At 42.9% G+C, this 72,089-nt stretch overlaps 5 non-coding genes across 5 annotated transcripts; all 5 read right to left on the reverse strand.

Annotated features, from left to right (window-relative positions):
* Positions 1–5,661: 5,661 nt before the first annotated feature.
* On the reverse strand, positions 5,662–5,733 carry trnah-gug (transfer RNA histidin (anticodon GUG)). The gene has a single exon. It is a non-coding gene; the product is annotated as a tRNA-His (tRNA).
* Positions 5,734–24,631: 18,898 nt separating this feature from the next.
* Positions 24,632–24,704, reverse strand: trnav-cac (transfer RNA valine (anticodon CAC)). Its single transcript has one exon. It is a non-coding gene; the product is annotated as a tRNA-Val (tRNA).
* A 1,502-nt stretch (positions 24,705–26,206) lies between these two features.
* Positions 26,207–26,288, reverse strand: trnal-cag (transfer RNA leucine (anticodon CAG)). Its single transcript has one exon. It is a non-coding gene; the product is annotated as a tRNA-Leu (tRNA).
* A 1,655-nt stretch (positions 26,289–27,943) lies between these two features.
* trnav-aac (transfer RNA valine (anticodon AAC)) lies at positions 27,944–28,016 on the reverse strand. Its single transcript has one exon. It is a non-coding gene; the product is annotated as a tRNA-Val (tRNA).
* A 2,706-nt stretch (positions 28,017–30,722) lies between these two features.
* On the reverse strand, positions 30,723–30,795 carry trnav-aac (transfer RNA valine (anticodon AAC)). Its single transcript has one exon. It is a non-coding gene; the product is annotated as a tRNA-Val (tRNA).
* Between the last annotated feature and the right edge of the window lie 41,294 nt (positions 30,796–72,089).

The raw sequence follows: 72,089 nt of genomic DNA on the forward strand, positions 1-72,089 counted from the left end.
GCAGCACCTCACATTTATCTGAATGAAACTCCATCTGCCACTTCTCAGCCCATTGGCCCATCTGGCCCAGATCCTATTGTAATCTGAGGTAACCCTCTTCACTGTCCACGACACCTCCAATTTTGGTTTCATCTGAAAACTTTCTATCTGTACCTCTGATGCTCGCATAAAAATCATTTATGTAAATGACAAAACATAGAGGATCCAGCACCCATGCTTGTGGCACTCCACTGGTCACAGGCCTCCAGTCTGAAAAACAACCCTCCACCACCACCCTCTGTCTTCAACCTTTGAGGCAGTTCTGTATCCAAGTGGCTAGTTCTCTCTGTATTCTGTGAGATCTAACCTTGCTAATCAGTCTCCATGCGGACTCTAGTCGAACGCCTTACTGAAGTCCATATAGATCACATCTACTGCTCAGCCCTCATCAATATTCTTTGTTAATTAGTCAAAAAACTGAATCAAGTTTGTGAAACATGATTTCCCACGCACAAAGCTATGTTGACTATCCCAAATCAGTCCTTACCTTTCCAAATACATGTATATCCTGTCCCTCAGGATTCCCTCCAACAACTTGCCCACCATCGAGGTTAGGCTAATAGCCAGTCTCAATCCCTTTTTCCTAAATACTAGCTCCGTGGACGATTACTCAGGGGAACTGGGTTACAGTAAAACCATTGAGTGCCAATGGGATACGATTAGGTTCTCATTTGTCAGAGTTATCATTACTCTATTTCATCCTTGTGTGGACAAATCTGATTCCAATCGCTGTCTGATTTCAATTTCCAACTCCCTCTGTGCTTGAAATTTCAACCGTTGCCTTACATAACTGTCTCCACCTGCCTTAATAATATATAAGGCCGCTGCAGGGGACAGCAGAGATTTACGAGGATGTTGTCAACACCGGAGAAAATGGAGCTCAGTGGAATTTTTTTTAGGCTGGGATTATTCTCCTTGAAGCAAAGGAGGCGGAGGGGAGCTCTATAAACACATAATTACGTTTATAAACATTCAATATTCGTGGGACCTTGACAGGGTAGATATGGGCAGGTGGTTTACCCTCAGGTATGAAGCGCACCAGAGGACATGAATTCAGAATTAGTTATTGCCTATTTAGTTCAGAAATGAGGATTAATGTCTTTGCTCAGGGGCCAGTGAATCGGTGGAACTCCTAACCAAAACTGTTGTTGAGGCTGAGTTTTCTGTATTTCCAAACTGTACCAGACTGATATTTAACCAGAAAGACGATGAAGCTCTGTCGAGGTAAGGCAGGAGAATGGAGTTGAGGATTATCAGATCAGCCATGAATTCATTGAATGGTGGAGCAGACTCGATGGGCTCAATGGCCGACTTGCAATTCTACATCATTTTGTCTAACACATTATTTAGTGATAAGTTTAGAATTCTGTGGTGATGGGATGTAGTGATAGAAAAGTTTTCTCAAACTGATCAGACAGATCAGCAACGAGGCTCATAAGCTGATGAACAAGAAATGTGCTGTCGCCTGGAAACAACAAATGGCATTGTGCACACCACAGATGGGTATGTGCAGAAGGTGTGATTGCTGATAAAATTGGGGGAATCTAATGTTGTTGGCAAGATGGTGATCATGCTGGATGATGGATCGCGGTATGAATCACACAGCAATAGTTTGTGAAAGAATGTAAAATTTGTTTCATTAAAGAAGTTTTCTGCAGTTCCAATTCCACTTGACTGTTTAAAATACTGATCAGACCTTTATGTGGAATGTTACATCAAAATATTCATTCACAACACCACTGGATAAACTATTGATCTAATCTCTCCTTATTTGTTTCATTTGATGTAAATTCAGAGAAAGTCAAGATGGAATGAAAGGATGAACGGAATGTTGCACTCAATTTTATTATCCCAATTTAACTTACAACAGAAATAAATTGCTTTATTTCGACTTTGATGTGGTATAGATTTATCACAAATCTCCGGTGCAATGAAGGGCAAGAGCAAATTTCTCCATCCAATGTCTACTAAAGATGCGAGGCACGGAGGGAAACCACAGCTGCGTTTGATAGAAGTAACAGCCAGAGTAGGATTCAAATCCACACATGCATAAAAAAATGCAACCATCGCTTTAACCTTTGGGCCACTTTAGCCCGTGGCAAAGGGCGAATCCACATCATTATGTTTCTGCTTTCAGCGGGACAATAGTACCAGCAAAATCCAATGAATTTACATCGTCCTTGGAAGGAATACCTGTCCTTGATTCATTCCGATTCGGAATTGTCTCAGAATGAACCAGCGAACAAGAAATTCCCGTCACATTCACACGCACATTTAGTCTTGACTCATAATTTCTTCACATAGTTTCTCTCTCACGTGAAGAAGTACATATGGAGAGAGAAGTGAAGGTGATGTATTAGCTCGATAGTCTTTCTCATATGACTGAACCCGGACTGGGTAAAATTCCCAGAAAAGCAGTTTTGTTCATTTCATTTTATTAATTTTGCTGCAACCTCACTCTGTTCATTGCAATGATCGGAAGTGAATTGGATTTCTATCATTGGAACGTTTAATGTTGTATTCAATTTTGCTCCGAAAATATTTCAGTTGAAATGAAATACTGATGAGAAAAACAGAAGGTTGAACTACAAAAAAAGATATCAGTTTTGATGCTTAATTACTTTGGCAGATTTCAGTGGGTATCAAATGAACCCAACATCACGGCGAATATCCTCCATTTAAGGCATATGATTAAAGCAGGAAATCGATAATCAAGAGACGAGTCACTTCCTGTTCATTATTGAAGATCTTCCCTTGACAATATACCAAATCGGCTCTGTTGCATTTATAATACTTCATGGGGAATATTAATTTAAATCTTTCAAAACTCTTAATTTTTTTGCTGAATCTTTTTTAGCTGCATACGTTTCCGATTTTTCTTTACATCTAAAGTTATCCAAAGTAGACTTTGTTTCCTCGCACCTTCCATCCTCCACACCCCTCTTTTACACTTTTACCTGGCCACAGGCTGTCTCTCTCTCCTGGTGAAACTCACTGCTTGTGTGTCTCGAAATATGCCTTTCCAAATATTTTGGAAACGGATTCTCAGAGTGACAGAAATTCTATTCCCATCATTTCTTTGTCCTACATCGATATTCTTGAAAGAGTGACGTTCAGATATTTACCGAATTGAAATAGAGAATTTACCACCTATTTCCTCTCTCCAAACCTCACATACTCTGGAAAACTTACATTCGGTTTTATTTTGTTCAGTTTCAAATTTTCAAACACACAAATAAATAAAATTCTATCCCCACTAAACGCTGTCAGCATAATATCTAATGTCTTTGTACCCCAGTAAGCGCTGGCATTGTCCTCTCTCTGATAGAATCACGGATTCCCTACAATGAAGAAAGTACAATTCAGCCAATCGAGTCTGTAAGGACACTCTGAAGAAAATCTCAACCAGACCTAGCTCCAGTCTCTATCCCCGCATACCTCTGGCTTGTTATTTCAAATAAACCTACTGAAATAAAAACCTGGCATCGTGTGACTTTATCACTGCGTTCCCTATGACTAATTCACTTAACTTATTGAATTCACTCCCTGGACACATCAGCGCAATTTAACATGGCCAATCCACCTAACCTACAGACTTAACAGCAGAGTGAAATACTGAGCAAAGGTACCATCACATTGAACACTATCTGTATCATGTTTAATGGCTTTACACACTGGTAACTCAGCCTAGTGAAAGCAAGCTGCGCCCATCGACCCGAATTCAATGCATCCAAACGCGGTTCTACGCTGTACAACCTCATTAGTGCTGCTGGAAATGATTCTGCACTCAGATCTGAATGGGTTTACTCTGTTTTCTTCCTCAGATTCCTGCTTTAAATAAACATATCAGTCAGGAACAACTCTATATAATGGTTTTCATTGCAGCACAAACACAATGTGCAGTTTGCAGAAGTTACGTGTTAGCACTTTCACTGACACACTCTCTCCCCAGGAGCTGCAGTCCTTCCCCAGCTGATTCTGACAGCACTGTCCTTCCTGTGACACGTCCCACCGAGAATGGAAGGCCAGGCATTAATAACCTTCACTGGATAACAGAGTGACAGATTTAAAACATTTTCGATGCCCCCAGCGGAGAATTGAGTCATGAGACAGGAGGGGACACTAACCACGATACTGTGGAGGACAACAACATCGAAGGAAGCCCTTCAGCCTGTTGTGCCCGCACTTGTCCAACACAACTGCTCAACGACCTCAATCAAGTTTTCCATCGTTTCGCCCATAGACTTACATTCCTTGTCATCACAAATTCACATCTGAATTTTTTTCAGGTTAAAAATGTTTCCGCCTCTCTGACCCTTTCCGCACATATAATCAAACCTTTCTGCCTTTTCCCGAAATCTCTTGGCCCCAGTGTTCGATCCCTCCATCAATAACAAACGCTTCTTTCAGTCTATCCTATCCATATCCGTCATTATTTTGTACATCTCAGTTATGTCTTCTCCAATCTCCTCTGCTCGGCGACAAACAACCCCAGTCTGTTCAATCTCTCCTCATAAGTGAAACTCTTCTGCCCAGACAATATCCCATTGAATCTTTCCTGCAACGTTCGCAGTGACATCACATCATTGCTATACTGTGAGTTGCAGAACTGCACACAGGAATCTAGCGAGAGCTAAATTAACTTTTTTCCTATTCTGTTACAGAATGAGGGCGTGACTGTCTCGGGAGTATTGATTGCGGTCCCTAATTGCACAGCGGGTAGTCGAGACTCAACGGTATAGCAGTGAGTCTGGAGTCACATCGAGGCCTGACCAGGTAAGAATAGCAGGTTCCTTCCTCAAAGGACGTCAGTGAACACGATGGTTTTGTTTTTTTCAACAATTGGCCATGTATTTATAGGTGTTATTAGATTCGTAATTCCAGATATGTATTGTATCCCAATTCTAACACCTGGCATGGTTGGAGTCAAACCCGGGTCTCTGGTCCATTTGCTCTGTATCTGAGTTAACAGTTCCGTGGTAACAGTGCTCGGCCATTGCGGAAAACCCGTGAAACTAATCTGTCTGAAAGAAGTCGCTTTTCCTCGATATTGTCCTGTGTCATTTTCCTGAGCTTGACCGCCCATAATCGCAAGTCCATATCAGTAAAAGCTGCTACCTGAGGATTGGCCTCACAACAGCCGTAACCAAATGGATCAGCTGATCTGCAGGTCCTGATGGTGGGGTTGGGGCATGTTCACCCAGCAACGCTGACCGCAGCAGCGCAGACTGAACACTATCAATGTGAGAGTCTGTGTTCGATTCTGCAGTGCCTTAATGAAATAGGAAATGATTCCGCAACCACATGATGAAAGAGCAGTGCTCCGAAAACTAGTGCTCAGTTAAACCTGTTAGACTCCAACCTGGCGTTGTATGGTTTTTAACTTTTTACACCATAGTCCAACACCGGCATCTCTAAATTAATGTAATGGGGCTGTGGGATGAAAAGTTCAGTTAGTGATCGTAGGAAGGAGTGAAATCTCTGAGAACGGGTGGATTTGAATTCTGACATATGAAATACAGAGATGTGAGCGAGCAGAATTTGAAGGGAAAAGATCATCACGTTACCCAAACAACTGATACCTTTGTGTTTCCCAAGAGCTGCAGCAGATAGAGGAATTACTGCCGTGACTCGGATTCGAACCGAGGTTGCTGCGGCCACAACGCAGAGTACTAACCACTATACGATCACGGCATCCCACAGATGAGAGCGCTGATAATATGTAATAAATACAGTCTCATAGGACATATTAGGCAGCGCAAATAATGCACAATATCAGTGCTAAGCGAACAGTGGCAGATATGTGGGAACTCAGAATGGGCTGACCGTTTAATATCGGTTCCCCCAGAGGCTGTGGTGATTCAATCATTAATATGCTGAAGGCTGAGATAAGTAGATTTCTCCAAAACATCAAAAACTCCGGGGACAGTACAGGTGTTGTTGAAATGTATGCTTCAATCGTAATGCAGTTTAACATTGGCTACTTCACCAGTTTCCCCACACAAGGCAGTAACCACTGCTGCCACATAGTCCCAATTCCCAGCCCCAGATTCAGAGGAACTGAGTAGCGCAGTCGCGAAGATGTACAAAAAAGCTTTATCAGCCAGTGGGTGGTTGGAATTTGGAATATACTATCTGCATTGTTCAGAGCGACAGAAACCCTTACAACCTGAATAAATATTCAGATGTGAGCTTGTGATGCCAAGACATATAAGTCTGTGGAGTAAGAATTGAGAAATGTGATTCAGTTCATTAGGCAGTTGTATTTGAGAAGTGTGGCCACATTTGGTTGAAGGGCCTCCTTTGACACTCTTGTTCTCGGTAGTATAGTAGTTAGTATCCCCGCCTGTCACAGGGCTCAATTCTCCGCTGGCGACAGTGTAAATATTTTAAAACTGTCGCTCCATTCCCAAGTGCGGGTATTGATACCTGTCCTTCTATTCTAGATGGGGCATGTCACAGGAAGGACAGTGCTGCCTGAATAAAGGTGGGGAAGGACAGCAGCTCTCAGGAAGGCTGTGTGTCAGTGAACGGCCAAACACGTGCCTTCTGCAAACTTCACCTTGTGACTGTGTTGGAATGAAAAGTATTTGACAGACTTGTTCCGGATTGATTTACTAGAAGCAGGAAGCTGAGGAAGAAACAACGTAAACACATTCAAATATGAGTGCAGAAGCATTTCCCGCAGCACGAATGAAACTGTAAAGGACAGAGTACCGTTTCGATACATTGAATTTGGGTTCATTTATTCTGATGAGGCTGTTACCAGGGTATAAAACTATTACAAAATGATACAGCATTTAATCAGTATGATGGAACATTGTCTCAGTAATTCGCACTGGTGTTCAGAGGGAGGGTTGGGTTGATTGGCAAAGTTAAGTTGCCCTCTCGTGTCCAGGGAGTGAATTAAGTAAGTTAAGTGAATTAGCCATGGGAAATGTGGGGATAAGGTCAGAAATCACAGGACGTCAGATTATACTCCAACAGGTTTATTTGAAATCATAAGGGGGAGGGATTCCCCTTCTTCAGGTGAAATATATGGAAATAGGGAGGGGAGGTGGGTCTAGGTGAGATGCTCTTCAGAGAGTCGATACCGGCCCGATTAACTGAAATGCTCTTTACGCACTGTAGGGTTCTGTGATTCCATGAATTGATAATGACGGGGTTTACTGGGGTGTAAAGCCATTAGAGAAGATGCTGATGGGGGTGTACTGAAGATGAGATTTTATTCACTTGTCTTCTTGGAAAACTGAGAACAGTTATCCTTTAACCAAGGAAGACTTAATGTTTTTTTTTGTAGGTTATGAAATGTTTGGTCAGAGTAAATAGGTGGAAAATTCCATCTTTCAAGTAAGTAAACATCTAGATATCAGGTGTTCAATACCTTTAATCAAACCTTTGAAGGAGAAAGAAATGATGAGAACAGAATCACTGCCACTCCGAGAATCTGGTTTTCAAAACATTTGGAAAGACACTTTTGTTGACATACAAGGAATAAATTTCACAAGGAGAGACACAGCGTGTGGGTAGGTAAAGGTGTAGGGATGGGGTGTAGTCGGTCGGAAGTTGTGGGGAAACAATGTCTAGGTTAGTTGACTTTAAATGTAAAGAAATTCCTTTAATGTGTGCAGCTGAATAAGATTCGGTTCCAAAACTCTGCATTTTGAAAGATTTGGCATAATATTCCACCTTAAGCATTGTAAATGGAACTGAGTGGATTTTTATTTATTGTGAAGGGAAGATATTACATAATGAATAGGAAGTGAGCAGTTGCTTGGAGAACGACTTCCTGCTTTCATCACATGCGGTCAGGATGTGAGAACAAACACCATGATGTTTGATCCATGTAGTACTCTGTGAAATTTGTCAAAGCAACGAGCAACAAACCTGGTGGGTTTTCTTTTGCACTTTAACCCTCTGTTTTTCTTAGCAGTATTTCCTTAAGCTGAAATAAAGTCAGAGCAAATTTGAATACAACATTAATCGTTCCAATGAGATATATCTAATTCACTTCTGATTATTAATGAACATTGTGAGGTTTCAACAAAATTAAAACGAAACGAACAAATCAGCGGTTCTTGCGATTTAATCCAATTCAGGTTCAGCCAAATGAGAAAGGCCATTGAGCGACAACATCGTCCTTATTTCCCTTTCCATGGCTGCTTCTTCACGTGAGAGAGATAGTGACGGAAGAAATTATGAGTCAAATGTACGTGTAAATATGAAAGAAAATTTTTTTCCTATTTCATTCTGACTCAGAATGTATCAATGACAGTTATTCATTCTGACCAGCATGGCTATTTATTGGAATTTGCTGTTATTATAATTCTGGTGAAGGCAGAAGCACAATGGTGTGGTCATATGTCACCCCTCTACAAAATGTGCAGAGGGGACCGAGGGATTATGGTGGTGGGTAATTATACCGCTGTGATCCACATTCACAGGTTCGAGTCACACCCTGGCTGCTAACTTTATGTACCGCTCTGGCAGTTTTTATTTGCAGCTCACACTCTGGTATACACTGGATCGAGAATCTTGTTCTTGCCCTTCACTGCACGGGAGATTCACAAATAATCGACACCACATTAAAGTCGAAATGAAGAGTGAGAGCAGCCATTCTATTCAATTGTAGATGAAATTGATGAAATGAGAAAGAACCCATTTTTCTTTCCGCCCTACATTCCATCTTGTCTTTCTATGAATTTACATCGAAAGAAAGAAAAAAAAACCTACAGATCGGAAGCACAGGCTTATCCAGTGGGGTTGTTCATGAGTATTTTAACCTAACACTTCACACAAAAATCTGATCAGTATTTCAAACAGTCAATCGGAATTGGAACTACAGAAAATGTCTCCAATGAAACAAACATTTCATTCTTCCACAAATTTCTGCTGTGTGTGAATCATGCAACGATCCATCATCCAGCGTGATCACTGACTTGCCAACTGTATAAAATCTAGCAACTTCCTTCAGCAATCACAGCTTCTGGACACAGCCACCTGTGCTGGGCCCAGTGTCATTTGTTGCCCCAGGCCACAGCATATTTCTTCTTCCTGAGTTGATGAGCATTGTTCCTGCTGTGTCTGATCTGTTCAATAAACCTTTTATGTCTCTTCATCCCATCCCCTCACAATTCTGAACTTATGAATAAAATAAGGCGTTAGACGAAATATTAAACCAAGTGTAAGTATGCTATTCAGCGCAAGGAGTCTGCTCAACCATTCAACGAACTCATGGTTGATCTGATTTGGAAATGCTGGTGTTGGACCGAGGTGGACAAATTTAAAAACCACACAACACCAGTTTATAGTCCAACAGGGTTAATTGGAAAAACACTCTCTTTCGGAGCGATCACCTGATGAAGGAGCGTCGCTCCGAAAGCTAGTGTGCTTCCAATTAAACCTGTTGGACGATAACCTGGTGTTGTGTGATTTTTAACTTTGTACACCCCAGTCTAACACCGGCATCTCCCAATCATATTTTACCTGTCCAGTAACGTCAAGTGACCTGTCGCACATAATTGAACATTCTAAATATTCCTACAGCTGGAGAAATCGGAGCTAAAAAGGCCAAACTAAAGCAAACATTAGACAAAATAATCAGCTCCAGAAAATTGTGGAAAGACCAGTCAAAGAGGTCACAAAGGTTCGAGAGATCCAGTCATAACCAGCCCGAGAGTTGTGCTTTGAAGAGTTTTATGCAGACTTCCTGGCACCTTGACTTGCAGCCAGTGCCTGAGCGTTATACACCTCGCTTGAGAATGACGACAAGTGAAGGGTGTTTTCATGAAACCCATTGAATGCTTAGAATCCAGAATTTTGGTAAAATGTTGTAAAATATTTCTCAGATCATGGAAATCAGCTCAACATTATTAAAATCAAAGTACTCGTAATGGTCTTCAAAGCCACCAAATTACTGTTCGGTGAAATACGCTTTGTACATGCCTTATTGTTCTCAGGATGAATAATCACAGCAAACATTCAGGTCTCACCAGACACAAACATATGGAAGAGAAACCTTATTATAATTTACACACTATATCTTTCCCAGACCCATGATGACACCTTATTTCTTATGACTGAGATACTACACGTAACATGTATCGAGATGAAGCAAGTCCTGAATATAGGATTTTTTTCTGATAGATTTCCAAGCCAAAAATTATGATAAAAATTTAATTGTGGCTCATTACATTGTCAAAAGATCCCCATTAAATGTATTTACCTGTTTACTCAGAGACAACATTGAAACAAATACATTGATAAATGCTGTTGACTGTATGCTTCTGTGAAAATAAATCTCCCTTATGACTTACTTTCCTTATAATATTGACTCAAATGTCTAAATATTGATGAGATGAAAAATTGCATGCATTAAGTACAATGCAGAATTTGTTCTTATTATATATTATATTTCTTCAGAAGAAAAGTAGAGAAACCAAGTATAGAGATTTTGAAGATCTGAGAATTTTGAATGACAAACCATTTCTGATCAATGTTCACTGAATGTCTAATGTCTTTCCATATCATCATGCCGGAATTTGCATTCTCGGCTGACAGATTAAGAAATATCTAGTCAACATCAGAGCAAATCCATTTAGACATATTGAATCATTTACTTTGCCAAAGTTCTAAAATTAATTAACAATTCATTGTCATTCCAAAAATCACACAGTTTAGGTTTTGTAACAAACATCGTCAAATTCACATTTTAATTTAATCCAGTATTTCTTAGTGTCATTATTTTTTTAAAAAAGTTCTCTTATTCCAGGATAACACAAATACAAACTAATTAATGATTCCTAATCCAACACTCACAGGTAATATCTGTTCCCTTCTCGTTTGAATGTTCACAGAAATCATTGGATTAATATTCATCCTGACATATTAAGAGAGGTCTGATTATTTTACCCTCCAATAAATGCTGTTCATTTTTACACATGACAGGCAGCTATATGAGATTTCTAATCATTTTGAAATTCGCTATGAAATGTTTTTAAGATTAATTGTTGCTTATATCTAATAGTTAAGAATTGACCAAATCCAGTGTATCTAGTTTTAAGTGTGTAGTTAAGGCTCAGTAACATGAACGCATTGCATTTTACAGATACCAATGGTAGCGAATGGTGATTTTTATTTCAATACTTGAATCTTAGTTGATTTGCTGTTCTGGGCTGCCCCCACTTGGAATAGAATGGTCCATATTGGCTCATACAAAATGCCTGACTTTCAAAAACAGGCAGCCTACCTCAGAACTAAAATACAAGGTGTCAGGGGGCGATAAACTAGACTAACATTCTGTTCCAGCCTTAAATTAAAAGAAAGCACACTACCAATGGACCGAGTCCAACGCCGGGACTACAACATGCCAGACATTTCTGCATAAGAGCATGCCGACATACAGTCAAATGACCAATCCTGACCTTCATAAATGAAAGGATAATTGTCCCAATAAATGAATAAACAGAAGCTGCAGGGTGCAGCCCAGTTAACTTACAAAGCAGCTATTATGACAACAGAAGAGTTCATTTGTCAGATATAGTTATTATTTTACAGTTACTCAGAACATTAAACAAAGGTTCTAATTACAGATTCTTGAGTATAATAGGGGAAATTTGCAACATAAGTTTGATACATGTAACCAATGCCTACTACAAACATCATAGCAAAGCATTTAGACTGAGATTTGAAGTTACTTAGTTTTAGGAATTAACGTCACGGTATGATGTTGATTGCCCATTAATTATGAAGTCCTGACAGAAAGAGTAGCTGTACAATTTTACACAATATAAGGAACTTTATAACGCAAGTCATATTACTAATCTTATAGCAAGTAAGCTAAAATTAACTGTCTTTTCTATTTCTTTGTACATACATAATTAAGACAGTGAAAAATATAAGGAGTAATTGGCTTTGATAAAATAAAATATAATGACTAGCAGAATTCAAAATTTCCCAACTGGTAAGGTATCCTGAGAGGCCCGAGGGAGTTCAGGAATAACTTTGGAATCTATGTCAATAAGATGCATGGAAAGTTCCCAGTTGGAATCTGGGGATGTCCATGAGAATGCCCATCTGCGATTATGTGATTCAATTGAGTGTTTGGATGAGGAGTGAAGGGCGGTAACCACATTGCATGTGGCCATTGTGATGCAGAAAGTCCGTAAAATGCTGCTTTTTACTGTATATGTTACAGTGTGTCATGAATCTCCCTTCCGTGATTGGCCTCGGGGGATGATCCCTTCATTAACTGATTGCTGCACATGCCTCAGCTCAACCTGCCTCCTGAGTCCTCATTCCCTGTCAGGGGGAAAACACTTCTACAGCTATGATGACATTTCAATTCAACATAAACATTTATTGTGTGTGAAATGATTACATTCAGAGCGATATAATTTTCAGGATAAAATTGCTTTACATTTACTTTTTTCGTGTACAAGAAAACATTTTGATTTTATCAATTTATTCTTTTGTTCAACCAACACGAAGTTTTAAATTATTGTAAAGACTACAATGGGGGAAACGGGAACGAGTTTTCAGCTCAAATGTCAAATGAAATGACTGTTTCCTTTTTTCAAACAAATTGCCCTCCAAAATGATTTTTATTTTCATTTCACTATAAGAAAAATATTGCTTGGAAATGTTGACAATTCTCCTTTTCCCACCATATGAGATGTCAGTGACCAATGATCACACAATTATGAGAATTCCTTTCCAGATGAAATGTCATTGACTCTATGTTTTGTTCACAGTAATAGTCCCTTCCATGGCCAAATTCTTTCCCTCCTAATTCTGAAATAAATATCAAAACATTTATTGTGATAAAAATTACATCAATAAAATTGACATGACTCTTCAAAAAACTATTGGAAGCACATAAATCTTGCAATGCCTGCATTTTTAAACAAAATCATTTTTTTCAATTGCTGCTGAATGACTTTTTTCACATCATAGAGCGTAGTTTTATGCTTTAATTTTCAGTTCCCTAATCTTAATGAATATCCAATCAACATCAGAGAAAAGTGTTTTCAAAAATATTAAGTCAATTTATCTGTTAGGATTCTAAAAGCAATTATCAATTACAGTAATTGAACAGCAATTTAACATAGACTATGTAAAAATGCGGTGTTTAAAAAAAAATCAATCATTATTTCTGATTGTCAATGCTACTATATTAATACCTATTTGTTCAGGCCCATGCACATACCAAACGACCAAGAATTTCCCTGGCAACATTCATTGTAAATGTCTGATTTTTGCTCAGGTGAAATATAACAATTATCTCAGCCTTTGAAATTCAGAGAGCTCCAATTACTTTTCCCTACAATATTACTCTTCATTTCTACATATTACTCAGTCTAATATCAAGATGGGATATCTCATTATTCTCAAATTCACGAATATGTATTTTTAAATCCCTTTATTGCTAATATATCTTATATCTAATAATTTGGTAATCCAGTAAGGGCTGCAAATGTGGAATTATGCTTATGTGCAATAAATACTGCAAGGACATTGCAATGTCCAATCTCTCAATCATTGTGAATATTGCATTTATTTTAAACTTGGAAACATTTTTGAATTGATTTGATTGTAATTTACTTCGATGCTGACACTTACTGTATTTCCAGTCACAATGTCTGTAGATTATTTGGAGGTATAATCGTCCATTCCAATAATCACAGTATCTGCTATATACTTTCTTCTGGTCACTCATAGCAAAATGTATCCATCTACACTCAATCAATATTCCTCAAAAAATATTTGAGAATGTTGCAGTCATAAAGCTTAAATATACAAAGTCATGATAGTCATTAATTTTCTCTTGTTCTGTAGATCTTAATTAAAACAACATAGAAATTTATGCTCCAGTGCTATGAGGAAAGATCAATGACTTCTCAGTAAAATAAACAAATGCCACTTGCTATTATTTATCAATTTTTAATTACTGATCAGTTTATCAATTGTGTGAGATTTGTTTTTAGCTTTCCAGTCATCTAGTTATATTGAATATGATACTGAAATGGTGTGAAAATATCAGGGTGTGCTCATTTGAAAATTCAATTTGCATACCTCTTACTTATCCCGTTAATTGCATGATGGTTTAAGAACGTTTCACTCAGCAATCCTCGTAAATATTAAAAATTGTCTGATTTTAAATCAGATCATTCGCACGCAATTATTGATCTGTTCCTAATTCATGTAAATATCTCAATTTTATCGAACCCAATGTTCACACTAAACAATACACATAAAGCAACACAAAGACTTCCATCACCATCTGATTATTGTTCAGTAAAATACCTTATTGCTCCTGAAACCAATGACAACAGTAACCATTTGTTTACTATTCCATGCAACACGTGCAATTGATATCTTCTATTTCAGTTCAGTAGTTAAAGATGATTTATGTTGCTTAAAACAATGCTTCTACTTTATCACAGATATTGACTGTAACACAATCATGCAAACAACAAACGTTTTGTCATTCTAATAATCTTTAAGTTTACTTATTTTAAATTTGTGTGCAAGAGATATTTCAAATTACAACCATTTTTGTTGTATATTTCAGCAGACCTAAATTTTGAATTTGGGAAAGACTCCATTTTTGCAGAATGGAAGTAGTTTTCAGTTTACATAACACATGAAATGACTGCTTTTTTAAAATCACGTGCTGTGCAAAATGATTATTGGTTTCATTTAATTGTAAGAAAAGAACTGCTTTGAACATATTGATTCTTTTTTGTCTTTTCTATTCCAACATTATTCATCACTGTACAATAATGAACAATTTTTATAATTCCTTTATGTACCAAATATCATTGACTGCATCATTTGTTCACTTTCATGCTCACTTTCATTATCTATTAACTTTCTTCCGAATTCTGACACAAATGTCTGAACTCTGATCATAATATTAATCATCTAAATTAAAATAACATGTCTCCATGAGGAAACCATTTGATAGAAATTCATATTTCTTGTGTTACCTGCATTTTTTAGTCAAGAAAGAAAAATATTGTTCTATAATCACTGGTTCAGTTTTTCTTCAATTCATAAAGCTAGGTACTATATTCTATTCCACAATTTACCAATTTTAATAAATATCCAATCAACATCACAGCAATGTGTTTTTGAAATATTGAATCATCTTCATTGCTCATATTGCAACATTAATTATCACGTCATTGTCATGATAATACTTGCACAATTGTTTAAGAAAGTCTTTTGAACAAATAAAATGAGATTCAGATTTTAATTTGACAATTGTTTCTGAGTACCAACACTGCAATATGAAACTTGACTTTCAGGTCAAGTTTCCCACAATGGATCCAAGGACTTCCCATCCAACATTAATTGTGACTGTCTAATGTTTGCTTATTTGAATGATCTCCACAGTCACAGACTTTAAATTCACAGACCTGCAATTACTTTTCACTGCAATAATTCCTGTTTGTTTGCAAATATTCCTCAGTCACATAGCAAAATGAGATTTCTCATTATTTCTAAATTCATTGATGGAATTTTATATTCAGTTGTTGCTCATACCTAATAATTATTCAATCCAGCATTTGCCGTAAATGTGGAATTATGGCTCTTTACATTAATAACTAAATATATTGTAGTGTATAATCTCAATCATTATTAATATGAATTCTTACTTTACTCGCGGAAACATAGTTGAATTAATTTAAATATATTTCACTTCAATGCGAACATTTGTTGTATTTCTGATCACAATAAGATTTAAGTATTTTTCACGCAACAAAATCATGTAACATTCCAGCGTTTTGTTAAGTCAAATGAAAAAGAATTAACATCTCTGTTTTGTCTCATTAAACAATGACAATACATTTTGAATTTTTCGAAGTTGAGCATTTTGCAAAGAAGGGATGTTGTCTTCAGCAGAATAATCGCATTGACTGACTAATTCACAGAATCTGCTGTTTATTCTGTTTGTGTTCCCATGAAATCAAAGTGACTAATTCTGCTTGTTCTAAATTCCTGGAAAGTATTTGATAATGTTTGAGTCTTAAGGATGAATAAGTCGATGGAATTGCATTGATTTTTTTTTTGAAAAGAGCTTACTTCAAACATTTCAGGCACATAAACCAGTTTTCTGCAGTGTTGCAAAGATGAAAAGCAAGTCAATTTCTCCATCAGTGAAACAAACAAATGTCACTGCCCATTATTCATTAGTTAACTCATTCCCAAATTTGTTGTTAAACAATGAAATTCACCTGAATATTGTTGTGTCCTTTGATCATATTAATTTTCTAATTATTGCTCATTCATGATTTGTTAGTGATTTTTATTTTGCACGTATCTCACTTTTTCACTTCTTGCATGGGAATTGGGCATTGAGAACAGAGGATCAGTGGTTAGCACTCGTGTCTTACAGTGTTATGCACTTGGGTTTGATTCCATCCTCGGACACATGTATGTGTGGAGTTTGTATGTTCTGGTTTTCTCCCACAATCCGAATATATGCAGGTTAGGTTGATTGGCCATGCTTAGCTGCACGTTCTGTTCAGGGATGTGTAGGTTATGTGCATTAGTCAGGGGTAAATGTCCAGTAATCTGCGAGAAGAATGGTGCTGAGTGGATTATTCTTAGGAACGTCAGTGTAGACTTGTTGGGCTAAATGGCCTGTTTCCACACAGTAAGGATTCGATAAACTTAGAATTGTGTTTCGCTATCCAAAACTAACAATTTTTTTAAAACGTTGCATTTAAAACTTACCTTTAAGTGTCAATTGTTAATCTTGTAAAATATCTCAATGTTACCGAAATCGATGTTCAAACAAAACACTGCACATAAAGCCACAAAAAGATCTTCATGGCCATCTAATTAATGTTCAGTGGAATAATCACAGTAAAATTTTATTGTCGAGGAGATCAATCACCACTATTACAGTAAGGATCTGGTTATCATTCCCTCCAATAAATACAATCGGTGTCCTCTGGTATTTCAGTTCAGTCGTTATACAGCACATTGGTTGTTCAAAGCATGGTTATTCTTTATTATGAATGGCCAAGGATTCTAACGGCAAGAGATGTTGTTCGATCGAATTCTCTGCATGTTCTCAAACAGGTTTTCACTATAAATATTGGAAAAAATGTGTCAATTTGGTCTTGTTCAACTGCTGATGCTAACATTTTCAGTTCATGTTCATTAAACATATTTGTAGAAGGTGAGGAAAGCTGTAGCATTGGAAAAGGGAAGGCACATTCAAAGAGCAGGAGTATCGGCCTGTCGGGCATTCGGCCATCATCAAAAAAGATTCCTGATGAAGGGCTCATGGCCAAAACGTCGATTCTGCTCCTCGCATGCTGCCTGACCATGCTCTTTTGACATTAGAAATATTTGTCTGAATATTCAGTGGTAATACTAAAGGTTGCTTCTGTCAATTTAGTTTACTGTGCTTTCTGTTCACTGAAGTTTTCATGTTAATTTCTCGTCTTTTTATTCTTAAGTCTGATGCAAATACAGAACACATTAAAATTCACATGAATTATAAGTTTGATTTCTCGACAAGAAAACCAATGGAACACAATATAGAATTCTTGAACAGCCGACACGTTTGAATGAAAAAGCAATTCCTTCCAAAATATGATTGCCCGTCTGTATCTCTCTTTCAATTCAATAATCCTGCAAATAGTTTATAATTGCCAGTTGATCTCTCTGAATGAGTACCTAATCAATGTCAATGTAACCAGCTGAAACATTAACAACAGATTGATAATTGGGTGTTACAGATCTTATTTGAAGTGAACAAATGTTTGGAAGTTACTTGAATTCCACCAGGAAACATTCTTGAATCATAATACAAGAAATGAGATATGTGAGAGATGTGCAAACCTTATTTTTAAATGAACAAACTCCAATATTTTCAAAGTATTTCAACCTTACGGTCAAAATGAACAGGTGAATGGAAAAATAAAAACAAGTTTGTGGCAATTCATAAACTGAACAACAATTACAAATTCACTTTGATCAAAGGACAGAGTAACATTTATATGAATCACAATATTTAGTTACAAAGTCGGCAATCAGCTGACTGACAAGTAATAGGTGAGAGCATTTGTTAGTTTACTGAAGAAGATATCAACTTTATTTCCAATTTATAGCACGAGAAAATAATGTTTAATGTGTTTCAAATGTTTGGACTTGCCCCTTTGCAACAAAAAAACAGATCAGTCTCATTACTTGGAATGTTGAATTCTGCAACATTTTCAAATATTCTCCAGGAACTTATAAGCGACAGAATTAGATACAGGTATCCCTACTATCCGAAAGTAAAGCATTATTATGAAACCTTTCATAAGCTGAAAAGGCGTTGGTTGAAGAAGCATTAATTTATATGGGAAACAGCTCCACTTTTTTCGTAAAAGTGAAAATGCTCTTCAGATTTCTGACAGTTAGAGAAAACAGGGACAGATGTAAGTCTTTTGTAAAAGCAACGTGGCAAAAACGAATTTTCCAACACATTTTTCTTGATAACCTGACTCAAGTAAGTATCAGATTTTGTGATTATTGATGTAATAGTCAAAAGCAGATCGAATATTAGATTGAAAAGCAATTCAATCTGTGCTTAGGTACTCTCTAATCAACATTCAGAGCAGCTCTTCATATATTTCTGTTGAAGGTGTGATTTGAAACCTTCCCTCGGGTCTAGTAATAGAGACACTGCCACAGCTCCACAAGCTCCTTTCATAATGTTCCCACTCAGGCCGGCAGGACTGTAATATTATGTTTAATGTGGTTACTCAAATGAAAACTAATCAACTCTTTATTGCAGTAATTTGAATGGGAATTGATTAGGTAGTTTCTGTGTGTAATGGACTGGAAATTAAACAATATTTTACAATAACAAAGAATAAAGGAATAATAGACTTAAATAAACAGGAATCTCATGACAATTCTTTGAAATACAAATTGACCAAACTGTATGATTATTGTACTTTGATTTGTAAAATACATCAGTCATTCAATGTGAATGTTCAGCTGAAGACAATTCCCCTTCCTTTCAACAATGTACACCTTCCACAAATTCAAAATGAACAGTCATTGAAAAAGGAAGGTACAAGCAGATGTTAATTCTATTTTCTGTACGTAAGCATGCGATTAATTTTAATTAAGTTTTATATATGTAAAAAGGAAACTCTTATTGTGGTTCAAAATACAATAAATGTTAGCGTGAAGTGAAATATAATCAAATCAATTCAACTTTTTTCTCAGTTAAAATATAGTTCAATATTCAAAGTAATCGAGTAATTGTACACTGCAATATCTTTACATTAATTCAGTGCTGAGACATAATTCCACATTTATACCCCTAATAGCGAAGCAAACTTGTGCCAGGAGTCAGAGGAGGTCGGGGAGGTCCTTAATGAGTACTTTGCTTCAGTATTCATGAGTGAGTTGTATGTTGTTCTTTGTGAGGACAATGGGAAACAGGCTGATATGGTCAAACCAATCCATGTTAAGACGGAGAATGTGATGAACATATTGAAAACTCATGGGAGTAGAGAAGGGCCCTGGGCCAGAAAGGACATAACTTAGGTTGTTAGGGGAAGCGAGGGAAGGGATTACTGTGTTTTGGCAATGATCTTTGCATCCTCACTATCCACTAGAGTCATACCAGATGATTGGAGGGTTGCAAACATTATTCCGTTTTTCAACAAAGGCAATCAAGATAATCCTGGGAATCATTGATGAGTCAGTCTTACATCAGTTGTGGAGAAATTATTGGAGAGGATTCTGAGAGACAGGATTTATTTGGAAAAGCATAGATTGATTAGAGATGGCCAGCATGGCTTTGTATGCGTCAGGTTATGCCTCAAAACCTTATTGAATTATTTGAGGATGTGACAAACATGTTTGTGAGGATAGAGTAACGGATGTGGTGTATATTGATTTCAGCAATGTGTTTGATAACGTTCTCCATGGAAGGCTTATTCAGAAAGTGGTGAGACACGGGGTACAGGGTTATCCTGGTATCATGATTCAAAGTTGAGACATTTGTGTCAGAGACTGCAAGGGGGTGAGTGAGAGAGAAATAAATAAGATAAAAGCAGAAAGGAAAGGAACTGGTGAGCAGAAGAGCTCCAAATGTAGTTTCGCACCCTGCCTGCATCGTATTGGGTGAGCCGGAACACAGACTGTCAACCAACGGCCTTACACATTCAGAATCATTCCTTACAATGTCCCAGACACCACCATCACCATCCCTGTATGTCCTGTCCCACCAGCAGGACATGGATGTAACTTAAATGCTGGAACATGCAGGGCTATGGACCAAAGTCTGCAGAATAGGATCAATGTGATTTATTTGTCATTTCTCCAGAATATTAAACTCCAATCCAATTTGAAAATGTATTAACGTCATCAGACTTGAACTCCAAATGTCAGATAAAAATATCAGAAACTTACAGCACAGATCACGGCCACTTGGCCCATCCTATGTATGTTGCTGTAATAGAACTACCCAGGCTTTACAATGTTCTGTACTCACCAATGAGAGCAACAATTTCAGACTGTGAAATCTGCCCTCTATGTTGTTATAATCTGTTTTTCCAAATTATTTGACAGCTGCATACCTTGTTTCCTGGTTTCTTTCCCAGCCCTAATTCCATTCCATCTGACCTTGAGGGACTACCATTTCTGCTGTTTAATCTCGCTTTTCTTCCCCCGTGTGACAGACTGTCTTTTTGTCCTTGTCTGATCCCCACCTTCCTCACAATCTATTACATTTCTGATGTTTCCCAGGCCTCTTTAACATTCATTGTGGCCCCTGGGTCAGTGGCACAAGTTTTGATTTCTCTTCCTCCAGAGATAATTGGAAATCTTTCTGGTTGCAGTTTCACCCAGATTCTATTTTTTAAAAACAGAACATTTGTGTCAGAGTCAAATATTCGCGAGCCTTCATCCACAATTCCAAGCATTTGGATGTAATTAGATTACTTACAATGTGGAAACAGGCCCTTCGGCCCAACAAGTCCACACCGACCCGCCGAAGCGCAACCCACCCATACCCCTACATTTACCCCTTACCTAACACTACGGGCAATTTAGTATGGCCAATTCACCTGACCCGCACATCTTTGGACTGTGGGAGGAAACCGGAGGACCTGGAGGAAACCCACGCAGACACGGGGAGAATGTGCAAACTCCACACAGTCAGTCGCCTGAGTCGGGAATTGAACCCGGGTCTCAGGCGCTGTGAGGCAGCAGTGCTAACCACTGTGCCACCGTGCCGCCCAAAATCTGCGACCCTCCCACAGATGTGCAGGCTTGCTCTATTGGCCGTGCTCACATGTCCTGTAGTGTGCAGGTTCAGGCCGGTTGGGTTAGCCATGGTAAATGTGGGGCTATGGAGGTAGGGTGGGAGAGCAGTTCATTGTAGGCTCGATGGACTGAATAGCCTCTTTCTGCACTGACAGGATTCTGTGATTCTAACTAGTTGTGATTGTCGTCACATTTTTCTGATGCCAGGTTCATTCAGTTCATGTACACACGCTGCCTTTGTATTTATGGGGGTTCTCACTCAATCCTTTCCTTCTGTTTTACAGCAATTTCACAGTGTATATGAGGGTGAGAATGAATTTGTAAAACAAATACTCCAACCTAAACCCGCACAGGTCAGCTGGCATAACTCACAAGGAACAGAACAATAATAAAGGATTCGTCACAAATCTTACAGGAAAATAGAGTTTTTAATCACCAGGAAAGGCTGAACAATTCAAAATGTTTTTTTCTCACGAAAAGAGGAGGCTGAGGACAACCTGACATAAGGAGGAAGCTTTGTTTTTGTGGGATCAGAGATTTGAGTTTGGAATCGTTGGGTCTGAAACATGTTTCATTACCCCAGGTCAAAGTTGCTATCTAAATGTCTTTTGTCTTTCTGTCTGAGTTAACAATCAGATGGGTAGGTCAGTGTCTGAGTGCTTTCCCAAATCCCTGATTGAATCTGCCTCCCCCACAATCTCAGGCGCCTCACCACTCATTGGGTCACAGAGAAACACTGCCGTTACAATGAGAACTGTCTTTGCTGTCGCCTCTCCTCGAGTTTCTGCCTAATCCCCACTTCCTTTCATTAAATCCCAGCTGTCTGTAGTCCACCCACATAGACATGTTGAAGAGCATGACAGGAGAATAGATTGAAACAGAGAGTTCAATAACCAGAATGAGAGAGGGAGGAAATAAATGGGGTTTGTGGATCCCAGAGGATACAGACTCCAGGCTGAGTCCTTTGTGGACATTCCCGCAGTAATACAAGACAGCATTCCATGATGAGAGTTAATACCGGGTGGCAAGACAGGGAGCCACTGATCTTCAGCTGGTTTAGTTCAAACACAGGAGGTTTGTTCAGTCAGTAATGGTGAGTTAGACATGGATGTAAAGTGAACAGTGAGGGGAAATGTTACCAAAAGCCGCAGATGGACAACTTTCATTGGAACATGAGGAGACCATTCAGCCCTTCAAACCTGCTCTGCCATTCAATAGATCATGGCTGATTTGTGGCCTAACTTGCAATTTTCAAAACTCTCCAAATTCATCAATAAACTCCTCTGAAAAAGACAAGATGAATATTGAACAATGAACCATCTGCAAACCAGAAACAAAAACAGACATTGCTGGAAAAATTCAACAGATCTGGCAGCATCTGTGGAGAGTGAACCTTTCGGCTCCAGTGACCGGTCAGGTGACCAGCTGCAGCTGACCATTCTGCCTGTTCTGTAACACTCTTTGGAACAGGTTCTGGTGCGAGGGGAATGAGATTGTCAATAATAACTGAGAGAAAAAGGAGGACCTTGGATGCTGCCTGAACTGCTGCATTTTTCCAGCAACAAATTTTTCAGCCCTTATCTCCAGCATCTGCAGTCCTCACTTCCTCAGTGAGAATAAAACCCATTTTGAAAAATGTGTTGCTGGAAAAGCGCAGCAGGTCAGGCACCATCCATGGAGCAGGAGAATCGACATTTCGGGCATGAACCCTTCTTCAGGACTGCAGATGCTGGAGATCAGAGTCAAAAGGTGTGGTGCTAGAAAAGCATAGCCCTGAAGAAGGGCTCATGCCTGAAACATCGATTCTCCTACTCCTTGGATGCTGCCTGAACTGCTGCATTTTTCCAGCAACAAATTTTTCAGCTCTTATCTCCAGCATCTGCAGTCCTCACTTCCTCATAAAACCCATTTTGGTCTTACACTTCTAATTCAACTGCAAACATTTTTCATTATTATTTCCAAAATCGGATATTAGACCAGAAATCAACTCCTCATGTCATTGGGCCTGTGAAACGGTTAATTCTGGCCTGGTCCAGCCGACATGTGAATCCAGACTCTGAATAATGTAGTTGACTCTGAACCATCTCCTGGGCAGTCAGAATGGATGACAAATGCTGCCCCAGCAAGTGACGCTGTGATCCCATGCAATTTCTTACATTGCTGTTGCTGATTGAATGAGTCACTAACGAGCGAACTGATCCAAGCCATGATTCAGCACCTCTGCTGCCAATTCTCGCACGTTGAATAACGACAGACAGCTTCCAAATGAGGTCTTTCAGATCCGACTTTGGGGTACATTTGACAGACAGACTAGTTCAGGAATCTGTGGTGTACTGTGACACCAGCGCGTCAGCTTCTTCCCTGTCTTTGAACCGGACCGCCTGCACAAGGAATGCAAACGCGGTACTGCTTGTGGTGGAAGATTCAGAACGCGGTAACTACACTCTGAAGCAGAATGTCATATAATCAGACCAAGTTTGGAGAAAAAACTTTACAATGCTTTGCAAACTAATTTAATGGAATTGCATCACATTTCACAAAGAGAGCAGATTTGTTCGAGCATTTTCGAAGGCAGGTTTGCAGATGGGAGAGCAAGCAAGAAAGTTCCGTTCTTGTCCGTGTAAAAGGCTACAAATGAAGAACAGAGCAGCTTCTGCCCGGTTTCGTACTGGGGACCTTTCGCGTGTTAGGCGAATGTGATGACCACGACACTACAGAAACGATTATCAGCCAGGCGCGCTGTGGTCCTGTGGCATTCAGCACTGAAAGTTGAAGCCATTCTACGTTTCACCTTTCTTTTACCAATAGCTCGTTGTTATCCAGGGAAATTGACATTTTGAAAAAGTTAAAAAATATAGACTGAAATTCAATAACATATACATTGGAAAGATTTTCCCATTTGCCAGAAAGCCAAATAACGATGAATCGACTCACCGCCGGACTTTGTTTAACAACAGCGATGAAATAACAGTCTCCATTCGGTTCCAGTAAAACCTCAACTTGCCTGGAACGTTAACCAATCGCCGAACTATTTACGATTTTCTGCAGGGGAGGCGAACAATATCGTGACAACAGAGAGACCTCACAATGCGCAGCACATTTCTACAGTTAATCTCTCGGGAACATCAATGCAGCATTCTAACAGTGCTGCGGTGGTGGAGTTGATCAGCTGAAATGGCATACGAACCCACGCCCCTTTCAGGACTGGAAGCTGAATCCAGCTCCTTAGACCGCTCGGCCACACTACCAGACAGCCTGAGCATCCATTTTCTTGCATTTCGAATTGTGCTCCTGCATAACCAGTTTCTGCCCTGTTTCGAACGGGGGACCTTTCGCGTGTGAAGCGAACGTGATGACCACTACACTACAGAAACGAGCTTCAGCCAAGCGCGTTGCGGCTCTGTGGCATCCAGCACTGAAAGTTGAAGCCATTCTACGTTTCACCTTTCTTTTTCCAATAGCTCGTTGTTATCCAGGGAAATTGACATCTTGAAAAAGTCAAAAAATATAGACTGAAATTAGTGACAAAATATAGACAAGGATGTCGTCAATGTTTGGACTGGAGTGTGAAGTGGAATAAGCTGGGACAACTTTCCCGGCAGCATAACGGCTGCGACATGGTTTTATGGAAGGGTTGTAAACTGAGTATTTACGTGTTTTACACAAGCTAGGATGAGTTGGAAACTCGAGAGCATAGGTTTAAGGTGAGTGGTCTGAAATTGACAAAGGACCCCGACGCACATTTTCCACTCACAAGGTTGTGGGTATATGGAATGAGCTACCAGAGGGAGTGGAGGAGGCTATTGCACTCAGAAAATTGCAATGGTAATCGGATGAGTTTCTGGATAGGATGGGTTTAGAGGGATTGAGGAGAAATGCTGTGGAACGGGACTTGTTTAATTTTGGTGATGTGGTGAGCATGGATGAGATACACCGAAGTCTCTGTTTCCACGCGGTGTACCCCAATAACCTTGCGTTGCTTACACCGGTTTTAAAGGATTACTTTTCAGCGGAGCTTGCCGTCGCAGTCTGTAGCACAATCATTTAATCTGTTCGACTGCTCACGGGAAAGGTAGTATTGTGAAACACTGCAGAAACGAACGACTCCCTTACTTTTGCTCCGACTGACCATGCTTCGTGAAACTTTCCCAGATCCTCAGTTGAGGATTTTTGCTGCTGCAAGTTACCTCAGAACCCCTGTTAACTCGTAATGTATTGAGCGAATCGCAAACAGAAAGCATTTAACACGGAACACAAACAAAACAGGCATACCTAATGCTTGTTCAGACACAGCGAAGCATGAACGCTAAATGTGAGATAGTCCGAGGGCATGAGGCATAAAGTAATCTCACAACTAACAACAGGGCAATTCCAAACTACTCTTTCAAACATACTGCAGCCTTAGTGCACCACCACTTCCCAGACAATGCTGAAAAGAGAGAAAGAAAGAATATAATAAGTATGGGCCATAAAAAAGTGAATTTCACCAATCACAGTCTCGATTAGATTACCTTTCCCTTCCGGTGTCTCCAAGACGGAAATGAAGGAAATGGGAGAAATTCAATAACATATGCATTGGAAAGAATTTCCCATTCCCCAGAAAGCCAAATAACGATGAATCGACTCAGCGCAGGACTTTGTTTCACAACAGCGATGAAATAACAGTCTCCATTCGGTTCCAGTAAAAACTCAACTTGCCTGGAACGGAAACCAAGCGCTGAGCTGTTTGCGATTTTCTGCAGGGGTGGCGAGCACCATCATGACAGCAGAGAGACTTCACCAAATTCACCACAGTTAATTCCCCTGGAACATCAACGCAGCGGGGATCGAAGCTGAATTTTAACAATGCTGCGGCGGTGGAGCTGACCAGCTGAAATGGTAGTGGTGGGATTCGAACCCACGCTCCTTGCAAGACTGGAACCTGGATCCAGCGCCTTAGACCGCTCGGCCACACTACCAGACAGCGCCGCCGCGCATTTTCTTGCATTTCGAATTGTGCTCCTGCATAACCACACATGCTAAGTCAAATGAAAAGGGTTCCATGATCCCTCTCCGACTCGCACAGCTGCTGGGATGTGCCCGGCTACAATGACAATTTCGCAGCAGATCATGAAAGCCCATCAATCCAGACAAAAATCAATGGTAAGCTGAGTCTATCTTCTCAGACTCTTTTCAACCAGAAATGTATCTTTGACTGCGTGAGAATATATGTTCGGTTATGATTTGGTCAAATCACCATGAGCTGCTTGACATTACTTCACTTTCGATTCTTGCTTTGCTGAATGATTTCACCCATTGCTCGAAACAGGACAACTTTCACGTTTACACGGAACACGAAACACACCGGACTACAGGGAAAATGCACAAAGCTGAGCAGGCCGTGTTCCACATTATACCGTGCAGCATCGTTTCAGTCACTGTGTCTGTTTTGCAGAATAAGAGTCCCAAAGAATGTTCTCCATCCTAAAACCGGAGGTAGCATTACAATCCGAGAACGACAGATCACATTGGGAGGATGCTCTGACCTCGGGGCCAGTTCGAGATGCCACTTTCCTTGCCTTTTACCTTAACCGTGCAATTGGCTGCAGGGATGTTCATACCTGGACACGAGCCACATGGATACCAACTGAGTAGGAAACCTGTGCGCGAATCGACGAGAAGCGACTCAATAAATTTTGCTAAATTCCATGGTGCTTATTAGAAATGCAGTTTCTGTTCACGTCAATTTAAAAGGCAGTTTCTGAACATAGTAACAGAAGGTCCTACTCACCCCACCCCCACTGCGGAAGAGGTGCTAACTGCCCTTGAGTGCTTTTTGTTCTCGATGTGAAGAGCTCTCCCGCATGAGTCACCTTCACGTCTCTTGTTGCTGAGTGACTCACAAAGAAGGAGATTCACCAGAGCTGCAACTGCCTCACTTTCCCACTCGCCCTCCCGTTTACATTTTCCTGCTCGTCAGTGATTTAAAGAAAACCAAAAGGTTGCGATGTCATTCTGTAGCCTCTCTGTCAATTCCTCCGTTTCAGTTCCAACTTGGCTTAGATCTCGGGGCTCACCTTAATACTAGCGACGCTATGAAATCACAAGTCCAGAGGTTCCTCTGAGAGTGTAATTTCTTTCATTGCTGTTGCTGATTGAATGAGTCACTATAACGTGCGAACTGATCCAAACCATGATTCAGCACCTCTGCTGCCAATTCTCGCACGTTGAATAACGACAGACAGCTTCCAAATGAGGCCTTGCAGAGACGACTTTGGGGTACATTGGTCAGACAGACCAGTTGAGGAATCCGTGGTGCACTGTGACACCAGCTCATCAGCTTCTTCGTTGTCTTTGAACCGGCCCGCCTGCGCAAGGAATGCAAATGCGGTACTGCTTTTTGTGGAAGATTCAGAACGCGGTAACTACACTCTGAAACAGAATGGCATATGATCAGACCCAGCTTGGAGAAAACCTTTACAATGCTTTGCAAACGAATTTAATGGAATTGCATTACATTTCACAAAGAGAGCAGATTTGTTCGAGCGATTTCGAAGGCAGGTTTGCAGATGGGAAAGCAAGCAAGAAAGCTCCTTTCTTGTCCGTGTAAAAGGCTGCAATTGAAGAACAAAGCAGTTTCTGCCCAGTTTCGAACTGGGGACCTTTCGCGTGTTAGGCGAATGTGATGACCATTACTCTACAGAAACAAGCCTGCGCCGGCCGCGCTGCGGCTCTGTGGCATCCAGCACTGAAAGTTGAAGCCATTCTACGTTTCACCTTTCTTTTTCCAACAGCTCGTTGTTATCCAGGGTAATTGACATCTTGAAAAAGTTAAAAAAAGAAACAGACGTGAAATTGGTGACAAAATATAGACAAGGATGTGGTCAATGTTCGGACTGTAGAGTGAGGTGGAATAGGCTGGGACAACTTTCCCTGCAGCATAACGGCTGCGACATGATTTTATGGAAGGGTTTTGAACTGAGTATTTATGTGTTTTACCGAAGCTCGGGTGAGTTGGAAACTCGGGAGCATAGGTTTAAGGTGAGTGCTCTGAAATTGACAAAGGACCTGAGGCACATTTCCCACACACAAGGTTGTGCGTGTATGGAATGAGCTACCAGAGGAAGTGGAGGAGGCTATTGCACTCAGAAAATTGCAATGGTAATCGGATCAGTTTCTGGATGGGATGGGTTTAGAGGGATGGAGGCCAAATGCTGTGGAACGGGACTTGTTTAATTTTGGATATGTGGTGAGCATGGATGAGATACACCGAAGTATCTGTTTCCACGCGGTGTACCCCAATAACGTTGTGTTTGAAAGGATTACTTTTTAGCGGAGCTTGCCGTCGCAGTCTGTAGCACAATCATTTAGACTGTTCGACTGCTCACGGGAAAGGTAGTATTGTGAAACACTGCAGAAACGAACGACTCCCTTACTTTTGCTGTGACTGACCATACTTCGTGAAATTTTCCCAGATCCTCAGTTGAGGATTTTTGCTGCTGGAAGTTACCTCAGAACCCCTGTTAACTCGTAATGTATTGAGCGAATCGCAAACAGAAAGCATTTAACACGGAACACAAACAAAACTGGCATACCTAATGCATGTTCAGACACAGCGAAGCATGAATGCTAAATGTGAGACAGTCCGAGGGCATGAGGCATAAAGTAACCTCACAACTAACAACTGGGCAATTCCAAACTACTCTTTCAAACATACTGCAGCCTTAGTGCACCACCACTTCCCGGACAATGCTGAAAAGATAGAAAGAAAGAATATAATAAGTATGGGCCATAAAAAAGTGAATTTCACCAATCACAGTCTCGATTAGATTACCTTTCCCTTCCGGTGTCTCCAAGTCGGAAATGAAGGAAATGGGAGAAATTCAATAACACATTCAGTGGAAAGAATTTCCCATTCGCCAGAAAGCCAAATAACGATGAATCGATTCAGCGCAGGACTTTGTTTCACAACAGCGATGAAATAACAGTCTCCATTCGGTTCCAGTAAAAACTCAACTTGCCTGGAACGTAAACCAAGCGTTGAGCTGTTTGCGATTTTCGGCAGGGGAGGCGAGCACCATCATGACAGCAGAGAGACTTCACAATATTCACCACAGTTAATTCTCCTGGAATATCAACGCAGCGGGGATTTTAACAATGCTGCAGCGGTGGAGTTGACCAGCTGAAATGGCAGTGGTGGGATTCGAACCCACGCCCCTTTCAGGACTGGAACCTGGATGCAGCGCAAAGAATGTTCTCCACCCTAAAACCGGAGGTAGCATTACCATCCGAGAACGACAGATCACATTGGGAGGATGCTCTGACCTCGGGGCCAGTTCGAGATGCCACTTTCCTTGCCTTTTACCTTAACCGTGCAATTGGCTGCAGGGATGTTCATACCTGGACATGAGCCACATGGATACCAACTGAGTGGGAAACCTGTGTGCGAATCGACGAGAAGCGACTCAATAAATTTTGCTAAATTCCATGGTGCTTATTAGAAATGCAGTTTCTGTTCACGTCAATTTAAAAGGCAGTTTCTGAACATAGTAACAGAAGGTCCTACTCACCCCACCCCCACTGCGGAAGAGGTGCTAACTGCCCTTGAGTGCTTTTTGTTCTCGATGTGAAGAGCTCTCCCGCATGAGTCACCTTCACGTCTCTTGTTGCTGAGTGACTCACAAAGAAGGAGTTTCACCAGAGCTGCAACTGCCTCACTTTCCCACTCGCCCTCCCGTTTACATTTTCCTGCTCGTCAGTGATTTAAAGAAAACCAAAAGGTTGCGATGTCATTCTGTAGCCTCTCTGTCAATTCCTCCGTTTCAGTTCCAACTTGGCTTAGATCTCGGGGCTCACCTTAATACTAGCGACGCTATGAAATCACAAGTCCAGAGGTTCCTCTGAGAGTGTAATTTCTTTCATTGCTGTTGCTGATTGAATGAGTCACTATAACGTGCGAACTGATCCAAACCATGATTCAGCACCTCTGCTGCCAATTCTCGCACGTTGAATAACGACAGACAGCTTCCAAATGAGGCCTTGCAGAGACGACTTTGGGGTACATTGGTCAGACAGACCAGTTGAGGAATCCGTGGTGCACTGTGACACCAGCTCATCAGCTTCTTCGCTGTCTTTGAACCGGCCCGCCTGCGCAAGGAATGCAAATGCGGTACTGCTTTTTGTGGAAGATTCAGAACGCGGTAACTACACTCTGAAACAGAATGGCATATGATCAGACCCAGCTTGGAGAAAACCTTTACAATGCTTTGCAAACGAATTTAATGGAATTGCATTACATTTCACAAAGAGAGCAGATTTGTTCGAGCGATTTCGAAGGCAGGTTTGCAGATGGGGAAGCAAGCAAGAAAGCTCCGTTCTTGTCCGTGCAAAAGGCTGCAATTGAAGAACAAAGCAGTTTCTGCCCAGTTTCGAACTGGGGACCTTTCGCGTGTTAGGCGAATGTGATGACCACTACACTACAGAAACAAGCCTGCGCCGGCCGCGCTGCGGCTCTGTGGCATCCAGCACTGAAAGTTGAAGCCATTCTCCGTTTCACCTTTCTGTTTCCAATAGCTCGTTGTTATCCAGGGTAATTGACATCTTGAAAAAGTTAAAAAAAGAAACAGACGTGAAATTGGTGACAAAATATAGACAAGGATGTCGTCAATGTTCGGACTGTAGAGTGAGGTGGAATAGGCTGGGACAACTTTCCCTGCAGCATAACGGCTGCGACATGATTTTATGGAAGGGTTTTGAACTGAGTATTTACGTGTTTTACCCAAGCTCGGGTGAGTTGGAAACTCGGGAGCATAGGTTTAAGGTGAGTGCTCTGAAATTGACAAAGGACCTAAGGCACATTTCCCACACACAAGGTTGTGCGTGTATGGAATGAGCTACCAGAGGAAGTGGAGGAGGCTATTGCACTCAGAAAATTGCAATGGTAATCGGATCAGTTTCTGGATAGGATGGGTTTAGAGGGATGGAGGCCAAATGCTGTGGAACGGGACTTGTTTAATTTTGGATATGTGGTGAGCATGGATGAGATACACCGAAGTATCTGTTTCCACGCGGTGTACCCCAATAACGTTGTGTTTGAAAGGATTACTTTTTAGCGGAGCTTGCCGTCGCAGTCTGTAGCACAATCATTTAGACTGTTCGACTGCTCACGGGAAAGGTAGTATTGTGAAACACTGCAGAAACGAACGACTCCCTTACTTTTGCTGTGACTGACCATACTTCGTGAAATTTTCCCAGATCCTCAGTTGAGGATTTTTGCTGCTGCAAGTTACCTCAGAACCCCTGTTAACTCGTAATGTATTGAGCGAATCGCAAACAGAAAGCATTTAACACGGAACACAAACAAAACTGGCATACCTAATGCATGTTCAGACACAGCGAAGCATGAATGCTAAATGTGAGACAGTCCGAGGGCATGAGGCATAAAGTAACCTCACAACTAACAACTGGGCAATTCCAAACTACTCTTTCAAACATACTGCAGCCTTAGTGCATCACCACTTCCCGGACAATGCTGAAAAGAGAGAAAGAAAGAATATAATAAGTATGGGCCATAAAAAAAGTGAATTTCACCAATCACAGTCTCGATTAGATTACCTTTCCCTTCCGGTGTCTCCAAGACGGAAATGAAGGAAATGGGAGAAATTCAATAACACATTCAGTGGAAAGAATTTCCCATTCGCCAGAAAGCCAAATAACGATGAATCGATTCAGCGCAGGACTTTGTTTCACAACAGCGATGAAATAACAGTCTCCATTCGGTTCCAGTAAAAACTCAACTTGCCTGGAACGTAAACCAAGCGTTGAGCTGTTTGCGATTTTCGGCAGGGGAGGCGAGCACCATCATGACAGCAGAGAGACTTCACAATATTCACCACAGTTAATTCTCCTGGAATATCAACGCAGCGGGGATTTTAACAATGCTGCAGCGGTGGAGTTGACCAGCTGAAATGGCAGTGGTGGGATTCGAACCCATGCCCCTTTCAGGACTGGAACCTGGATGCAGCGCAAAGAATGTTCTCCATCCTAAAACCGGAGGTAGCATTACAATCCGAGAACGACAGATCACATTGGGAGGATGCTCTGACCTCGGGGCCAGTTCGAGATGCCACTTTCCTTGCCTTTTACCTTAACCGTGCAATTGGCTGCAGGGATGTTCATACCTGGACATGAGCCACATGGATACCAACTGAGTCGGAAACCTGTGTGCGAATCGACGAGAAGCGACTCAATAAATTTTGCTAAATTCCATGGTGCTTATTAGAAATGCAGTTTCTGTTCACGTCAATTTAAAAGGCAGTTTCTGAACATAGTAACAGAAGGTCCTACTCACCCCACCCCCACTGCGGAAGAGGTGCTAACTGCCCTTGAGTGCTTTTTGTTCTCGATTTGAAGAGCTCTCCCGCATGAGTCACCTTCACGTCTCTTGTTGCTGAGTGACTCACAAAGAAGGAGATTCACCAGAGCTGCAACTGCCTCACTTTCCCACTCGCCCTCCCGTTTACATTTTCCTGCTCGTCAGTGATTTAAAGAAAACCAAAAGGTTGCGATGTCATTCTGTAGCCTCTCTGTCAATTCCTCCGTTTCAGTTCCAACTTGGCTTAGATCTCGGGGCTCACCTTAATACTAGCGACGCTATGAAATCACAAGTCCAGAGGTTCCTCTGAGAGTGTAATTTCTTTCATTGCTGTTGCTGATTGAATGAGTCACTATAACGTGCGAACTGATCCAAACCATGATACGAACCCACGCCCCTTTTCAGGACTGGAACCTAGATCCAGCGCCTTAGACCGCTCGGCCACACTACCAGACAGCGCGGCAGCGCATTTACTTGCATTTCGAATTGTGCTCCTGCATAACCACACATGCTAAGTCAAATGAAAAGGGTTCCATGATCCCTCTCCGACAGCCCTTTCTCTACCCCTTCTTTCCTCTACCCTGCCTCTTTCCCCATCCCCGCACCTCCCCATCCTCCACCCTCTCTTCTCCCCCTCCCTCCTCGCCTCTCCCTCCCGTCCCCTCCCCACTCTCCCTCCCCATCTCTCACATTGACCGATGAGGCATACAAAGTGGTCAAAAACAGCATGAAACTGGAAGATTGGGAAAGTGTTAAAGATCAGAAGAAAGCCACAAAAAGAGTGATAAAGAACCGTAGGAAAGAACAGGAGAGCAAAGATGTATCACAGAATTTAAAGACATATTTCTATGAAAACTTTAAATGAAAAAGAGTGGCTGAGGTAAATGTTGGTCCTTCAGGGGACGAGGAGGGGCATTTAGTTATGGGATGTGATGAAATGGCTGACGCACTGAACAGGTATTTTGTATCGGTCTTCACAGAGGAGAGCACTAATAACATGCCAGTGATTGACAAAGAGATGGAGTCGGTGAGGACCTGGAAACAAACGTTATTACGGAACGCTAGTGTTTAGCAAGCCCGTGGAGCTAAGGATAGACAAGTCTCCTGTCCTGGTGTAATGCATCCCAGCGTGCAAAAAGAGACAGCGGGGGATAAAACAGGTGCACTGTCAATAATTTTACCAATTTGCTGGACTCTGGGGCAGTTCCAGCAGATTGGAATGCAGTGGCGCTGCTGTTTAAAAAGGAAGGTAGACAAAAGATGGAGAAGTATAGTTCAGTTAGTGAAACATCTGTAGTAGGGAAAATGCTTGAGTCTCTTATCAAGGAAGAAAGAGCAAGGCACTGCTCGATCCCCAAGTGAATACCTTCCCTCACATGGAACAGCTGAATGACTTCTCCCCCATGTGAATAGCGTGATGTTAAATAAAGACCATTGAATTTAAGACCTTGACAGATCTTAAAGTTTTTTTCCCCCTACAGACAGGGGAAAACCCTTTTGTCAGTGTAAAACCAACAGTGTGACACAAAGCTGGATGACAAAATAAATCTGTTCACACAGAATGTCTGTGTCAATGAGTCTCCAGGTGGTCTGTGAATTTTCAATCCTTCTCACAATCCAGATATTTCCATGGTGCTGATCTCCTCGCATATCTCCAAGTTGGATGATCTGGTGAATCCTTTCCCATAAACACAACATATTTATGGCTTCTCTGTCTGTGAATATTTTTAGATTGTTAACTGGATAATGTTAAATAATTTCTGCAGTCAGTTCACTGGAACACTCACACTCTTATATATGTGTGTGTGTGTGTGTGTGTGTGTCATTGTTGGTGCTTGACCACACACAATGTTGTTTGAAACCTTTGCTCACTGACATACAGGATAATCATGTTCCCTTTATGGCCAAATGAATTTAGTGACTCTGTTGGATCTTTGTATCATGTCTGATTTGTCTCACTTCTTGCGAGAGGTGCAAGTGGAGTTCAATGCACCTAAATATGAGGTGATGTGCTTTGGGAAGAATAACAGGAAGGCAGAATATTGGGTCAATGGAAAGATTCTTGGTAGTGTGGATGTGCAGAGGGATCTTGGAGTCCATGTACATAGATCTCTGAAAGTTGTCACACAGGTGGATAGTGCTGTTAAGGCGGCATACGGTGTGTTAGGTTTCATTGGTAGAGGGATTGAGTTCTGGAACCACAATATCATGCTGCAACCTTACACAATGCTGGTGTGGCCAAAGTTGGAATATTGTGTACAGCTCTGGTCGCCCCATTACAAAAAGGATGTGGACGCTTTGGAAAAGGTGCAGAGGAGATTTATCAGGATGGTGCCTGGTCTGGAGGGAAGGTCTTATGAGAAAGGCTGAGAGACTTGGATCTGTTCTCATTGGAAAGAAGGTGGCTAAGGGGGAATTTGATAGAGACATATAAGATAATCAATGGATTAGATAGACAGTGAAAGTCTTCTTCTTAGGATGATGTCGTCAACTTGTACGAATGAGCACAACTACAAATTGAAGGGTGATAGATTTAAGACAGATGTCAGAGGCAAATTCTTTACAAGGAGAGAGTGGTAAGTGTGTGGAATGTCCTACCTGCTGAGGTATTCAACTCAGCCACACTAGGGAGATTTAAATAATCCTTAGATAAACTCATGGATGATTTTGGGATAGCGTAGGGGGACGAGTTGAGAAAATTCAACAGTTCGGTGCAACATTGAGGGCTGAAGGGCATGTTCTGTGCTTTATTGTTCTATGTTCTATAATCTGAATCTTTATCCAAGGTGGACGGGGGAAATATAAAGAAAATAAAAACCGAAAGGACAGAAGATGCCGTTGATCAGAAACAAAAACAGAAGTTTCTGGAAATGCTCAACAAGTCTGGAAGCATCTGTGAAGAGAAATCAGAGTTCACGTTTCTGATGAAGGACCCAAAACGTTAACGGAATTTTATTTTCTCAGATGCTGCAAGACCAGCTGAGCATTTCCAATAACGTGAAAGTTTAAAGGGAGTTATGTCAGGCAAGTTTCTAATGCAAAAGGTGGTAGATGACTAGAATGTACTCTCCGGGGAGGTGGTAAAAGCAGAAATAATCACAATGCTTAAGAGGCATTTGGGAAGGCACATAAGCAGGCAAGGGGTTGCCAGGGATATGGATCATGTCCAGGCAGGTGGAATTAGTTTAGGAATGGCATCCTGATGGGCCGATTATTCAGGTGCTGTACTGTTCTGTTTTCCAGGGGGTACAACGTGTGGATCGAGAGTTAATATGTTTTAGAACACACCATTGAGAGAAGCAATGTAGAAAGGAAATATATATTTGCATGGCACAGACACAAAGAGTAGAGACTGAGGGAAGGTGGGGGGACAATGTGTACAATTCTTTAAAGGAGAGAGGACATAATCAAAGTGTTTTGATCAAAACATATGGGATCCTGGGTTTCATTAAGCAATTTCATTGATGGGATATGTCACAGTCAATCATTGTATCCAATTCAGGTCAACAGATTCCTGCTCAGGAAGGATCTGAGTGATCTTCACGGTGTGGAGTACAGACTTACAGGTGTGGTGCACTGATGAAGAAAATGCAGTCCCTGGAATGATTTGGAAAAAATCAAATGTTATTTTCTTTGAAGAAATCAAGTTGAATATATCTTGATAGAATAAAATGGATAAATTATAACACATCTACATAGAGCAGACAATAAAATAAATTGCACTTGATAGGTGATGGCTCAAAATTTAAGACCAGATATAACGTTTTGAGAAAGTGGGAGATGAGCAAGTGTTCCCGTTGACTGTATTGGCTGGAAATATGCAGAACATGCTGCCTATTATATGGTGCAAGTAGAGATGGTCAATGATTAACGAGAACGATTATATCAGATCTGAGGGAAATAAACTTTCAGGGTTTTGGGGACAGTTGGAGAATGCGAATAAGGGATTCTGCTACAGAGAGCCAGCTTGGATTTGATGGGCCCCTTTCTGTGCCATAATACATTTTTTTGTCCTTGCTTAACTTGTTCTGGTTGTTTGTCTTATCATTTAGGTAAATCTACTCTGTGTTCATGATCAGACAAACACAGGTTGTCCTTCCACAGGAGATAATGTATACAGCTTTATATTTGGTTCTGGGGGAGTCCCCAGGTAGGGTACACAGAATTGAAAATCTGCTCCAGGATGTTTTTACCAGGATTGTGATTATCTTGAAACATCTAATGCCACACCAATGCCTGGAATGCTTTCTGACTGACTGACTAACTAAATGAAATATGTTCCTTCTACAGCACGTTGCTGGCTGGAGTTCTGTGGCCAGTGTTGTTGCACAAGGATCAGAATTGGAACATCTATTGTCTGTAACATATATCAATGATTAGCATGGAAATGTAAACGATTTAATTAGCAAGTTTCTAGATGTTACAAATTGATGAAGTTATGAATCATGAAGAATGTTGTCAAAGGATAAAGCAAGAAAGAGATCAGTTGTAAAACCCATACGAAGATAGATTTTAATCCAGACAAGTGTGAGGTGATGTATTTTGAGAGGCTCATTGCCAGAGGAATGCATTCACTAAGCCAAAGGGCTCTCAGCAGCATTGATGTACACAGGGATCTTCAGGGGCAAGTTCACAGCTCCCTGAAAGTGGTGAAGGAGGTGGATGGCATAAATGCCTTCTTCTGTCAGGGGAGTGAATATAAAACTGTCATTATGCCACCTTTGGAGTATTGTGTGCTGTTTTGATCACTACATAAAAAGGAGGATGTGGAGGCTTTGAACAGCGTGATAACAGGTTTACCAGGATGTTGCCTGGATTGGGAGAGGTTGGATAGACTTGGAGTTTTGTCTTGGGAAAGTCAGTGGCTGCGGGTGATCCGAAAGACTCAGACAGTGTGAAAAATCTGAATCTTTTTCCAAGATGAAAATGGCAAATTCTACAGGCCATATATTTAGGGGAGTGGGGGCAATTTTAAAGGAAATGAAAACTGAAACAACTGCAGATGCTGTAAACCAGAAACAAAAACATTATCGGGAAAAGTTCAACAGCTCTAGCAGCTTCTATGAAGATAAATTAAAGTTAATGTTTCTGAGGAAGGGTGACCAGACCCGAAACATGAACTGACTTCTCTTCAGAGATGCTGCATGATCTGCTGAGCATTTCCAACAACATCTGTGCAAGGTTAAAGACAGTTGTGTCAGACAAGTTTCTTATGCAGAAGGTGGTAAATGACAAGAATGTACTTTCCTGAGAGATGGGAAAAGCAGAAAAAAATCACAACTTTTAAGAGGCATTTGGGCAGACACATAGTCAGGCAAGGGTTGGCAGGGATATGGACCATGTACAGGCAGGTGGAATTAGTTTGGAATGGCATCATGATCCGCACAGACATGGTGGGCCGATTATTCCGGTGCTGTACTGTTCTGTTTTCCAGGGGGAAGAATGTGTGGAGCGAGAGATAATATTTTGAGTAGAATATGTCTCTTCTTTAGCACACACAGTAAGTTTGTGCATTTTGAGAGAAGCAATGTCAAAAGGGAATATATATTTGAATGGCACAGATACAGAGAGCAGGACAGCAGGAATGCGGGACAATGTGTACCAATCATTAAAGGAGAGAGAACATAAAGTGTATTGAGTAAAACAAATGGATGCTTGGCTTCATTAATGTGGGAACACTAACAAACTCACGGAAAAGATGCTGACCCTGGACAAAGCTCTAGTTAGGTCACAGTCAATCATTGCATTCAATTCTGGTCAACAGATTCCTGGTCAGAATGAGGAAGTTAAAATACCATAGAGGGGCCAGTTCCATACCTTTTGCTTCTCTTTCAGGACACCATGGGGACTCAAGGATTAAACATTCCTTGCCAAAGGCCTTATTTCATCAACTGAAAGCCTACACTCTTAGAATACAGACAGAACACCTCAGAAGGGGGGAGGCTGACAGTATGTCAACATAGAACCTCTTGCAGCCACACGTGTGGATTGCCCCGTAACCCCAGACAGAGGAATGTGCCCTTTCCAGTCAAGACTGAGAACCCTGGATACAACCCTATTAAACTGCCTTCCCCTTCCTTGTCTTAGCTCCCCTCCATATTAGCATAGGTAAGTGAATCCCCCATTTACTGACGGAAGAACCTTTCTGCCTTAATCTCTTCCCATCAACACATAATCATGAACAATATGATAATCAATTTCTGTAATCCATCACACGTTATCACAGGACATCATCATTTATCAAGCTTTGTAAATTCATAAATACCTGCTTTAAACTAAGTAATGACAATCGCCCATGTGACTGATATACCTTTGTCTAGTACCTATTAAATATACTGTCTCTGTGATTAGATTACTTACAGTGTGGAAACAGGCCCTTCAGCCCAACAAGTCCACACCGACGCGCCACAGCGCCACCCACCCATACCCCTACATTTATCCCTTTACTTAACACTACGGGCGATTTAGCATGGTCAATTCAACTGACCTGCACATCTTTGGACTATGGGAGGAAGCCGGAGCACCCACAGGAAACCCACGCAAACACGGGGAGAACGTGCAAACTCCACACAGTCAGTCGCCTGAGTCGGGAAATGAACCCGGGTCTCTGGCGCTTGTGAGGCAGCAGTGCTAATCACTGTGCCACCGTGCCGCCCACAGACTGTGGGTAAGGCAGAGATTCGAAGAAGAGTCTCTACAAGTAGAGATTGCTTTGAAACTCTCGCCGGCTGTCCAATAATAGACCTAGATATAGCAGACAAAATATCTGTATTTGATAGGTGATGGCACAAGAATTAAGGTCAGATGTAAGGTTTTGAGATAGCCGGAGATGAGCAAGTGCTTCTACTGACTGTATTGGCTGGAAATATGCAGAACATTTTGCTTATTATGGTGGCGCAAGTAGAGAAGCTCAATGATTGATAAAAACAATTAGATCAGTTCTGAGAGAAATAAACTTGCAGAGTTTGGGGTACATATGGGGAATGAGAATATTGGATTTTTTGCGACAGAGAGCCAGCTTGGATTTGATAGGCCTCTTTCTGTGCTATACTGCATTTTATTTGGACTTGCTTAAATTGCTCTGGTCACCAAGTAAGTTGTCATTTAGGGAAATCTGCTCAGTGTTCCTACACAGCCCAATACAGGCTGTCCCTCCACAGCAGGAGATAATGTTTACTGCTTTATACTGGGTCCTTGAGGGGTGGGGGGTGCTAACAGTGTGTGTAACAATCTGCGAGCATTTATCTGAAATGGCAAAACACCAGTGCAGTCACACTAGGGACTGACTCTGGAAATGTGGGGAATGCCAGAAGGGAATTCTTTACCCATCCCATCTGGAAATGGGCCAAACCAGTCAGACTGGGGAGCTGTTCACCTGCTCTGTGCATGTGGGGGGGAGGGATTCACTCAGGCATCCATCCTGCTGAGACACCAGGGAATTTACTGATAGCCAAAGTTGAAGGATTTTTTTTTCTCTTTCTCACGCCAAGTAAAGAACAATGGTTTTGGCAGCTCAAAGTTTTGCACACAGAGATCTTAGCTTTGGAAATGTTCACAACATTGTTGAACATGTACAGATTCACACTAGGTAGAGACTTTTATTTCCCTTTATTCATTCACAGGATGAGGGTGTGGCTGGCCCGGCAGCATTTCCTGCCCATCCCTAATTGCCCAGAGGGCAGGTAAGAGTCAACCACATTGCTGTGGGTCTGAGGTCACAATGTAGGCCAGACCAGGGAAGGATGGCAGCTTCCTTCCTGAAAGGGCATTACTGAACCAGATCGGTTTTTCTGAGAATCGATTAATGGTCATCATTAGACTCTAAATTCACAAGTTTTTTTTTATTGAATTCAAATTCCTCCATCTGCTGCAGCAGGCTTTGAATCCAGGTCTCCAGAACACTATCTGGGGTTTATAGATTAACTGTCTCACGACAATACCACTCAGTCAATACTTCCCCACTTCGCTGTCCATCTGCACAGAGTGAACAGTGATTTTCTGGTTCATCAGAACTGGTTCATCACATGTAAGTTTGCTCAATGATTGCAGGAATTGGATGTTGATTGGCAATTGACATCCATCTCCGAACCATGTATTCTGGGGTTTGTTTCTGGTGATGATTGGTAGCACCATCAGTCTTGTTATCTTTTGGGGATAAAAAGAGTTTCAATTAGCTTTCTGTTAAATGCATGGCTATCAATTCTATTTCACAACTCTCAGGCAGATTAGTTTCTTTTGAAGGGCTCTCCATCTCCCCAACCTCGTCCATCCTTACCCCCAAGAGTGCAATAATCTCATAGAGTCTCTTTATGACAATGAATGAGGCAGTCTGATCAGCTGCTTCTTTCCCTACTCCTATGTCGGGTTGGATCTCAAACTCCCCTTGCTGCAGTTGTGATCCTGCATCATTGTACAGTGTTGCTCGTATTTCATGTCTTGGCCTATCAGTGTTCATGATACTGCATGTAATATATGGGACCAACAGTGTAAGAGTTTAGCTCTTTCCTTCCAACAACAGCAGTAGAATTGTACTCCAACAAAACTTACAGAATCATGGCCCAGCATATCCCCCAATTTACCTCTTACCATCGAATCAGAGGATCAATCCTCGTTCAACTGAGAGAATTCGGGAGGGCATGCCAGTAACAGCAGCATGAATACCTAAAAATGAGGTGTTAACCTGATGAGGTTACCAAAGAGGACTGCTTGTGTTCCAAACAGCATAAGTGGCAAGTGATAGATAGAGCGAAGCAATCCGGGAAACGACAGAACAGATCTAAGATCTGCAGTCCAACCACACCCAGCTGTGAATGAAATCAGAGCACAGCTGGAGTTCTAAGGACAGTTCTCTTCAAGATATTAACCAACAAGAACATCAGACTGGATTAATTGTCATAAAACTCAAGTCTGTTTAATATTCTTATATTTACAATCAATGTTCAATTCACCAATGTAGCTGAAGGTAAAGACAATCTTCAAGTGATTGTAACAGTGGAGACATCTGAATACTTGATCAGCAAATTTAAGCCTGTTGTGTTTAGATAGTAATAATTTTAAAGACATTTTAAAAAAGTAAGGTGACTTGAGTATAATGGAAGTCGTTGATTGGTGGGTAGCTGATAATCTTGTCTTAATCTGAAATTAATTTAGGATTATTCAACAAATAAACACTTTGTGGGAACCCCATTCCCATGGAGTGCACATCCAGTTCCATGTGGGAAAACCAGGGCACTTCTTGTCTGAGCGACAACCATAAGAACACGGAGGTGACACTGGAAATGTCAGGAACACTCGTTAAAGTACTGCACACACTTCTGATCCCCACATTCCAGGGTTGATGTGATCACACCAGAGAGGGGACAGAGGAGATTGAGCAGAATGTTTCTACAATTGGAAAATTTCTGCTCTGAGTAAAAGTTGGATGGGCTGGGGATGATTTCCGAGGAGGATGAGCTGTGATTTAATTGAAGTGATAAAATGCTGAGGAATCCAGATCGAGTGGATAGGAAGGAGCTATTCATTAACAGAGAGGTCAGAAACTGGAGGATTTATATTGAAACTAATTCTCAGAAAGAAGGGGAGGGGAGAATTCATTTCACTCGGAGATGGTGGGGAACAGGAACTCACTGATGGGGTGGCAGGGGCAGTAACCAGCATCACATTAGAATAAAAGGACATGGATGTCACTGAGATGCTGGAGCACACAGGGCTGCGGACTAAAGTTTGCAGAATGGGATCATTGTGATTTATTTAACATTTCTCCAGAATATTAAACTCAAGTCCAATTTGAGAATTTATGAACATCATCTGACCTGAATTCCAAATGTCAGAATAAATTTAGCAGAAAGTTACAGCACAGATCGAGGCCACTTGGCCTATCCTGCATGTCATGGCTGTAATAGAATGACCCAGGCTTTACAGCGTTCTGTACTCACCAATGAGAGCAACAATTTCAGACTGCGTACTCTGCCCTCTATGTTGTTATAATCTGTTTTTTCAATGTATTTCCTTGACAGCTGCTCACTTTACTTCCTGGTTTCTTTCCCAGCCCTAACTCCATTCCCCATGGCCTTGAGGGACTACCATTTCTGCAATATAATCTCTCCTGCCTGCCCCCGTGAGACACTGTCTTTTTGTCCTTGTCTCACCCCCACCTTGCTCACAACTTGTTAAATTTCTGATGGTTCCCAGACCTCTGTGACTTCACTGCGCCCCCTGGGTCAGTGGCAGGAGTTTTGAATTCTCTTCCTCATGAGATAATCGGAAATCTTTCTGGCTGCAGTTTCCCCCAGATTTTATTTGGAAAACAAAGAGGGTTTGTGTCAGAGTCTGTTATTTGTGAGCCTTCCTCCACAATCCTGAGCACTTAGACATCATCTATGACCCTCCCACAGATGTGCAGGTTTGCTGGATTGGCCGTGCTAACATGGTCTGTAGTGTGTAGGTTAGGTGGGTTGGTTTAGCCATGGTAAATGTGGGGTTATGGAGTTAGGGTGGGACAGCAGGTCATTGCAGATTCAATGGACCGAATAGTCTCTTTGTGCGCCTAAGGGATTCTGTAATTCTAACCATTTGTGATTGTTGTCACATTTTCCTAAGGCAGGGTTCATTCAGCTCAGGTACACATGCTGCCTTGGTGTTTCTGTAGGTGCTCACTCAATCCTTTACTTCTGTTTTACATCAATTTCACACTGTATGTGAGGGTGGGAATGAACGTGTAAATATAAATACTCCAACCGAAACCCCTCACAAGTTAGGAACTGTTTCTGCTACTAGCATCACTCACAAGGAACAGAAAAATAAACTTTCAGTCACAAATCTGACAGAAACAGAGGTTATAATCTCCAGGAAAGGCTGAACAGCTTAAAACTCTTTTCTTAAGAAAAGAGGCTCAGAGACAACCTGGTACAAGTAGGAAGCGTTGTATCTGTATTTTCAGAGATTTGAGTTTGAAATCATTGGGTTGGAAGCATGCTTCATTGCCCCAGGTCAACAAAGGTGCTATCTCAATGTGCATCGTTCTATCTGCCGATCTGTCTGAGTCAACAATCAGATGGATATGCCATTGTCTGAGTATTTTCCCGAATTCCTGATTGTAGGGGGAGGCAGAATCAATCTCAGGTGCCAGTTGCCTCTAGTCCACAAGGACATGTCGAAGAACATGACAGGAGAATGGATTGAAACCAAAAGTTCAATAGCCAGAATGAAATAGGAAGAAGGAAATAAAGGGGATTTTTGGATCCCAGGGGATATTTGGATCCCAGGGGATACAGATTCCAGGATTAATCCTTGTAGGCATTCCCGCAGTTAAATGAGACAGCATTCCATGATGAGAGTTAAATCCAGATGGCAGTAGAGGGAGCCACAGAACATTAGCAGGTTTAGTTCAAACACAGGAGGTTTGTTCAGTCAGTTAACAGTGTGTTCAACATGGAGGTGAAGTGAGGAGCGAGGGGAAATGTTACCACAAGCTGCAGATGGATAACTTTCATTGGAACAGGAGGAGGCCATTCAGCCCTTCAACCCTGCACTGCCATTCAATAGATCATGGCTGATTTGTGGCCTAAGTTGCAATGTTCAAAACTCTCCAAACTCATCAGTAAACTCCTTTGAAACAGACAAGATTAATATTCAAAAACAAAACATCTGCAAATGCTGGGAAATCAGGAACTAAAACAGAAATTGCTGGAAAAAGTCAACAGATGGGTCAGGTGACCAGCTGCAGCTGACCATTCTGCCTTTTCTGTAACACTCTCTGGAACAGGTTCTGGTGCGGGGGGAATGAGACTGTCAATAATAACTGAGAAAACAGGAGGATGTGCTCAATCAGAATAAAACCCATTTTGGTCTTGCACTTTTAATCAAAGGCAAACATTGTTCATTATCATTTCAGAAATAAGCTGGTAGGCCAGAAATCAACTCTTCATGTCATTGGGCCTGGGAGACTGTGTTAATTCTGACCTGGTTCAGCCGCCATGTGAATCCTGAATAATGGGGTTGACTCTGAACCATCTCCTGGGCAGTCAGAATGGATGACAAATGCTGCCCCAACAAGTGATGCCATGATCCCATGAACAAACGAAACAAATCTGATCACTATGGTTACTTGTGAACATGCCGGTGTTATTGGAAGAGGATGAATGGGAAGTTTTATGGGGTAAAGGGAGAAGAATGGCATTCGGTGAGGTGATCCTTTGGAGAGCTGATCAGCCAATTAGCCCCCTTTTGTACAGTATCAATTCTGTGAATAATTAATTCTGAGCCCTCTATGGAAATATCAGAGCAGGGTTTGTAAAGAGATCAGATTGATTGAGCATCTCGGTGAACACAAGTGAGAGACAGGTACAGAGAGGTTTTGGGATGGATTAAATAAAATTTTATACATTTGCACAGTCATCAACATTACAGCAGTGAAAAATGGGAGTGATGGAGAGAGTGGAATTAGAGCAGCATATAAATCTTCAACATTGATGCAGCTAAAGGGGATGCTGGGTAAAGATACCATAGTTAGTGCTTATTTTATTCTAGACACACCAGCCAGGGAGCACATCCTTCCTGAATCTGTCCTATCGAGCTCTTGAAGATTTTTGTTATTTTGAAGTGTTTCATGTTTAGATACTCCAGAGAAGACAGCTTCAAGCTCCTCAATCTCTCCTGCCAGGGCAATGCTGCTGTTAGAATTCAATTCACTGGCATGTTACTGGCTGCTTCATGGACTGGAACTGGCAACTGAGACCGAAAGGCTCCTGTATAAAATACCTTCAATGGTATTGCCAGACATGAGTGGTTTTAGGAAAATGACCTTGACTTATGGGCATTGAGTGTCAGAGCACTTCCTGTTGTGGGGCATCCTGTTTAGACACAATCTATTGATAACTATTAGAACTGACTTGCACTGGCTCTGTCAAAGTGGTCAGAGCATTATGGCTGTCATCGAAGCTGGTAACAAACTTCCCATGGATTAAAAATTGTAAATGACAGAGTAGGTAGAAGTCTGATGGCACTGTTGGAGTATTGATGTTGTTGTTAATCACATTAACTCGGCAGGAGTTGGTTGAATTCATATTGTCTCTTTCTGAATCTCAGGATGTCTCTCTGGGCAAGGAGTCTCCACAAACAGCAATGAACAGGGGTCATCTGTTTTGATTTAAAGCACTGCTGCTTCACAGCACTAGGTACAAGGTTGGAATCCAGCCTTTGTGCAAACTCCACACAGGCTGTTGACCTTCTCCCCAGAATAGTGTGCACTCCAGGTGCTCTGGTTTCCTCCAAAGATTTGCGGCTTAGGTGGATCAGTCGTGCTAAATTGTCCACAGTGTCCAGGATTGTGCAGACTCGGTGGATCAGCCATGGGAAATGCAATGTTACAGGGGTGGAGTGCTCCAGATGGGATGCTCTTTGGATAGTTAGTGGGGTTTGATGGGCCAATGCTCGCCTTCCACACTGTCTGGATTCTAGTCTATGATTGACGATAAAGGCTCCAGAGCCGGGTGCCCTTGGAGAAGGAGCATGTAGTGTACATCAATGCTCTCGATGCCTTCAGATAGAGGTGGGTACCGCAGTGGATACAGTGCTTTATCTCCATTGCTCCCTCCTCTCCCCCAAATCTACTCTGATTTGGTCCCTTCCCACTTTGTCATTTGTAATAGTTTGCTTTGCCTGTAAGGAGCATTGTTTATAAATATTCAATTGGTTACACGGGTGGTTTACTGCTGGTAATTAGATGTTAACCAAAACCCACATAGCTTAATGATGATGTTGATGGTGGGAAGGTTGCTGGGATCACATGTCTGGCTTGGTGAAGTGGAGAAAAAAAGAACGCTTCACTGCTCACAAAATGAGAACTAAACATCAGTTAAATCACACCAAAGGTTCAGACAGAGAGGGAATATTTCCCTGGAGATCGAGTAACTGGAAAGTGATGATGTCCGGGAGTAGACAGGATTTGTTTTACAGGGCGTTTGAAATTTTTAAAAACTGTTATATTCAGATAGTTTCATTTCATTTCTTTTAGTTTTATTTATTGTGGAATAAACAGCTACAACATTTTAACACTAAACTCACAAACATTGTGTTAAAGATAAATGTTGAATAAAATCCATCATACCATCTCTCACTGAAAACTGATGTGGAAGTGCAATCTCCTGGAGAATCCCTGCCCACTCCTTCCTACCCGGGCTCCGTGGCTATTTACATACCTGGGATATAGCAGCAGGAGGAGGCCATTCGGCCTTTCAATCCTGCTCCACCATTCAATGGGAAACAGCTGACCATCCAGCTCAGTCTCCTGTTCCTGCTGTGTTCCAATCCCCTTTCATGACTTTACCTCGAAGAACTATATCTAAGCCCTCCTTTGGGTTCACTGCCTTTTGTTCCAGTGGCGTTGCTGTGTTACTGTGTGGGTGTAGGCAGGGGTAATGTGATGGTGATACCTTCTGGAGGATGCACTCAGCGTCCCTCATCATCCTGCAGTAACATCAACTGGGTTTCAGCAACTAGAGATAGAAACCATTTCCAGAATATGGGCATCACTGGCTCAGCCAGCATTTATTCCCCATCTCTAGTTACCCTTGAGAAGATGGTAGTGAGCTGCTGTTTTAAACCATTCACAGTCCATTTGGTGCAGAGAGACCGACAATGCTGTGAGCGAGAGTGTTGCAGAATTTTGGCCAAGTCATTCTCTATCTTTGGTTCTTCAAATGCTGGTTAACATAATCAGGATCTGCATATGACTTTGAGATTTCAGTCTGCAAATCTTCACCGTCTAGCACACTGCATAAAGGAATATGTACAGGTTAGAAATTCAGAGCAGACAATTCTAGTTTTTCCCCTTTCTTCCCCCAAAGCTGTAACCCTCCAGCCCACTTACTCTCTCCCACAATTCTGCCTCTGCTGTCCCTAATGTACCCGCCCCCATTCTCATGGAGTTACCGGTAAACAGATCCATACCACCACTTCCTGTCCTCGTTAGACTCTGCACCCTTTCTGGGTTTACTCCATTTCTCTTCAGTTACTGCAAGTCAATAATGTTACAGCAGAATAAATCAAAAGGAGACAGAAATAGTGGTAGCAGATCCTGGACAGAAGAGGATCCTTCAGTCTGGGAGAATGGGTCAGATCCTTCTTTGTTTCCCATTGGTCGATTCCCAGCATTATGACAAGTTGGGGATGGAACTTGGGCCCATGTGGGTGTGGTGACACTTTGACCCCCCAACCCGCCAATATTACAAGCTGATGCGTTCCTCCTCTAGCCAATCACAATGTCAAATGCTTTTCGCTCATTACCCCAAAGCACATGCTCCAAAATCTGCCCATATTCTGTACATGTGCAGTTCTGGGCTTCCCCTCACACGCGTAGTCCCTGCCTCAGGGATTGTGGGAGTTGTAGCCCCATGAAGCTACTGGAGACATGCTTCTGGATAGTGAATGAAAAGTGTGGACTGGAGGGTGTTGTGTATAGGATCCCCATTCAGACACACAGGACACGTGGGCTGTCACTGGATTTTACTGAGACATCTGCTTCCACAACCTGATTTCTGATGTAAGGAACATAGATTGCGGGGAGGGGAGGTCAATAAGGGGTAGCAGATTTTAAGCAGATGTAGCTGAGTGGTTAGCACTGCTGCCACACAGCATCAGGGACCTGGGTTTGATTTCAGCCAGATGTGACTGTGTGGAGTTTACACGTTCTCACCATGTCTGCGTAGGTTTCCTAGGGTGCGCGAGCTTCCTCCCACAGTCCAAAGGTTAGTGGAATTGCCTAAGCTAAATTGCCCACAGTGTCCATGTATGTGCGGTCCAGAATACTCTGTTGTGAATATGTATCCTATACTTTAATACAAAGCCAAGGTCTTTGACAATGAAACGCAAAGCACCCAGGAAACTTCGCCTCACCTCGTAATCTGATAAAATACTTCTGATAAATCTGGTTGAACTTAGAACACAGCTGGAAAGCTGGAAGATTAAATCCAATCCCAAGATTCAGTGCTTAAACAAAGGAGACTACAATAGGATGAGGCAGGAGTTGGCTAATGTAAACTGGAAGCAAAGACTTTACCGTGGGAAAGTTGACAGACAGTGGGGGAATTTTTCGAAGTGCTCAGCAAAAGTATATATCAGGGAAAAGGAAGGACTGTACGAAAAGGAGTAATCTGCCATGGGTGGCTCAGGAAATAAGGGAGTCTACCAAATTGAAATAGAAGGCATACAAATTGGCAATAACCAAGGAGATACTAGGAGATTAGAAAAAACTTTAAAGATCAACAGAAAGCTAGACGGGACTGGGGGAGAAAAGTGATGAGTAGTTGTCCCCAGGGCCAGAATAGCAGTTTACACTGATGGAGGGGAACCTATTGTGTGGGGAACATATGGCCTCTGTAATTGTTCAAGCACTTAACTGTTACCATAGAGATAATCCTGATCACGTTAAAAATCACAACACACTCCAAAAGCTTGTACTTCCAAATAAACCTGTTGGACTATAACCTAGTCTTGTGTGATTTATAAGTTTGTCCACCCCACCCCAACACCGGCTCCTCCATATCAGAATCCTGATAGACAGCCCCACTGAAACTGAAGTGCCTGTCAGATACTTGAGAGAGCCACAGGGGTGTATGTTTTAAGCACAAAGTGCGAAAATGAACTAGACTTCCTAACTGACCGTTGCCATGGAGATAATACTGAGAGAGAGAGAGTCTCTATTCAAAGTCCCAAACCACAAAAGGTATAAGAATGGGAGCTTTACATTGGACAGGCAGGGAGTTACCTGATCCTGCCTGGAGGTGTTTTGCATGTACACTATCCAGGTAACTGCCATGTCTCATCAATAAAGACTCAAAGAAGACCTCTCAGAATTCTGTACCTAGTTATTGCTATCCAGTAGAGTTTAGGAATGTGAGTACACAGCAGTCAGTCTTCACAGTGGAGGATACGAAGAACATGCCAGTAATTGATAAGGAGACTGAGGAAGGTGAGGACCTGGATATAACCATTATCATGAAAGAGTTAGAGCTGGGCAAGCTAATGGAGCTAAATGTACACAAGTCTCATTGCCCTGATGGAATACATCCCAGGATACCAGCAGAGTTAGTGGGAGAAATAGCAGATTCACTTAGAGTCATAGCATCCTGCAGCAGAGACAGGCCCTTTGGCCCAAATTGGCCTATCGCGATCCGGAATGTCCATCCACACTAACCCCATTTCCCTGCACTTAGCTCATCTGCTTCTGACCCTTTCCTATCTATGTATTTGTCCAAATGTCTTTTACCTGTTGTGAGAGTGTACCCACCTCAACCACTTCCACTGGCAGCTCATTCCATATACATACCACCCTCTGTGTAAAACAGATGCCCATCAACTTCCCTTTTATTCTTTCCCCTCTAACCTTCAACTGATGCCCTCCAGTCCTTGATTCCCTGGGAAAAAGACTGAATGCATTCACCTTATACATGCCCCTCATGGTCTTGTACACTTCTAGAACAGTGCCCACTCAGTTTCCTCTGCTCTAAACAAAAAACTCCTCGCTCGTCCAACCTTTCCCTATAACTCAGACCCCTGAGCCCTGACAACATCCTTTTTTAAATTGTTCTGCACTTTTTACAGTTTAATAACTGAAACCTACACTGCATTCATCATATTTCCAGTGTTTCCCCACGACACTGGAACTGACGGGACAACAATCCATGATCGAGAATGAACTCCTTTACAACAATCCCGTTTTCATAGTATTTCCCATGGTGCAGGTATCCTTGTGTCTTTCTGGTTGTATGGTTAATTAAAGACTTGTCCTTCTACAAAGCAAATCTGTGGCTTAATTGTTCCTGGAAGATGTGCCATGATTTTTCAGACTTTCAAAAACAAATGAACTCTCTCTCCACAGTCACCACACTAACATGGACTTGGCTGTACCTCAGTATTTTTTTCCAGTCACACAGATTTGAATAATTCGCCCACGGACAGAATACACACCTTTCCTTACACATGAAAAGGCCAATGAATATTCAGACCAGCACGGATCAAGTAACTATCAGATCTGAACAGGAAGTTCAATTTGAATTTCTCATCCACAAATCCGCCCTTTCAGCACCCTACAACTGAGAAAACAACTTACCACATTAATTCAGGATGGATCTTTAGAAAACAATTATAGTATTAAATTGTAGTTTCATGTTTCTCAAAGTTTTAACTCTCAGTCTAACAATTTCTTTCTTCTGTGAACTGAAATCCAAACCAATCTCTTCACTCCTTCCCTCCACACCCAGTTCTCACACTCTTTCTCTTCTCTTTGATTTCAGTTTCCTAGCTCTTGTCTGCGGACTAAGAACCAAATCAATGAGTCTGACTCTGAGTCCACCAGGGTGGGGGGCAGGTGGGTGGTGAGGGGGGGGATGCTGTTGCTGAATCCTCTGAAGACAACCATCCTGCATACCCTGCATACACTGCTTCCTGCACACTCTGGCCAAAACCCGTCTTACTAAAATGAACCAAATTAGAACTCAAATTGCAGGTCCATCCTTGTCACTTTCCACATAAACTCTGAATCTTCACAAAAAAGAGTTCTGATAACTTTCTGCAAAATGCTGCACCACTAATAGTCTGATCACATGTCAGGGTACCAGGAAACAGGCCATTCCCCTGGGTCCTGCTCCCAGAGGGAGGAAGATGCCAATGGCAGATTAATCCCTCACAACCGCAGCCTCCTTCCCAGGCACTGTGCATACTCCCACAATTGGCTAGCACTGCGCCCATACACTGGTCTCCCCTCCTACAGCACGTGCTCCCGATCATACAGGAGCCCGGGTGATTGACAGCAGCTGCTGCCCAATATGTCAGAATCCCGACAGTATGGAAACTGGCCCTTCTGCCAAACAAGTCCATACCGACCCTCCAAACATTAACTTACACAGACCCATTTCCCTACCCTATATTTACCCCTGACTAATGTAACTAATATTATGGGCAATTTAAAATGACCAATTCACCTGTCCTGCCCATCTTTGGATTGTGGGAGGAAACTGGATCAGCCAGAGGAAACCCGCTCAGACACAGGGAGAATGCACAAACTCCGAGTTTGGCCGGAATAGAACCAGAGTACCTGGTGCTGTGAGGCAGCAGTGCTAACCACTGAGCCATCTCTATGGACGGGAAGGGGCGGGGCTGGAGAACTGGGGTAATGAGATTGTAAACAATGAATGAATGTGGACGACACTGGGGGAATGGACAGGTCAGCGAGGGACAGGAGCAGCAGCAGGACGGGATCCTGGACAAACTGAGCAATGGGAGAGTCTGACAGGAGAGAAACTACAGGAAGGTTCTGTTTGGAGACTCAGGCAGGGACAGCTGGGAGACAGCATGGCCTGGTGGCTTGGGCAGGTTTTCTAATCATCCTCTTCAAAGATGCTGTTCCTCAACTCTGAGCCCGATCCTCCTGGTCCAGAGGTAAGGACACTGCCACTATTTCCTGGTGGGCAAGGGATACGGGGACTGCCTTTCAAAAGGAACTCAACTGTGTTGGTGACATTAACAAGACTCAATACACAGTCACTGACAAAATGCTGGCGTACATGAACTTCATCCAGAATATTAACACCTATAACTGGGTAACGCAGACCCCGGTATACAGAGTTAAATCCTGGATATTAATAGCAGTTTTGTGCATGGGAAATCATGTCTCATGAATCTGACTCAGTTTTTTTTTAAGAAGTAACAAAGAGGATTGCTGAGGTCAGAGCATGGACATGATCTACATGGACTTCAGTAACGTGTTTGACAAGGTTCCTCATGGGAGACTGGTCAGCAAGGTTAGATCGTATGGAGTACAGAACTGGCCCAAAGGTAGAAGGCAGAGGGTGCTTTTCAGGCTCGAGGCCTGTGATCAGTGAAGTGTCACAAGGATCGTGCTGGATCCACTACTTTTCACCATTTACATTCATGATTTGGATGTGAACATAAGAGGTATTGTAAATAAGTTTGCGGATGACACCAAAATGGTAGGTGTGGTAGACAGGGAAAAAGATTACCTCAGAGTACAAGGGGATCTGGATCCGATGTGTGATGGGCTGAGGAGTTCAGTTTAGAAGAATGCGAGCTGCTGCATTTTGGAAAAGCAAACTTTAGCAGGACTTAGTTTATAATAACTTCCAGGGGAGTGCTGCTAAACAAAGAGTCCTTGGAGTGCAGGTTCATAGTTCCTTGAAGGTAGAGAAGAAAGTAGATAGGATAGTGAAGAAGGCAGTTGGTCTACTTGTCTTTATTGGTCAGAGCATTGAGTAGAGGGGTTGGGAGGTCATATTGCGGCTGTACAGGACATTGATTCGGCAACTTTGTAATATTCCATGCAATTCTGGTCTCCTTCCTATCAGATGGATGTTATTAAACTTGAAAGGGGTCCGAAAAGTCATCCAGGATGTTGCCAGGGTTGGATAGGCTGTTTTCCCTGGACCGTCAGAGGCTGAACAGTGACCTGAAAGAGATTTTTAAAATCAGGCCGGGCATGGATAGGGTAAATAGACAAGATATTTTCCTTGCCGAGGGGGGAATACAGAACTAGGGGACTGGGAGGGGAGGGTAGACAGAGAGGGGGTGGGCGGAGGGTCAGAGGGTGGGTTGATCGAGAGGTTTGGGACGGAAATGGGTGGGGGCAGAGAGGGGAATAGAGAGGGGAGGCACAGAAATGGATGGGGACAGAAAGCAAGATTAGAGAGGAGGGGAACAGACGGGAGGGGTACAGAGGGGGCGACCGACGGAGGGGTAAAGAGACAGGTGTGCGACCGACAGGGGTGCGACTGACAGGGGTGCGACTGACAGAGGGGGGACAGACCAACAGATTGATGGATAGACCAACGGGGGAGTGCGACCGATGAGGTGTGGGGGCGACAAAGGACTGACCGACAGAGAGCAGGGGGAGGGAACCAGACAGAGTGGGGGGAGACGGGGGAACAGAGAGGGGGAAGATGGAGAGTTATTCTATAGATCTACAACTCAACCCTGTTCGTGTTTTCTTCTCCTCACCTTAATTCCTTCTGAATGGTCCAGAACAACTGCATAGTTCCTGGAAAGTAGGAGATCAGATGCTGAATGTGGCATTTGGGACACTGACCTTTAATAGAATGCACTGGTCAATAAATGGACTCTGGTTTGATTCCACAGTCTGTGTGGTGTTTGCACATTCTCCCTGTGTGTCTGCGTGGACTCCCTCTGGGTGCTCTCAATTTCCTCCCACAAATCCAAAGACATGCAGGTTAGCTGGATTAGCTTTGGGTAATGGTAGTATACTGAATTAGGGTGGAATGCTGTTCCGATGGTTGGTATGGTCTCATGGGCCGAACGGCCTGCTTCCACACTGTGGGGATTCTGTCACTGAGTATAGGGGTTAGGAGGTCACGGTGTGGCTGAGTAGGGCATTGGTGAGGCCAGTTTTAGAATACTGCATTCAATTGTGGTCTCCCTGATTTCAGAAAGATGTTACCAGAATAGGACTCAACCTCTTAATGACAAGTTCCTGGGAAGTATTGACAAACAAATAGACCGTGCAGTGTGGGTTGATAGTTCCTTGAAAGTGGGGTTGAAGGTAGACAGGGCAGTGAAGGTGGTGTGCGGTATGCTAGCTGTTATTGGGCAGTGCATTGAGGATAGGAGTTGAGAGATCAGGTTTCGGTTGTACAGTTTTTTAGCTCGGCCACTTTTGGAATCCCCCGACTGCTTTCAATTCCAGTCTCCCTGCTATAGGATGGATGTTGGGAAACTTGCATGAGTTCAGAAAAGTTTTACTAGGGTATTGCCAGTATTGGAACATTTGGACCATAGGGAGAGGCTGAATAGGCTGAGGCTATTTCCCTGCAGCACTGGACACATTAGGTGGCTTTATTGAACTTTACAAAATTATGAGGGAGCAATGATAGGGTGACTAGTCATGGTTTCTTTTTCCCTAGGGTAGTGGAGACCAAATAAATGTGAATCCTTTTTCCAAGGTGGAAATGGCAAATTCTAGAGGAGAGATGGCAAGTTTAAAGGATATGAAAACCGAAACAACTGCAGATGCTGTAAACCAGGAAGAGAAACAGAAGTTTCTGGAAAAGCTCAGCAGGTCTAGCAGCAGGTGTGAAAAGAAATTAGAGTTAACGTTTCTGAGGAAGGGTGACGAAACCTGAAACTTTAACTGATTTTTCTTCACAGATGCTGCATGACCTGCTGAGCATTTTCAACAACATCTGTGCAAGTCTAAAGGGAGTGGTTTGTAGTATATACCTGAGAGGAACTTTATAAAGTGCGAGTGAGACCACATCTGGAGTAACGACAGAAGTTTTGGTCCCTTTATTTAAGGAAATACATCATTTCATCAGAGGCATTTCACAGGAAATTGACTGGGATGAACCCTGGTTTGCAGGGATTATCTTTTAAGAAAAGGCTGAAGAAGTTGGGATTCTACTCACTGAATTTGGGAAGAATGAGAGGTGATCTCATTGTAACATGAAGGATTCTCAAGGAGTTTGACAGGGTAAATACTGAGAGGATGTTTCCCATCATGAGGGAGTCTGGAACCAGGTTCTGGGATAGTCGTGGAATCACGTGTTCTGTTTTGGATTCGTCAAGTTTAAGGCAACACCCGACACAGGTAAGGGGTTTCAGTAGCAATGGAGCTGGGGTGAGGTGGAGACAAGCAACATTTAAGAGATTGGAATTCCTGGTGTCTGTGATAGTGTAGATGCCTGATCAGAAGGTCACCTTGGGGTCAGAATATGAGAGCAATATCGTGAAGAGTGTGGTTCTGCCTCAGACAGTTCCCAGGGAGAGAGAGGGGCTCAGCAGTAAGGGAAAGGAATTTGTAATAGCAACTGAAGGCAATGGGTTTAACCATTGCAACATTCCATTGTAGGAAATTGCAGCCAATCGCGTAGTGGGAGTGTGATGAGCAGTTTGATAACTGAGTAATGGAGAGGGATGATGGGGAGGGAGAGCTAGGCATTGTCAGTGTACATGTGAAACCTAACACGGTGCTTTTGGACGATGTCACCTCCTGGCAGTATGTAGGTGAGAAACAGGAGAGGCCAAGGATACATCCTGGAGGTACACCAAATACAAGGAATTCAGAAAGGAAAGGGAGAGTGGGGATGGAGCAGGATTTTGCAACAACGGTGGGGTCAAATATTACTTTGTAGCAGAACGGAAGAGAAAGACATAACCAGAAAAGACAGACAGACAGAACAAGGAACAATATCTGTGATTTGGTGAGGGGGAGTGACGATGAGGAGGAGGAGCCCAACTCCAAAAACACACTTTCTTCATTGGTGACATCACCCAACTCACCCTAGTCTCAGCTCATTTACTGAAATACTCGTCCATCCCTGTGTTATCTTCAGACTTAATTATCCAAACACTCCTGGCCAGCCTCTCACATACAACTTTCCTATAGTGTCAAGAGTACCTTAAACCCTCCTGCCCAAGTGCTCACTTGTACCAAAACTAGGCTCCTATTTACAAGCAACAATTTAAAATTCTCACCCTTGATGTAATTCCTGGCTGTGAACATCCCTGTTTCCCTGCACCACACAACCTGTGAGACCCCGACAACTCATTTGTGTTTATTCATTGTTTCACCGGTCTGGCTGTTTCTACTGTTGCCAAGGCAACACGGTCTGGAATTCCTACCCTAACTCTCTCAGACCTGCTTTCCTCCTTTAAGGTGTTCTCAAAAACCTGCTTATTTGGCAATGCTTTTGATCATTTGACCTAGTATCTCAATCTGTGGCCTTATGTCAGAAGCTCTCAATAGTATTTCTGTGGAATTATAAACATGATAAAAACAAACTGTTGCTGACTTGCACATACATTGTCAACTCTTCACTGTCGCTGAGTGAATAATCTGTAACAGCTCTTACCCAACCACATTGTGGGAGCACCTTCACCACATGAACTGCAGTAGTACAAGGAATTCAAACATCACCTTCTTCACACACAATGGGGCTTTGGCACTGATCACTGGGATCTGTGGAGAGAGAAACAGTTGATATTTCAGGGAGTGCAAAATGCATTATAGGGAGGGAAAATGGTGCAGAATTTGGGATTTTCAAATTTGTGTTTTACAATGTGCACTAAGTTCTGTAAAACCTCTCATCCCATACCATGGAAATTTCCTCCTCTTCCTGGTCAATATGTCTTTCCTTCCCCCTGCCCTGCACCTTCACACATCTCCAATGCCTTGGTCACAACAACACTGGGTTGTCACTGAAGTTTATCACGTGGTAAAGTATCGTCCCGCCCCTCATTCACTCCGATTGGTTGAAGGAACAACTAGCACCTCTAGCCCCCGTTCCCCCACTGACATCAATAATCCGAGGCCCATTGTGGGCTGGAGCATGCTCAGTGCTTCCTGCTTTTGCTGCTGTTCATCAGGTATAAGAGAGAGAGGGCTCATCCCTGTTTCTCCTGATGTCAGACAACAACAACAACAACAACTACCTGCATTGTATGGAGCCTTTCACATTGACAAGTCTCCTAAAATGCTTCACGAATGATGGAAACATTGATTAAAGAGAACAATTTTTAGATACATCTTTAAGGCGGACAGAGGGGGTTAGGGAGGATATTCCAAAGGTTTGTGTCCTCGGAAGCTCCAATCGTGGAGTGATATAGGTGGGCAACAGCTTACAATGGAGACTGTTAGGTTAACAACCTCATGTCATAGCCCCCTACCCCACACACCAGTGTGCTCTCACAGCCTGCCATTACACACTACCTATGGTTAGCCACTAAGTCTCCATTAACAGCTAGTCACCTTCCCCCAGCCAGATCGTTATCCACTCCTTTATCCAACCGTTCTTCTCACTATATCCCCACCTATCCTTTACTCCTTTTATCTTCCCCCCACACTATCTTCTGCACATAAACTGACCTTTTCTTCCCCTCAGTAACATCTGTTCTGTGGAAAGGACACCAGATCTGAATTGGTCACTCTGATTTCTCGTCACAGATGCTGCCAGACCTGCTGAGCTTTTCCAGACCCTCCTGGTTGTTGTTTCTGATTTACAGCATCCGCAGTTCTTTTGGTTTTAATTTACCGGGAGTTTGTAATTCGGGTCCTACAGCCTCTGTCCCAGTCTCTGCTGTCTCTCCCACCCCCACCCAGTGACACTGCACCTGCACAGCTCATGGACAGGTGTTGTCTTGCTGGCCACACCCCTCATTCACTCCCATTGGCTGCAGGACTGCACAGACTCTCCTCCCATTGGTCTGGAGCTGCCATCAATCAAGCCATCCCCCATTGTGAGGTCAGTGGTGGGATCCTCCCTCTCCCTGCCCTGGGATGAGCTTCATCATTCACAGTGAATGGGGCAGTATCACAGAGCACAGGGGCTGGGGGCTATTCAGCCCATTGGGGCTGTACGCTCTCCCTCTGGAGATGCTGCAAATCTGTCCCAAGTCCCCTCCCATGTGCCCACAGCCCCCCAAATCTTTCCTTAAAAAGTAAAATTCCAAGTCAGTTTCAGAATACCTGCTGAATCTGTGTCATTCAGACTGTTCCAGATGCTCAGAACTTACTGAGTAAAATAGTGTTCACATTTTCACCTTGTATTATTTGCCAATTACTTGAAAGTAGTTACTAAAAATTGTGGCAGTGTTAACAATTCCTTTCTCTCTCAAATTCAAGACCTTGGAACCAAATCGGCACCAGATCGAAATCACTGCTTCACCTTCTCAGCTCCAAGGATAATTACTTGTGCTTCAGCTAGCTCTCCACAAAAGAGAGGAATGCATCTTAATTTATTAAAATCAAAGAAACAGACCTTCGCTCCAATTCGTCCGTGCCAATGAGGAATCCTAAACTAATGGATTCCCATTTATCAGCTAATGGCTTTTATCCATCAAAACCCTTCCTATTCATGTACTCAATTGGAAGCCTTTTAAATGTTGTGATTTTATCAGCCTCCACTACTTCATCTGGAAGCCCCTCCCATACACACACCACACCCAGCTTGAAAACGTCGCCAGTTAGATCCCTTTTAAATCTTTGCCCTCTCAACTTAAAGCTTACGTGCTCTAGTTTTGGACCCACCTAACCTGAGGAAATAGGACCCCGGCTGCTCACCTTATTCACACCCCTCGTGATTTTATAAATCTCCATGAAGTCACCTCTCAGTCTTTGACTCTCCAGAGAAAATAGCCCCAGCCTATTCAGCCTCTCCCTGTAGCCCAAATCCGCCAATCCTGACAACGTTTTTGGAAGTCTTGTCCAAACCTTTTCAAGTTTCACAACATCCTTCCCAGAACAGGGAAATTCAAAATGAAAACAGAATTCCAGAAGTGGCTTAATCAATGTCCTGTCCAGCCGCAATATGACATCCCAGCTTCTGTATTCAATGCATTGACCAATAACGGAGAGCGTTAATGGAGTCCCATTTGCCAGCGGTTCACCCTTATCCCTCTAAATCCTCCCTCTTCATGTACCCAGTCAGATGCCTTTTAAATGCTTTAATTGTACTAGCCTCCACCCCTTCCTCTGGCAGCTCATTCTATACTTGCAATGCCCTCAACATGAACAAGATGCCCCTTTGATCCCTTTTAAATCTTTTCCCTCTCACCTTAAGCCTGTACCCTCTAGATCTAGATCCACCGAACTTGGGAAAAAGTCCCTGACTGTTCACCTTATCCATGTCCTTCATGATTTTATAAGATCACCTTTCAATCTCCAAATCTCCAGGGAAAATATTCCCAGCCTATTCAACCTTTCCCAATAGCTCAAACCGTCCAACCCTGGCAAAGTCCTTGCAAATGTTTTCTGAACCCTTTCAAGTTTCTCAACATTAATCCAAGAACAGGGAGATTGGAACTGAAAACAGAATTCCAGAAGGGCCTTCATCAGTGCCCTGTCCAGCCACAATATGACATCACAACAGCTGCATTCAATGCATTGACCAATAACAGGGAGCGTACCAAATGCTGCATTCACTATCCCACCTACCTGGGACTCTACTTTCAAGAAACTATGAACTTGCACTCCAAGGTCTCTTTGTTCAGCAACACTCCCCAGGACTTTACAATTAAGTGTATAATGGCCCTGACCTGCCTTTCCAAAATAGAGCAGCTCACATTAATCGGAATGGAACTCCGTCTGCCATTCCTCACCCCAATGGCCCATCTGATCAAGATCCTGTTGTATTCTGACCTAATCTTCTTCACTGTCCACTACATCTCCAATTTTGGTGTCTCTGTAAACCTACCGACCATACCTCATATATTCACATCCAAGTCATTTAAGCGCCCAATACCCAGCCTTGCAGCACACTGCTGCTTACAGGCCTCCAGTCCTCAAAGCAACCCTCCATCATCATCCTCTGTCTTCTACTTCCAAGGCAGTTTTGTAATGGCTTGCTCTCCCTGCATTCCATATTATCTAACCCTGGTAACCAGTCTGCTTTGTGGAACCTTGTTGAATGTCCATATAAACAACGTTCACCGCCTGGCTTAATCATATTTTCTTTGTCACTACAAAACATTGAAGTTAGTGAGACACAATTGTGCATGTACAAATCCACATTGACTCTCCATGATCATTCCTTACCTTTCCAAATAGTTGGATATCCTGTCCCTCAGAATCCCTTCCAACAACTTGCCTGCCACTGACTTCAGGCTCACTGTTCTCTTGTTCCATGGCCTCTCCTTACAACCTTTTTTAAAATAATGGCACCTCACCTGTCACTATCAACCAAAGAAATACCTCAGGAGAGGCCCAACAATCAGTTCCCTAGATTTCCAGAAAGTTCCAGGATACACATGATCAGGTTCCAGAGCTTTATCCACCTTGATGTGATTCAAGATATCCAGTACCAACACCTCTGTAACATGGACACTTTTCAAGTTATGACTTTTTATTTTTCCAAACTCACGAAATCCCATATACTCCCATATATTTCCCATGGAATATTTGCATATCTTTCGCACCCCCTGTGGTTCCACAGACAGCCTTGTTGACTTTTCAGGTGTCCTATTCTCTGGTCCAGTTAATTTTTGTCTGTGATATATTTGTTTAATCTCTTTGGATTCTATTCCAGGACATCCCAGAAAGGCCTAATTCAAGGACCGTAATTTCCCTCTGACTTGATCAACAATGCCCTCCAACACATACCCTCCACTTCCCGCACCTCCGCCTTTACCCCACCCCTCCAGCCACAATAAAGAATATTACCCTGCAATCTTCACCTTCCTCTCCCCCCCACCCCCCCATCTCCAGATACAGCACATTAACTTCTTATTTCTGCTGCCTAAAGTCAGACCCCACCGCCAGAGACATATTTCCCTGCCCACCTACGTACCGCAGAGACCATTCCCGCTGCGCCTCCCTTGTTCGGACCAGACCCTCACACCAACACGCCCTCCACACCCTTGACCCTCCCCTGCCGCCATGGGAGATGTAAAACATGCGGCCACACCTCCCTCTGACCTCTGTCCAAGACCCCAAAAGGATCTTTTCACATCAGGCAGAGATTTGCCTGCACATCCCAAAACCTCATATACTGCATCTAGATACTATGGGAAATTTAACATGGTTCATCCAACTAAGCTATACATCTTTGGACTGTGGGAGCAAACTGGAACACCCGAAGGAAATCCTCACAGACACTGGGGAGAATGTGCCAACTCCAACACAGACAGTTGCCTGAGGCTGGAATCAAACCCAGGTCCCTGTTGCTGAGGAAGCAGCACTAACCACTGAGCCACAATACTGTGGGATATTTTGTGCTGATGTGCTGCCCCACTGATACCTCAGTCACTCACCCTGCCTCATTTCCTAAGAGGCAGTGATGATGGAGTGAAATTATCACTAGGCAGTTAATCCAGAGACCCAGATAACGTTCTGGGGACCTGGGTTTGAATCACATCACAGCAGATTTTGGAACGTGAATTTAATAAATATCTGGAAAAAATAATCTAGTGACGACAAGGAATCCATTGTCAATTGTTGGAAAAACCCATGTGGTTCACTCATGACCTTTAGGGAAGGAAAATGCCATCCTTACCTGGTCTGGTCTGCATGGGACTCCAGACCTAGAGCAACGTGGTTGACTCTTAACTGCCCTCTGGGTAAACGCAGCAATAAATGCTGGCCGAGCCAGTGACAGCCTCATCCTGTGAATGAATAAAGGAAACAGGTCAGGTTTTGTTCCTTCTCTAGTAGGTACATCCTACAAACTCAATCAGAAATGTTCTCGTATACACTGAACAAATACCTTTCCATCCAAGCCCTTAAACACTACAGCACTCCGAGGCCATGTTGGTAAAGTTAAAACCCCTTATCATTGCAACTATATTTTTACAGATAACTGAGGTCTGCTGGTAAAATTTGTGTCTCAATTCCCCGCTGACTGTTGGGAGAGAGTCTATCATACAATCCCAGTAAGATGGTCATCCCTTTCTTATTTCTCAGTACCAACCAAATGATTTGCCTTTATGTACTTCCAGGAATATCTCCCGAAGCCCATGTAATCCCTAATCAAAAACACCTCTCCCCCTGCTCTGTTGTCCCCTTGCTATAGCATCTATACCCAGGAACATTAAGCTGCTAGTCCTATCCATCCCTGAGTGCTGCCTCTGTAATTGCTGTAATATCCCAGTGCCATGTTCAAAACCATACCCTGAGCCCACCTGCCTGACCTGTCAGGTCTCTTGCACTGAAATAAATGCAGTGCAACTGGTCCGTCGCACCTCATTCTGTGGCTTGCCCTTGCCTGCCTTGACAGTCTGACCGGTGAACAGTACCAGCCTCAGACTCACCTCTTTCCTCACTATCTCTTTAGGATTACCCCGACTCCCTCACTGGTTTACTGCCTCCCGAGTGGCACTCGCAAATCTCCCTGCTTGTCAGGACCCCATGCTTTCCCCTTCCTATGCCATTGCTATTAATGTGCAATTACCTCCCACTGGTTATTTTCTCTTTTGAGAATATTCTGCTCCCTCAGAGACATCCTTGACACTGGCACCAGGGCAGCACCACCCCATTCCCTGTCCAGCAACAATATGACGTCACACCAGCTGCATTCAATGCATTGACCAATGACAGAGAGCGTACCAAATGCTGCATTCACTCCCTCGCCTCCCTGTGAGTCTACTTTTAAGGAACTATGAACCTGCATTCCAAGGTCTCTTTCTTCAGCAACTTTCCCCAGGACGTTACCATTATGTGTATAAGTCCTGCCCTGATTTGCCTTTCCAAAATACAACAGCTCACATTTATCTAAATTGAACTCCGTCTGCCATTCCTTGCTCCAATGGCCCATCTGATCAAGATCCTGTTGTATTCTGAACTAACCTTCTTCACTGTCCACTACACCTCCAATTTTGGTGTCTTCTGTAAACCTACTGACCATACCTCATATATTCATATCCAAGTCATTTATTTAAGGACTCAATATCCATCCTTGCAGCACACTGCTGCTCACAGGCCTCCAGTCCGCAAAGCAACCCTCCATCATCATCCTCTGTCTGATACTTTCAAGGCAGTTTTGTAATGGCTTGCTCTCCCTGCATTCCATGTTACCTAACCCTGCTAACCAGTCTGCTTTGTGGAACCTTGTTGAATGTCCATATAAACAACATTCACCGCCTGGCTTAATCAATTTTCTTTGTCACTTCAAAACACTCACTCAAGTTAGTGAGACACAATTGTGCATGTACAAAGCCACATTGACTCTCCCTGATCATTCCTTACCTTTACAAAATAGATGGATATCTGTCCCTCAGAATCCCTTCCAACAACTTGCCTGCCTGACTTCAGGCTCACTGTTCTCTTGTTCCATGGCCTCTCCTTACCAACTTTTTAAAATAGTGGCACCTCATCTGTCACTATCAACGTTACAAATACCTCAGGAGAGGCCCAACAATCACTTCCCTAGATTTCCAGAAAGTTCCAGGATACACCTGATCAGGTTCCAGGGCTTTATCCACCTTGATGCGATTTAAGACATCCAGTACCACATCTTCTGTAACATGGACACTTTTCAAGTTATCACTGTTTATTTCTCCAAACTCTCGAGCTTCCATAGACTTCTCCAGTAAAAATGATGTGAAATGTTTGCATATATTTCACACCCCCTGTGGTTCCATAGACAGCATTGTTGACCTTTAAGGGGTCATATTCTCTGGTCCAGTTAATCTTCTGTCTGTGATAAATTTGTTTAATCTCTTTGGATTCTACTCCAGTAGATCCCAGAAAGGCCTACTTCACAGACCGTAATTTTCCCCTGACTTGATCAACAATGCCCTCCAACACATACCCTCCACTTCCCGCACCTCTGCCTTTACCCCACCCCTCCAGCTACAATAAAGAATATAAGTCTGCGGTCTTCACCGTCCACCCCACTAATCACAATATACAGCGCATTAACCTCTGATTTCTGCTACCTAAAGTCAGACCCCACCAGAGACATATTTCCCTCCCCACCCCTATCTGTGTTTCGCAGAGACCATTCCCGCTGCGCCTTCCTTGTTAGGTCCACACCCTCACACCAACACGCGCTCCACACCCTTGACCCTCCCTTGCCGCCATGGGAGATGTAAAACATGTGGCCATACCTCCCTCTGACGTCTGTCCAAGACCCCAAAAGGATCTTTTCACATCAGGCAGAGATTTTCCTGCACATCCCAAAACCTCATATACTCTATTGAGACACTGTAGGAAATTTAACATGGTTCATCCAACTAACCTACACATCTTTGGACTGTGGGAGCAAACTGGAACACCTGAAGGAACCCCTGACAGACACTGGGGACAATGTGCCAACTCCAACACAGACAGTTGCCCAAGGAATCAAACCCAGGTCCCTGGTGCTGAGGAAGCAGCACTAGCCACTGAGCCACAATACTGTGGGATCTTTGGTGCTGATGTGCTGCCCCACTAATACCTCAGTCACTCACCCTGCCTCATTTCCTAAGAGGCAGTGAAGATGGAGTGAAATTATCGCTAGACAGTTAATCCAGAGACCCAGATAACGTCCTGGGGACCTGGGTTTGAATCCCATCACGGCAGATTTTGGAACGTGAATTCAATAAATATCTGGAAAAAATCATCAAGTGACGACAAGGAATCCATTGTCAATTGTTGGAAAAACCAATGTGGTTCACTAATGACCTTTAGGGAAGAAAAATGCCATCCTTACCTGGTCTGGTCTGCATGGGACTCCAGACCTATAGCAACGTGGTTGACTCTTAACTGCCCTCTGGGTAAACGCAGCAACAAATGCTGGCCGAGCCAGTGACAGCCTCATCCTGTGAATGAATAAAGGAAACAGGTCAGGTTTTGTTCCTTCTCTCGTAGGTACATCCTACAAACTCAATCAGAAATGTTCTCGTGATCACTGAACAAATACCTTTCCATCCAAGCCCTTAACACTACAGCACTCTGAGGCCATGTTGCTAAAGTTAAAACCACTTATCATTGTAACTATATTATTCTTACAGATAACTGAGGTCTCCTGGTAAAATTGTGTCTCAATTCCCCGCTGACTATCCCAATAAGATGATCATCCCTTTCTTATTTCTCAGTACAACCCAAGTAACTTGCCTGGATGTACTCCCAGAAATATCCTCCCGAAGCCCAGCCATAATGTTATCACTAATAAATATACACCTCTCCCCCTGCTCTGTTGTCCCCTTGCTATAGCATCTATACCCTGGAACATTAAGCTGCCAGTCCTATCCATCCCTGAGTGATGCCTCTGTAATTGCTGTAATATCCCAGTACCATGTTCAAAACCATACCCTGAGCCCACCTGGCTGACCTGTCAGGTCTCTTGCACTGAAATAAATGCAGTGCAACTGGTCCGTCGCACCTCATTCTGTGGCTTGCTCTTGCCTGCCTTGACAGTCTGATCTGGTGAACAGTACCAGCCTCAGACTCACCTCTTTTCTCACTAACTCTTTAGGATTACCCCGACTCCCTCACAGGTTTAATGCCTCCCGAGTGGCACCAGCAAATCTCCCTGCTCGTCAGGACCCCATGCTTTCCCCTTCCTATGTCATTGGTACCAATGTACAATGTCCTCCCACTGGTTATTTTCCCTTTTGAGAATATTCTGCTCCCTCTGTGAGACACTGGCACCAGGGCAGCACCACCCCATTCTAATCTCTCACTGTCAGCTGCAGAAACGGCAGACTGTGCCCCTGACTAGAGAGTCCCCTATCACCATCGATCGTGTGGAACTGGATATACCTCACATTATGTTAGAAGCCAGTCTCAGTCCCAGTAACTTGACTGTCAGTGCTACATTCCCCTGAAGGTCTATTACCACCTACACTTTCCAAAACAGTATACTTGTCGGAGATGGGGATAGCCACAGGAGACTCCTGCAGTACCTACCTACCCCTCCTAGCTTTCCTGGCGGTAACCCATCCACCTGACTGTATCTACAGTATCCTGCAATCCTGAGACTGCCACCTATCACACATCCCGTCTCCTGTCAATTCCTCACTGCCTTTAATCATTCCTCCACCAATCCATGCGATCCAATAGGATTTATAATCACATTTCCTGCAGACATAATCATCAGGATCATTGAGACTCTCCCTAATCTCCCACATCCGACAGGAACAGCACGCCACTCTACAACAGGCCATCTCTCTGCCTTAACAACCTACAGACCCAGACAAAGGCACAGTCTTACTGCTCGAAAAATACTGCCCGAGAATAACTTAATGCTTACGTTTTATATCTTAAACATTTAATCAAGAGACTGTAAGACATTAAAAAGAAATCCTCACCTGACTCACAATAGTAGATTTAATAAAATAAAACTGACTAAGATTGATGTTTGAAGAGACTGAAACTCACTGAGCTGATCCCCGGCTCTGAGTACTTCCAAGGGGGAGGTCTCTCTGAGGGCAGCTGTGAAATGTCACTGTTTCTCTTCTCTGCCCACTCCATTTCCAGAGAGGTTTTTAACTTCACAGCAAGTCAGCACAGAGAGGTCACTGCTTGGGTTTATTCACTGGGGGTTGCCATTGCTGCCCAGACCAGTATTTATTGGCCACCTTTACTTGTTTTGGAGAAAGTGGTGGTTAACTGCCTCCCGGAAATGCTGCAGTCCATGTACACCACAGTGATGTTTGGACCACAATCCCCCTCTGGCCCCACAACCCTCCCTGTCTCTGTAATCCCCCTCTGGCCCCACAACCCTCCCTGTCTCTGTAATCCCCCTCCGGCCCCACAACCCTCCCTGTCTCTGTAATCCCCCTCTGGCCCCACAACCCTCCCTGTCTCTGTAATCCCCCTCCGGCCCCACCATCCTCCCTGTCTCTGTAATCCCCCTCCGGCTTCAGAAATTACATGTCCATGGCATAAGATTTTTATTTGGATTCATTTTTGTTTAATAAACCACTCTTCTCCCCCCCCCCCCCCCAAAAAAAGTGAAATATTTCACCCCCAAATAAATTTCTGTTGATTGACCTTTTGGAGAGGCCGACACGTGGACGTTGCAGTATTTTATCTCACATTGTACACGTAGAATGATGGAACTTTCTTTTAAACGTTGCTAAAAAGGGAGGCAATGGCTTAATGGTATTCCTGCCAGATGAGTGACACGTGCAATGTTCCGAGGATTAGGGATAGAATCCCAACATGGCTGATGGCAGCATCGGAATCCAATACAATCTAGAATGAAAAGGCGAATGATGACCATGAAACTATTGACGATTGTTAGAAAACCCAACTGGTTCACTCATGTCCTGTAGGGAAAGAAACGGTCATCCTCACCTGGTCTGGCCTACATGTGACTCCAGACCCACAGCAATGTGGCCAGCTCTCAACTGCCCTCAGGAAAAATACTTTAAAAACTGTTAACAAATACCCCGCAGGTATCACTTAAAAACTGGCTGTTCCCATTGGGACCATGTGAATTTCTGAACGGCCTGAACTAAAACGGAGTTTTAGTTTCACCTTCTCCTTGTCTCACATCAGTCTGTTTACACCCAACTCCAAAACACTCTCATTGAGCCAAGCAGCCCTCACAGTGCAGTCCTGTCATTTTCATTGCCTGCTCACACCTACACTGCCCTCAGCCTCCTGTACTGTTCCAATGCATCTCAATGGGAGCTCAGGGACAGCATCTTATCTTTTGATTCAGCCCTTTGTAACCCCAGAGTCAACAGCTTCTGAATGAACAGACAGTTATCAGAATCTGGAACATTCCACCTGAAAAGGTACTGGAATTTGAGTCCAAAAGGAGTTTTAATGGGAAGTTTGCAGCTAATTGAAAATATGAAGTTTACAGGTTAACATCATGAAGTGGGTGACTGGGTCTAAATCTGAGAATTCTTACAAAGAGACGAGGTGTAATTTGAATAAATCTGTGCTCCCTCTCAGGCCAATATCTCCTTCCTCAGCTGCAGGGCCCAGAACAGAGCACACACCCAAAGGGTGATCCAATCACGAATTTGTACATCTTTCTGCTTAACAAAAATATTGGAGATATTTTCCCACAAACAGAACAGTCAAACCTTTCTCCTTCCACAGTTAATTGCCAATGATATTCAGATCCTGATGACTCCATTGACTGTAAAAACTTGCTTTGAGATCCCAACTTCAATTATTCTTATTTAATATCCTATGAAATGAATTCACAAAACAAAACTCAGTCAGTACAGGAAGAATATAAAGACATACTTTTTTCTTGGTATGTGCTTGATATGTAAATGCCTCTCTTTAAATCGTACACACCCGCCCATCCTAGGAAGGGGACATGTCCATGTGCCTCACTGTACCTTACCCCCAATAAAGATGGCGGCCATATCCCAGGACCTATCACCGCCTGAGGGCCGCAGCCATTTTCCCATCTGCTGCAAACGCGGGATTAAGAGTTTCTAATTCAGACTAACGACCCGTACAGAGTGTAATTAAAACTTCCCAGTCTGAAGTGACTCATTACCTCTGTCTCTGAGGCCACTCTCCCCTTCCCTGTTTGCCTCTCCCACATTCACCAACAGCCGAGTCACGTGACACTGCACAGGCGGAGTTACTGGTGACGTGTCATCCCACTGGCCACGCCCCTCATTCACTCCCATTGTTTGGATGACCAGCTGGTTCCACTTCGTCCACCAGTCCCACCCCCTTTTCCTATTGGTCCGAAGCTGCCACCAATCAGCTGGACCCCATTGTGAGGTCAGTGGTGGGATCCTCCCCCTGCCTGAATCAAACCCGGAAGGTGGATGGATGGTGTCAATCAGGAACAACAAGCAGGAGGTGCTGGGAAAGCTCAGCAGGTCTGGCAGCATCTGGGAACAGAAATCTGTCCAGTGGCCCTTCCTCAGGACCGATGGGAGCTGGGAACATTAGAATCCTGAGTGTGGAAACAGGCCATTCGGCCCAAAAGTCCACAGCGTCCCTCCGAATGGTATCCCACCCAGACCCATTCCCCTACCCTATTACTGTATATTCCTCCTGACTAATGCACCTAACCTACACATCCCTGAGCATTATGGGAAATTTAGCTTGGCCAATTCAACTAACCTGCAGATCTTTGTACTGCAGGAGATAGGGGTTAAAGAGTAAATAATGGGCAGGGACAGAACCCAGAGAGAGACCGGAACATTTGGAAAGACAAAAGGAGTGGATTACAATCTGACTGGGAGGGTGCATAGCTGTTAATGGAGGGGACAGGAACCTGGGTCTGGCAGCATCTCAGTGGAGGTGGCGGAAATGGCGACTGATGATCTACGTTCTGCTGCAAAAACAGACCCCGAGCTTCCAGCTGCCTGTCACGTTAACACATGAGCCTGTTCCCTGGCCAACATCTGTCTCATGCTTACTGCAGTGTTCCAGCGAGGCCAGAACATACCAAATGACCCCATATTTCAAGGACTGCAATTTCCCCTCCCATGTGGTCAATACCATTCACTTTATCTCCTCCACTTCCCGCACCTCTGCCTTTCAAACCCACACCTCCAACTGCAACAAGGATAGAACCACCCCCCTCCCCTCCCAAGTCCTTACCTTTCACCCAGATACAACACATCATCCCCTGCCATTTCCACCCAGATACAACACATCATCCCCTGCCATTTCCACCACCTACAATCAGACCGCACCACCAGATTCTTAAGGGGTTTGACAGAATAAATACTGATGTGTCTGAGGGTAAATACTGAGAGGGGAGTCTGAAACCAGATTCCGAGTCAGTCACAGAATCAAGGGTTCTGTTTCGGATTCATCAAGTTTAAGGCAACACAGACACGGGTAAGGGGCTTCAGTAGCAATGGAGCTGGGGTGAGGAGTAGACAAGCAACATTCAAGAGATTGGAATTCCTGGTGTTTGGGATTGTGTAGATGTCTGATCAGAAGGTCAGCTTTGCGTCAGATATAACTGCAATACTGTGAAGAGTGTAGTTCCCAGCGAGAGGGAGAGGCTCAGCAGTCAGGGAAAGAAATTTGTCACGCAACAGGTTTAACCATTACAATGCTTCATTGGAGGAAACTGCACCTAATCGAGTAGTGGGAATGTGATAAGCAGTTTGATAACTGAGTAACAGTGGAGTAATGGAGAGGGATGATGGGGAGGGAGAGCTGGGCATTGTCAGTGTACATGTGAAACTCAACATGGTGCTTTTGCACAATGTCACCTCCTGGCTGTGTGTACGTGAGATACAGAAGGGACCAAGGACACCAAATGCAAGGAATTCAAAAAGGAAAGGGAGAGTGGAAATGGAGCAGGATTTTGGGAGAGAAGGACATAATCAGAAAAGACTGAACAAGGAACAATATCTGTGAATCGGTGCGGGGGACTGATGAGGATAAGGAGGAAAAAAAAAAGAGTTGGAAAGTCTATGGTTTAATGAGATTAGGGTGAGGGGCGGGTGAGGGGCTGCAGATCAGATCATCTCAGTCTTAGTGACAGAGAAACTCCATGTGCTCCAAACTCTTGTTGTTGGAGGGGAGGATGGAGGAGACAGGATGATGGACAGTGTTTCACAAAGAAACAAAACCTGGGTAAGTGATATTTAAAGTGAGTGAACAAACCGAATGTATTTAACTTTTATCCAAAATATTAAAACAAACGACTGAAGTCCTAGTTCGAATCCCAACTTGGCAGATGGCGGAATCTGAATTCAAGAAAAAAATAATCGGAATTAGGAATCTCCTGATCTCCACGGAACCATTGTCAATGGCGAAAAAAATCCTGCCAACCCGACAGTGGCCCAGCCAGCTACTCACTGTATTAATCACTGCAAAGTCTCAACAAAGGAATGAAACTAGATGGACCACTCGGTATCTAACAGGGCACCAGAAAATACAACCACAGAATCAGCCCTCTCGATGGTGCAATGTCCTCCAGACTAACATCTGGAGTTCGGTGCCAAAATGTGCAGAGCTGTCTCACAGACCAAATCAAGGAACAGCCTGACATAATCATACTCATGAAATCAACCCTTACAGACAATGACCAGATATCACCATCACCATCCCAGGATATTGAGAGTGTTGTGATGGAAAGCACAACAGGTCAGGCAGCATCCAAGCAGAAGGAGAATCGACGTTTCGAGCCTAAGCTCTTCATCACCCTGACCTGCTGTGCTTTTCCAGCACCACACTCTCGACTCTGATCTCCAGCATCTGCAGTCTTCACTTTCTCCTGAAATCTCTGGATACGTCCGGTCCCACCAGCCGGACAGACCAGGCAGAGATGGTGGCACAGACAGGGAGGATTTGCCCTCGGAGTACTCAGCATTGACTCCGGACACCAGGAAATCTCATGGCTCCTGCTGATTACCACGTACCATCCTCCCTTGGCTGATGAATCACTTCTCCTTCATGTTGAACACCATTAGAAGAAGCACTGAGGAAGTAAAATGGTGTCAAACGTACTCTGGGTACAGGATTTCAATTTCCTCAATCGAGACTAGCTCTGCAACAGAATTACTGACTGAGCTGGTCAGGTCCTGAAGGACATAGCTGCTCAACTGAGTCTGCAGCGAGTGGTGAGGGAACCAACAAGAGGGAAAAACATACTTGATCTCATTGTTATGAATTGACCAGCGGCAGATACATCTGTCCATGACAGTATCAGTAAGAGCGACCATCACACATTCCTTTTGGAGACACAAGTCTTGGCTTAAAGTTGAGAAAAACCTCCATTGTGTTGAGTGACACTATCACTGTTCTAAATGGGACAGACTTTGAAGAGATGTAGGAACTCAAACTGGGTATCTCGGAGGCACTGTGGGACATCAACAGCAGCAGAACTGTACTCCAGCACAATCTGTAATCTCATGGGTTTGTAAATCCCACACTCACCCATCACAATTGACAGGAAAGGAGGGCATGCCCACAGCAGCACCAGCCATACCTAAAAATGAAGGGCCAACCTGGTGAAGCTACCAAGCAGGACTATCTGCATATCAAACAGCATCAGCAGCAAGCAACAGAGCT

The sequence above is a fragment of the Hemiscyllium ocellatum genome, unplaced genomic scaffold (assembly GCF_020745735.1).
Source record: "Hemiscyllium ocellatum isolate sHemOce1 unplaced genomic scaffold, sHemOce1.pat.X.cur. scaffold_454_pat_ctg1, whole genome shotgun sequence".
NCBI classification, from domain to species: domain Eukaryota; kingdom Metazoa; phylum Chordata; class Chondrichthyes; order Orectolobiformes; family Hemiscylliidae; genus Hemiscyllium; species Hemiscyllium ocellatum.